The 52,900-nt window shown below is 44.2% G+C and overlaps 1 protein-coding gene across 1 annotated transcript; it reads right to left on the bottom strand.

Moving 5' to 3' along the window:
- Positions 1 to 13,831: 13,831 nt before the first annotated feature.
- LOC119939566 (placenta-specific gene 8 protein-like) lies at positions 13,832 to 52,458 on the bottom strand. The gene is made up of 5 exons (XM_038759665.1): positions 52,374 to 52,458; positions 33,134 to 33,272; positions 22,102 to 22,226; positions 19,728 to 19,842; positions 13,832 to 14,081 (listed from the first exon to the last, which is right to left on the bottom strand). Exons 2-4 carry the CDS (start codon positions 33,240 to 33,242, stop codon positions 19,738 to 19,740), a joined length of 339 nt encoding a protein of 112 aa, XP_038615593.1. The 5' UTR covers positions 33,243 to 33,272; positions 52,374 to 52,458; the 3' UTR covers positions 13,832 to 14,081; positions 19,728 to 19,737.
- Between the last annotated feature and the right edge of the window lie 442 nt (positions 52,459 to 52,900).

The following is a 52,900-nucleotide window of genomic DNA, read 5'->3' as shown; positions in this document are numbered from 1 at the left end:
TCATTTATTTGCCAAGAACTGCGCATAATACAGAGTATTTTTGTGGTTTTACCCCGTTTCTATTCTGATGGTTCAAAAAACTCAGATGGATTTGCCGACTTTGGGGAGGCCAAGCCGGGTTACTCGTGCTTTCCACTGACATCAAGATTTTAGTCTTATTCCATTTGAACTCACTTCTGAAAGAAATAGTCCACCCTGTGTTCCCGGAACGTTGTTGCTGTTTCAGACCAAAATGAAGTAGAGCAGATTGCTTCACAGCATGACAGGTAGTTTAATAATAATAATAATAATGGCATTAAGCGCTTACTATGTGCGAAGCACTGTTCTAAGCCCTGAATAGTGGTAGAAGTAATAGTAGTAGTATTTAATGGAGAGTCTAAGGGGTGCAATGCGATGCACTGAGCACTTGGGAAGACAGAACGGAAGCATCGGCGCTTAGAACAGTGCTTGGCACATAGTAAGCGCTCAGCAGCTACCGTCATTATTATTAGACATATTCACCGGGAGCATGCATCCCGTTGAGGGAGATGATCTGTGCAACAGCGTTATTGTAACTGTATTATAATAATAATAATAATAATGATGGCATTTGTTAAGCGCTTACTATGTGCAAAGCACTGTTCTAAGCGCTGGGGAGGGGAAACAAGGTAACGAGGTTGTCCCATGTGGGGCTCACAGTCAATCCCCATTTTACAGATGAGGTAACTGAGGCTCAGAGAAGTTAAGTGACTTACCCAAGGTCACACAGCAGACATGTGGCGGAGCCGGGATTCGAACCTATGATCTCTGACTCCAAAGCCCATGCTCTTTCCACTGAGCCATGCTGTATTAGTACTTGAGGTCAAGTGGTCTAGTGGAAAGAGACGGCCCTGGGAGTCCGAGGTCTTGGGTTCTAATCCCGGCTCCGCCACGTGTCAGCTGTGTGACCTTGGGCCAGTCACTTCACTTCTCTGCGCCTCAGTTCCCTCATCTCTAAAATGGGGCTTAAGACTGTGAGCCACCCGTGGGACAGCCTGCTCACCTTGTATCCCCCCCCAGCGCTTAAAACAGTGCTTTGCACATTGTAAGCGCTTAACAAATACCATCATCATTATTATTATTATAGTGTAAAGAGTGACAGAATGGAGTCAGAAGCCTTGGGTTCAAATTCCGACTCCGCTACTTGCCTGCTGTATGAAGGGCGAGACTCTTCACTTTTTTTTTTCAAGATGGTATTTGTTAAGTGCTTACTATGTGCCAGGCACTCAGACACTGTACTAAGCACTGGGATACGTACAAGCTAATCAGGGTGGACCCAGTCTCTGTCCCCAGTGCTTTGCACATAGTAAGCGCTTAATAAATGCAATCATTATTATTATTATATGAGGCTCACAGTGTTAATCCCTAGTTTACAGATGAGACGACTGAGGCATAGAGAATTTAAGAGACCTGCCCAAGTCCACTCAGGAAACACCTAGCTGAGCCAGCATTAGAACTCGGGGCCTCCGGCTCCCAGGCCTGTGCTCTTTCCACTAGATTACACTGCTTCTTGCTTCTCTGTGCCTCAGTTTCCTAGCCTGTAAAAAGGAAAAATAGCCTGTTTTCCCTCCACAGGCTGTGAGTCCTCCCTGTGGGACAGGGCCCGTGTCTGATCTGTATTTTATCTACCTCAGTGCTTTGCATAGTGCTTGGCACGTTATAAGCTCTTAATATCGCCATTATTATTATCATCATCATTATTATTATTGTAAGAGCATTTATTGAAAACCCACTGAATGCACTGCATTGTGCTAGGCGTTTGGGAAGTACAAAATAATGTATTTAGCGTATTTATCGAGCTGTCACTGAGTGCAGAGCACTGTACTAAGCACTTGGGACCGTAGAATATAATAATTTAATAATAATAATGATGGCATTTATTCAGCACTTACTATGTGCAAATCAATCAATCAATCGTATTTATTGAGCGCTTACTGTGTGCAGAGCACTGTACTAAGCGCTTGGGAAAGCACTGTTCTAAGCATTGGGGAGGTTACAAGGTGATCAGGTGGTCCCACGGGGGGCTCACAGTCTTAATCCCCATTTTACAGATGAGGGAACTGAGGCCCAGAGAAGTGAAGTGATTCGCCCAAAGTCACACAGCGGACAATTGGCGGTGCTGTGATTTGAACCCATGACCTCTGACTTCACAGCCCGGGCTCTTTCCACTGAGCCATGCTGCTTCTCTATTATTATTATTATTATTATTATTATTATTATTATTATTATTATTATTATTATTATTATTATTATTATTGTAAGAGCATTTATTGAAAACTCACTGAATGCACTGCATTGTGCTAGGCGTTTGGGAAGTACAAAATAATGTATTTAGCGTATTTATCGAGCCGTCACTGTGTGCAGAGCACTATACTAAGCACTTAGAGTAGAATATAATAATTTAATAATAATAATGATGGCGTTTATTAAGCGCTTACTATGTGCAAAGCACTGTTCTAAGCACTGGGGAGGTTACAGAGTGATCAGGTTGTCCCACAGTCTTAATCCCCATTTGACAGATGAGGTAACTGAGGCCCAGAGAAGTGAAGTGACTCGCCCAAAGTCACACAGCTGACAATTGGCGGAGCTGGGATTTGAACCCATGACCTCTGACTTCACAGCCCGGGCTCTTTCCACTGAGCCATGCTGCTTCTCTATTATTATTATCATTATTATTATTATTATTATTATTATTATTATTATTGTAAGAGCATTTATTGAAAACTCACTGAATGCACTGCATTGTGCTAGGTGTTTGGGAAGTACAAAATAATGTATTTAGCGTATTTATCGAGCCGTCACTGTGTGCAGAGCACTATACTAAGCACTTAGAGTAGAATATAATAATTTAATAATAATAATGATGGCGTTTATTAAGCGCTTACTATGTGCAAAGCACTGTTCTAAGCGCTGGGGAGGTTACAGAGCAATCAGGTTGTCCCACAGTCTTAATCCCCATTTGACAGATGAGGTAACTGAGGCCCAGAGAAGTGAAGTGACTCGCCCAAAGTCATACAGCTGACAATTGGCGGAGCTGGGATTTGAACCCATGACCTCTGACTTCACAGCCCGGGCTCTTTCCACTGAGCCATGCTGCTTCTCTATTATTATTATCATTATTATTATTATTATTATTATTATTATTATTATTATTATTATTATTGTAAGAGCATTTATTGAAAACTCACTGAATGCACTGCATTGTGCTAGGTGTTTGGGAAGTACAAAATAATGTATTTAGCGTATTTATCGAGCCGTCACTGTGTGCAGAGCACTATACTAAGCACTTAGAGTAGAATATAATAATTTAATAATAATAATGATGGCGTTTATTAAGCGCTTACTATGTGCAAAGCACTGTTCTAAGCACTGGGGAGGTTACAGAGTGATCAGGTTGTCCCACAGTCTTAATCCCCATTTGACAGATGAGGTAACTGAGGCCCAGAGAAGTGAAGTGACTCGCCCAAAGTCACACAGCTGACAATTGGCGGAGCTGGGATTTGAACCCATGACCTCTGACTTCACAGCCCGGGCTCTTTCCACTGAGCCATGCTGCTTCTCTATTATTATTATTATTATTATTATTATTATTATTATTGTAAGAGCATTTATTGAAAACTCACTGAATGCACTGCATTGTGCTAGGCGTTTGGGAAGTACAAAATAATGTATTTAGCGTATTTATCGAGCCGTCACTGTGTGCAGAGCACTATACTAAGCACTTAGAGTAGAATATAATAATTTAATAATAATAATGATGGCGTTTATTAAGCGCTTACTATGTGCAAAGCACTGTTCTAAGCACTGGGGAGGTTACAGAGTGATCAGGTTGTCCCACAGTCTTAATCCCCATTTGACAGATGAGGTAACTGAGGCCCAGAGAAGTGAAGTGACTCGCCCAAAGTCACACAGCTGACAATTGGCGGAGCTGGGATTTGAACCCATGACCTCTGACTCCAAAGCCCGGGCTCTCTCCACTGAGCCACGCTGCTTCTGTAACAATATGATAGGCACATTCCCTGCCTACCACAAGCTTGCAGGCTAGAGGGGAAAACAGCCATTAATATAAATAAATTACGGATATGAACACAAGTGTTGTGGGGAAGTGACACCTTTTCTGCCCACAATAATAATAATAATGATGGTATTTGTTAATCAATCAATCGTATTTATTGAGTGCTTACTGTGTGCAGAGCACTATACTAAGCGCTTGGGAAGTACAAGTTGGCAACATATAGAGACAGTCCCTACCCAACAGTGGGCTCACAGTCTAGAAGGGGGAGACAGATGACAAAACCAAACATATTAATAAAATAAAATAAATAGAATAGATATGTACAAGTAAAATAAATAGAGTAATAAATATGTACAAACATATATACATATATATATACATATATACATATATACAGGTGCTGTGGGGACGGGAAGGAGGTAAGACGGGGGGATGGAGAGGGGGCGAGGGGGTGTTAAGCGCTTACTATGTGCCAAGCACTGTTCTAAGCACTGGGGGGGATACAAGGTGATCAGGTTGTCCCACGTGGGGCTCACAGTCTTCATCCCCATTTTACAGATGAGGAAACTGAGGCCCAGTGAAGTGACTTGCCCAAAGTCACACAGCTAAGTGGCGGAGCCGGGATATGAACCCATGACCTCTGACTCCAAAGCCCGGGCTCCTTTCCCCTGAGCCACGCTGACAATCAATCAATCAATCAATCAATCGTATTTACTGAGCGCTTACTGTGTGCAGAGCACTGTACTAAGCGCTTGGGAAGTACAAGCTGGCAACACATAGAGACGACAGTCCCTACCCAACAGTGGGCTCACAGGCTAGAAGTGGGCTCACAATCTAGAAGGAACTTATACTCCGAGGGGGAGATAAATATAAAAATACAACTAGAATGGACTAAATAAGTTGAGCAGCGATATATACTCCAGGGTGAAAATACGTCGGAAGGGCTACACTCCAACCCGCAACCCGGCCCGCACATTAACTCGTTTAATGCTGACCTTCCCCCGTATTTCAGTCGCGTCTATCTCGCCGTCGACCCCTGGCCCGCGTCCTGCCTTTGGCCTGGACTGCCCTCCCTCCTCAAATCCGACAGACGATTACTCTCCCCCCATTAATCCCTCCTTTCTTCTCCCGCTCCCTTCTGCGTCGCCCTGACTTGCTCCCTTTATTCATTCCCCCTTCCCGGTCCCACGGCACTTACGTCCGTCTAGGTTATTTATTTATATTAATGTGTCTCTCCCCCTGTAGACTGTAAGCTCCTTTTGGGCAGCGAATCATCATCAATCGTATTTATTGAGCGCTTGCTATCATCATCGTCCTCAGTCGTATTTATTGAGCGCTTACTACGTGCAGAGCACTGTACTAAGCGCTTGGGAAGTCCAAATCGGCAACATATAGAGACAGTCAATCAATCAATCAATCGTATTTATTGAGCGCATACTATGTGCAGAGCACTGTACTAAGCGCTTGGGAAGTCCAAATTGGCAACACATAGAGACAGTCCCTACCCAACAGTGGGCTCACAGTCTAAAAGGGGGAGACAGAGAACAGAACCAAACTTACTAACAAAATAAAATAAATAGAATAGATATGTGCAAGTAAAATAAATAAATAAATAAATAGAGTAATAAATATGTACAACCAAAATAAATAGAGTAATAAATATGTACAACCATATATACATATATACAGGTGCTGTGGGGAAGGGAAGGAGGTAAGATGGGGGGGATGGAGAGGGGGACGAGGGGGAGAGGAAGGAAGGGGCTCAGTCTGGGAAGGCCTCCCCATCTGGGATTGAATGAATGAATGAATGCTTAACAAATACCAAAATTATTATTACTATTCATTCATTCATTCAATCGTATTTATTGAGCGCTTACTGTGTGCAGAGCCCTGTACTAAGCGCTCGGTCCTTTTGGGCAGCGAATGTAAGTTTATCATTACGGTGAACTCTCTCAAGTGCTTAATACAGTGCTCCGCACACGGCGCTTGATAAGAATCAGTGAATTAATTAAAGGATACGATGGCCCGGATTGGTGGGTAATTAATTGGGGAAGGCTAGTTGGAGACGATGGGATTTTGGGGGGGACTAGGGAAGCGGCGTGGCCTAGGGGACAGAGCCTGGGCTTTGGAGTCAGAGGACCTGGGATCTCATCCCGGCTCCGCCGCTTGCTTTCCGTGTGACCTTGGAGCGGATCCCTTAACTCTTCTGCGCCTTGATTCCCGCTTTCTGTGTGTGAGGGAGATGGGAGAAAAGTGTCAGCAAATTCCAGGGATCCGCAATGAGTCCTCTGGAATGAGTTGCTGCCGGAAACTTGTCCACATCCTAACAGACTGAATATTAGGTTTGAAAGAGAAGCAGCGCGGCTCAGTGGAAAGAGCCCGGGCTTTGGAGTTAGAGGTCGGGTTCGAATCCCCGCCCCGTCACATGTCTGCTGTGTGACCGTGGGCAAGTCACTTAACTTCTCGGAGCCTCAGTTACCTCATCTGTAAAATGGGGATGAAGAGTGTTGAGCCCCACCGTGGGACAACCTGATCACCCCAGTGCTTAGAACTGTGCTTTGCACATAGTAAGCACTTAACAAATGCCATCATTATTATTATTATTATTATTATTAAAGAGAGGTGTCCAGGATAATGCCAAGATGAAGGACAGAGACCGTGACTAATTCTCACCTGTGTATTCTCTCCCTGTTCTTAGTTCAGTGCTTTGCTTGCAAAAAGGGCTTAATAAAAACAATTACTTATTATTAGCTTGAGAGTCAGGGAGCACGGTAGCATTGTCGACTGTGATGGGGAAGTTGAGGGGAGGCGTTCAGTTTGGGATATAATAATAGTGATTGCGATATTTAAATGCTTACTGTGTGTCAAGCTCCGTTCATTCATTCATTCGCTCAATTTATTGAGCGCTTGCTGTGTGCAGAGCACTGTACTAAGCGCTTGGGAAGTCCAAGTCGGCAACATCTAGAGACGGTCCCCACCCAACAGCGGGCTCCCAGTCAAGAAGGGAGAGACATTCATTCATTCATTCATTCCTTCAATCGTATTTCTTGAGCGCTCACTGTGTGCAGAGCACTGTACTAAGCGCTTGGGAAGTCCAAGTTGGCAACATCTAGAGACGATCCGCACCCAACAGTGGGCTCCCAGTCTAGAAGGGGGAGACATTCATTCATTCATTCCTTCAATCGTATTTCTTGAGCGCTCACTGTGTGCAGAGCACTGTACTAAGCGCTTGGGAAGTCCAAGTTGGCAACATCTAGAGACGATCCGCACCCAACAGCGGGCTCACAGTCTAGAAGGGGGAGACATTCATTCATTCATTCCTTCAATCGTATTTCTTGAGCGCTCACTGTGTGCAGAGCACTGTACTAAGCGCTTGGGAAGTCCAAGTTGGCAACATCTAGAGACGGTCCCCACCCAACAGCGGGCTCCCAGTCTAGAAGGGGGAGACATTCATTCATTCATTCCTTCAATCGTATTTCTTGAGCGCTCACTGTGTGCAGAGCACTGTACTGAGCGCTTGGGAAGTCCAAGTTGGCAACATCTAGAGACGGTCCCTACCCCACAGCGGGCTTCCAGTCTAGGAGAGGGAGACGGACAACAAAACAAAACACGTGGAAAGGTGTCAAAACCATCAGAACAAATCGAATTAAAGCTAGATGCACATCGTTAACAAAATAAATAGAATAGTAATTATGTACAAGGGCTGGGGTAGATAGAAGGTAATCAGGTTGGCTGTAGTCCCCGTTCCACATGGGGTTCAAATTTTGAGTAGGAGGGAGTTGATCCTGAGATGCTGGCAGAATGAGACGCATGATTTCAGGGAAGAGGAGAGATGGGGGCTAGTGAGATGGATTTGGGAGGCGGTAGAAATGGTAGGGAAGCGGCATGCCCCAATGGATAGAGCACGGGCCCGGGAATCAGAAGAACCGGGGTTCTGATACATGCTCCCCCATTCATTCATTCATTCATTCATTCATTCATTCATTCATTCAATCGTATTTATTGAGTGCTTCCTGTGTGCAGAGCACTGGACTAAGCGCTTGGGAAGTACAAGTTGGCAACATAGAGAGACAGTCAATCAATCAATCGTATTTCTTGAGCGCTTCCAGTGTGCGGAGCACTGGACTAAGCGCTTGGGAAGTACAAGTTGGCAACATATAGAGACGGTCAATCAATCAATCAATTGTATTTATTGAGCACTTACTGTATGCAGAGCACTGGACTAAGCGCTTGGGAAGTACAAGTTGGCAACATAGAGAGACAGTCAATCAATCAATCGTATTTCTTGAGCGCTTCCAGTGTGCGGAGCACTGGACTAAGCGCTTGGGAAGTACAAGTTGGCAACATATAGAGACGGTCAATCAATCAATCAATTGTATTTATTGAGCGCTTACTGTGTGCAGAGCACTGTACTAAGCGCTTGGGAAGTACAAGTTGGCAACATAGAGAGATGGTCAATCAATCAATCGTATTTCTTGAGCAACTCTTGTGTGCAGAGCACTGTACTAAGCGCTTGGGAAGTACAAGTTGGCAACATATAGAGACGGTCAATCAATCAATCAATTGTATTTATTGAGCGCTTACTGTGTGCAGAGCACTGTACTAAGCGCTTGGGAAGTACAAGTCGGCAACATAGATGGTCAATCAATCAATCAATCGTATTGAGCGCTTCCTGTGTGCAGAGCACTCTACTAAGCGCTTGGGAAGTACAAGTTGGCAACATACAGAGATGGTCAATCAATCAATAATAATAATGATGATGGCATTTATTAAGCACTTACTATGTGCAAAGCACTGTTCTAAGTGCTGGGGAGATTACAAGGAGATCAGGTTGTCCCACGGGGGGCTCACAGTCTTAATCCCCATTTTACAGATGAGGGAACTGAGGCCCAGAGAAGTTAAGTGACCTGCCCAAAGTCACACAGCTGACAATTGGCAGAGCCGGGATTCGAACCCATGACCCCTGACTCCAAAGCCCAGGCTCTTTCCACTGAGCCACGCTGCTTCTCTATCAATCAATCACATTTATTGAGCCCTTCCTGTGTGCAGAGCACTGGACTAAGCGCTTGGGAAGTACAAGTTGGCAACATAGAGAGATGGTCAATCAATCGTATTTATTGAGCACTTACTGTATGCAGAGCACTGTACTAAGCGCTTGGGAAGTACAAGTTGGCAACATTTAGAGATGGTCCCTACCCAACAGTGGGCTCACAGTCCAGAAGGGGGAGACAGAGAACAAAACAAAACATATTAATAAAATAAAATAAATAGAATAGATATGTACAAGTAAAATAAATAAATAAATAGAGTAATAAATACGCACAAACATATATATATATATATATATATATATATATATATATATATATATATACAGGTGCTGTGGGGAAGGGAAGGAGGTCCCTACCCAACAACGGGCTCCGCCACTTCTGTGGAAAGGTCCCCGGCTTGGGAGCCGGAGGTCACGGGTTCAAATCCTGGCTCCGCCAATTGTCAGCTGGGTGACAAGTCACTTCACTTCTCTGGGCCTCAGTGACCTCATCTGTAAAATGGGGATGAAGACTGGGAGCCCCACGTGGGACAACCTGATCACCTGGTTTCCTCCCCAGCGGTTAGAACAGTGCTTGGCACGTAGTAAGCGCTTAACAAATACCATCCTTATTATCATTATTATAGAGAAGCAGCGTGGCTCAGTGGAAAAAGTGTGGGCTTGGGAGTCAGAGGTCACGGGTTCTAATCCCACCTCTGCCACTGATCAGCTGTGTGACTTTGGGCAAATCACTTCACTTCTCTGTGCCTCAGTTACTTCATCTGGAAAATGGGGATGACGACTGTGAGCCCCATGTGGGACAATCTGATTACCTTATATCTCCCCCCAGTGCTTAGAACAGTGCTTGGCACATAGTAAGCGCTTAAATACCAAAATTATTATTATTATCTGCTGTGTGGCCTTGGGCAAGTCACTTCCCTCTGCATCAGTTACCTCATCTGCCAAATGGGGATTAAGACTGAGCCCCACATAGGAGATGGACTATGTCCGACCTGTATAGCTTGTCTCTGCCTCAGTTCTTCGTACAGTGCCCAGCCCTTAACAAGCACCATAAAAAAAAAGACAGCGGTTGGCCTCGCCTCAGGATTTGAGTCTAGGCTGAGACTAGAAAGGGTCGCAGAACTGAACCGTGAAAGGCCCGTAACTGAGACATAACTCCTCATTCATTCATTCAATCGTATTTATTGAGCGCTTACTGTGTGCAGAGCACTGTACTAAGCGCTTGGGAAGTAAAGTACAAGTTGGCAAAATATAGAGATGGTCCCTACCCAACAACCCCACCCTACCTCCTTCCTCTCCCCAAATCACCTGTATAAATGTTTGTACAGATTTATTACTCTATTTATTTTATTTGTACATATTTACTATTCTATTTATTTTGTACATGATGTGCATTTAGCTTTAATTCTATTTGTTCTGACGACTTGACACCCGTCCCCATGTTTTGTTTAGTCGTCTGCCTCCCCCTTCTAGACTGTGAGCCCATTGTTGGGTAGGGACCGTCTCTATATGTTGCCGACTTGTACTTCCCAAGCGCTTAGTACAGTGCCCTGCACACAGTAAGTGCTCAATAAATACGATTGAATGAATGAATGAGACCACAGTGAGAGACAAAGGAAGAGTCAACAATAGAAACTGAAAAGGAGCAGGACTTCTTTCCCTCCTACCTGGAATTCCCTTCCCTGTCACATCCGATAGAGCAGCCTATTATCAGTCCTGATTGAGTAACAAAACTGTTCATCCCAACTGCTACTTCTCTGACTTAATAATAGTAATAATAATGATGGCATTTATTAAGCACTTACTATGTGCAAAGCACTGTTCTAAGCGCTGGGGAGGTTACAAGGTGATCTGGTTGTCCCACGGGGGGCTCACAGTCTTAATCCCCATTTGACAGATGAGGGAACTGAGGCCCAGGGAAGTGACGTGACGCCTAAAGTCACACAGCTGACAAGTGGCGGAGCCGGGATTTGAACCCATGAACTCTGACTCCAAAGCCCGGGCTCTTTCCACTGACCCATGCTGCTTCTCTATATGTTTGTGCAGATTTATTACTCTATTTTACTTGTACATATTTACTATTCTATTTATTTTGTACATGATGTGCATTCAGCTTTAATTCTATTTGTTCTGACGACTTGACACCTGTCCACGTGTTTTGTTTTGTTCCCTGTCTCCCCCTTCTAGACTGTGAGCCCGTTGTTGGGTAGGGACCATCACTATATGTTGCCGACTTGTACTTCCCAAGCGCTTAGTACAGTGCGCTGCACACAGTAAGTGCTCAATAAATACGGTTGAATGAATGAATGAATGAGACCACAGTGAGAGACAAAGGAAGAGTCAACAATAGAAACTGAAAAAGAGCAGGACTTCTTTCCCTCCTACCTGGAATTCCCTTCCCTGTCACATCCGATAGAGCAGCCTATTATCAGTCCTGATTGAGTAACGAAACTGTTCATCCCAACTGCTACTTCTCTGACTCAATAATAATAATAGCATTTATTAAGCACTTACTATTTGCAAAGCACTGTTCTAAGCGCTGGGAAGGTTACAAGGTGATCAGGTTGTCCCACGGGGGGCTCACAGTCTTAATCCCCATTTTCCAGCTGAGGGAACTGAGGTCTAGAGAAGTGAAGTGACTTACTCAAAGTCACACAGCTGACAAGTGGCGGAGCAGGGATTTGAACCCATGACCTCTGACTCCAAAGCCCGGGCTCTTTCCATTGAGCCACGCTGCTTCTCTAGGACTCTAGTTCTACTCAAGTACTTACCACATCCCCCCCTTGACTACCGTCTCAGCCTCCTCACTGATCTCCCTGCCTTCTATTTCCGCCCACTCCGGTCCATATTTCTCTCTGCTGCCCAGCTAATTTTTCTTAAAAAAATGCGGTCCACATCTCCCCGCTCCTCAAACACTTCCAGTGGTTGTCCATGCCCTCCACATCAAACTACTTACCGTTGGCTTCAAGGGGCTCAATCAGCTGTCCCCCCTCATACCTATTCTGATTAATCTACTACAACCCAGCTGGCATACTTCACTCCTCTGATGCCCACCTCCGCACTGTACCTCGATCCCATCTATTTCAATCAGTTGTACTTATTGAGCACTTACTGTGGGCAGAGCACTGTACCAAGCACCTGGGGGATTACATATAGAGTTGGTAGACTTATTCCCATCCCAAAGTGATTTCGCTGCCCACGTCCTTTCTCTGGCCAACTTTATGTTGGCCAACTTATGTTGGCAACTTTATGTTGCCAACTTGTACTTCCCAAGCGCTTAGTACAGTGCTCCGCACACAGTAAGCACTCAATAAATACGTTTGAATGAATGAATGAATGGCCAGGAATTCCCTCCCCTTTCATATTTGACTGACCATCACTCTCCCCTACTTTGTTGTGGGCAGAGAACGTGTCCGTTAGATTGTACTCTCCCAAGCACTTAATATGGTGCTTTGCACACAGTGAGGGCTCAATAAATACAATTGATTGATTGATTGATTAAAAAACCTCCTACAATCACATCTTCTCTGTATTATTACCCTCCCAAGTGCTTACTAATCTGCACAGTAAGCTCTCAGTAAATACCATTGATTAATTAAGGGTGCAGTAGAGTCAATAGACAAGCCCTCAAGGAGTTTACAGGATAATGAGCGAATCTGAAACTAATCTAAACTTCAGGTGGAGAGAAACAACAGAATTTGAAGATGTGAAAGGTTCACAAGTTCCTCAGGGCCTCAACCTATTAATGGAATTTATTGAGTGCTTTGTGCAGACACTGAGGCAGGGTAAAATGAATGGTGGCCTTCTACTCAGACACTGCAAGGGCGCAAGGAGATTCCTGGATATTCTTTCAGACCCACAGAGCGCCCGTCTCCCTTTCCTCTAAAGTTGAAAACTGGAACGAGGAAGCATAAATCCTATTTCAGACCTTGGGAGGTTGGAAGAGAAGGGCTCCAGGCATCCTCCAGTCCGCCTCAGTTAAAAATAGGACCGTGGCACCCATTTGTTCCTTGGAAGAAGCAGACTAAAGATATCCTCCCAACCTTGGATGGAATGGAGATGGGAACTTAGAGAAAAGGGATTGGGGCTGGGAGAGGAGAGTCCTGAAAAAGGATGAGAAGGACAGTCAGAAGGGAGATGGTTGGAAGAGATGGACAAACAGGAGAAGACAAGAAGGTGAATAAAGAGTGAGAAATATGGTGATGGAGAGGAGAAAAGATTGGGGAAAGTCGGAAGAGGACGGTCAAGCAGGGACGAGATGAGGCTGGAAGGAGGAGGCAGAAGTTGTGGAAGGGAGACCACGGATTGTACAAGAAGAAAAATGGAGGTGGGTAAGATGGAGAAATGCTAAAGTCCTCTGACTATTTCTGTAAGAGGTAGCTTACATTTGACTAGAGGTAAAAACGTCCTTTCTCCAGAACTAGCTCTGGGTAGAGATAAAGAATACAAGAATGAACCAGACAGATGTACGGATCTTAGTGATTACATTTCTCCGGGGTTATTTTCCATGCAAAACTGAGCTGTGAATCAATCAATGGTATTTATTATTTACCACGTGTAGAGCACTGTACTAAGTGCTTGGGTGAGTATAGTACAACTGAATTAGCAGATATGTTCCCTGTCCATAGTTAGATTACATTCTAGATGTGATTGTATCAGGAACTACTGCAGATATATCAGTGATTTTGAAACAATCGGATTGAAACAGTCTAAAAGAAAATTGCTGACATCAAGCATTCTGAGAGTACTTTTCAACTGACAGTGTTTTATTTTAACATCTTTGAAGTCCAGAGGTTTTTTGAGGTTAAGTTTATAAAATTGGCATAAAATGAATATTTGGGAAAATTGCCATTTAGGAATTGAAAGCGTGCTTTCTTCGTAGGCCCGTAGCTTTGGCGATACATTCTGAAGCAAGAATAGGAAAATATATAGTGAATGCAGTAATATTTCATGAGATGTCCTGGATGGCAATCTCTTCATCAAGAAACCAACCTCCATCTGCAAAAAAAACCCAAATTTGCATCTCTGAGATCCACATCTTCCTCTTCTCAGTGCCTTGTTTTAATTCTTCTGAACTCTCTCTGGCTCTTTTCAGGCATTTGCCCATTTGAGGCCCAGAGAACTCTGCATAGGCGCAGGATTCTTATGAAATCAGGAGCCCATGACCTCAACTGCTTATTAAAGGAGTCGACAGGGCAAAGGTTCCCTCTTCCTCACTCAGCAGTTAAGGGCTTATGGTTTTTGTTAAGCTCTTACTATGTGCCAAGCACTGTACTAGGTTGGATACGAGCAAATCAGTCTGTTCCACATGGGGCTCACACTCTCAATCCCCATTTTACAGTTGAGGTAACTGAGGCACAGAGAAGTAAAGTGATTCACCCAAATCACACAGCAGACAAGCAGCAGAGTCGGGATTAGAACCGTGACCTTCTGATTCTCGGGCCCGGGCTCTATCCACTATACCATGCTGCTTCCTTATGTAGGTGGAGGCTTGAAGGAAGAAAATAGGGATTCCTTGAAGGAAATGGAAATATCTCGAAGGGATAAGCTGGGGAGTTCTCCACATCTAAGATATTTTTTTTAAGGTACACTGATTCACTTAAACTTTCACTTGGGCAACAAGAGAACTAAAGTTAATACATCTGGAACCTTCTATAACGTATCACTGGCGGTTCGGAGTTTAGAATGACAAGACCTCAAATCTGACAGAATTCAGAATCAGTCATTTCAGGATTTAAACTATGCAGAAAAAAAACTGGAAATATAAAAAAAAAAAACCAAAGTCTTTACTTATTAATGATGTGCATATAGCTATAGTTCTATTTATTCTGGTGGTTTTGACACCTGTCTATGTGTTTTGTTTTGTTGTCTGTCTCCCGCCTCTAGACTGTGAGCCCATTGTTGGGTAGGGACCGTCTCTTATATGTTGCCAACTTGTACTTCCCAAGCGCTTAGTACAGTGCTCTGCACACAGTAAACGCTTAATAAATACGATTGAATGAATGAATGAATACTCCAGAGTTCAACTTGCCCAGACCCATCTTAATAGTCTTGTTTTTGGATGATTTGATGCTCCGAGGTGGGCAGCTCACTTTAGAGGCAAGGGAAGCCCAAGGGAAAAAAAAAAAAGAGTTGCTCTTTTGAATTTTTTTTGCAAGTTGAATCCTTAAGTTTTTATACATTGTAGGAACTCTTGACTTCCAATTCATTATTTTGCCTCTCTCTGAAAAAAGACCTGAAGAACTAGCTCAGCTTGTTGCAAAATAGCCTTTGCATTTTCTAATATTTAATAAGCCCCAACAGCTTTTTAAAGAATAAGATTAGTTCCGTAAAATCTCAAGATGGAACAAAGTGCAGGTATAATTCCACCTTGAGGCGTCCTAAATGTTCCAAGCTTTGGTAGGCCGGGATGGGGGGATGGAGGGAGGGAGGGACGTGTGCCTTGGGGGTCAAGCTAATTGGCAAGGCTGAGCTAATGAGAGATAAAATTCCAAATTAGCAATTCCTTTTAATGCCAGTCTTCCACAGGCCCCCGATGTATAGGACCATAGACTGGATTTCAGAACGATAATTCTGGGCATCAGATAAATCCGCTGGGTAAAGGGGATGGCTTACATTCCTACTGTGTGAAGTAGAGAAGCAGCGTGGCTCAGTGGAAAGAGCCCGGGCTTGGGAGTCAGAGGTCATGGGTTCAAATCCTGCCTCCGCCACTTGTCAGCTGGGTGACTTTGGGCAAATCACTTCACTTCTTGGTGCCCATCTGTAAAATGGGGGTTAAGACTGTGAGCCCCACGGGGGACAACCTGATCACCTTGTGTCCTCCCCAGCGCTTAGAACAGTGCTTGGCACATAGTAAGTGCTTAACAAATGATATCGTTATTATTATTATTATGGTCTGGAGGAAAGAATGCGAGAGTCAGAGGACCTGGATTTTAATCCTAGCTCCATCATCTGACTTCTGTGTGACCTTGGGCACCTCACTTAACATCTCTGTGCCTCAGTTTCTTCAGCTGTAAAACGGGGCTTAAATATCTGGTCTCCTCCTACTTAGACTGGGAGCCCCAATGGGAAAGCGACAATGTCCAACCTGATTACCCCAGTGCTTTGGCACATAGTGAGCACTTAACAATAATAACAGTAGTAATTTTTTAATGGCATTTATTAAGCTCTTACTATGTGCAAAGCACTGTTCTAAGCGCTGGGGAGGTTACAAGGCGATCAGCTTGTCCCACAGGGGGCTCACAGTCTTCATCCCCATTGTACAGATGAGGGAACTGAGGCCCAGAGTAGCGAAGTGACTTGCCCAAAGTCACACAGCTGACAATTGACAGAGCCGGGATTCGAACCCATGACCTCTGACTCCAAAGCCCGGGCTCTTTCCACTACACCACGCTGATTAATTTAGTAGTAGTAACAACAATAAAAATATTAATCAACTAATAGGGTTTTTTAGTATTTACTAAGGACTTGGGAAAGTACAACAGAAGCCCAAGGAGATTCCTATGGCACCAGGGGAAATTCAGGGAAGCAATTTGGGTTGTCATCAAGTCCTAAACGGGAGCTCTCTTCTGAATAAGACGTGGCTGTAAACCCATATCTCCAACAGTGAAAATGTAGTGATGTGGATATTTCTAACCTAGTGGGGTATCTCCTTTACTTTTCCTCTGGGCAGTTCCACTTTCCTAAAAACTTTGTTACAGCGAAAACATCCTTTTAAGTGAAGCAGTCTGCTTAGTTATGGTATTTGTTAAACACTTCACTGCGTGTTTCGCTCCTTCCTTTTCTTTTCTTTTCTTTTAGACTGTGAGCCCACTGTTGGGTAGGGACTGTCTCTATATGTTGCCAACTTGTACTTCCCAAGCGCTTAGTACAGTGCTCTGCACACAGTAAGCGCTCAATAAATACGATGGATTGACTGATTGATTCCTCTCCCCCTCCTTCCTCTCCCCATCCCCCCACCTTACCTTCTTCCCCTCCCCACAGCACCTGTATATATGGATATATGTTTGTACGTATTTATTACTCTATTTTACTTGTACATATTTATTCTATTTATTTTATTTTGTTAATATGTCTTGTTTTGTTGTCCGTCTCCCCCTTCTAGATTGTGAGCCCGCTGTTGGGTAGGGACCGTCTCTATATGTTGCCAACTTGTACTTCCCAAGCGCTTAGTACAGTGCTCTGCACACAGTAAGCGCTCAATAAATACGATTGAATGAAGCATCACACGTGGAGTAGACAGGAAAAGACAAGGGTAACAGTGGATTGTACACAGTAAGTGCTCAATAAATATGATTGATTAATTGATTGAAACCACAAGCCACAGAATCAACAGCCTGATCTTGGAGGCTGGAGTTAACAGTCTCTAGTTACAAATCATCACCACCTCCCCAGGGTGCTAAAGGTTGTAAATCTAGTCTCCCATCCCAGCTCTAAGCTGGGAAATACTGGTTGTTCTGGACTCTGGTGGCAGACTTCAGAGCCCTGACTTTAAGGGGGCTCCAAGCCACATAGTAATAATAATAATAATAATAATAATAATAATAATAATAATAATAATAATGGCATTTGTTAAGCGCTTACTATGTGCAAAGTACTGTTCTAAGCGCTGGGGAAGATACAAGGTTGTCCCACTTGGGACTCACAGTCTTCATCCCCATTTTCCCGATGAGGTAAATGAGGCCCAGAGAAGTGGACTTGCCCAAAGTGACCCAGCTGGCAATTGGTGGAGCCGGGATTTGAACCCATGACCTCTGATTCCCAAGCCCGGGCTCATTAACCATGCGGGGCACAGGAGGAGGCTAGTCTGAGAAAATGAGGCAGGAGAACTTGGAACCCCAGATTTAGGGTGGGGGGGCACCCCACCATATGACTTATATTGAGTGAGTGGGAGTTTAGAAATGTTTGGTAAAATACGGGGACAAATGATCAGTGATATTTATTGAGCCCTTAATGTGTACAGAAACTCTTCTTGGAAGAATACAATTGGAGTTCGTTGTCACGATTCAATCAATTAATCGTATTTACTGAGCACCTACTGTGTGCAGGCCACACTGTACACACATTGGAAAAGTACAATATAACAGAGTTGGTAGATGCATTCCCTGCCCACAGTGAGCTTACAATCTAGAGGGGGAGACAGACATTAATATAAATAAAGAATGGATATGTACATAAATGCTGTGGGGCTGAGGGAGGGGTGAATAAAGGGTGCAACTCCAAGTGCAAGGGTGATGCAGAAGAGAGAGGGAGATTCCTGCCCATAAGGTGCTTATAATCTAGAGGGGGAGACAGGCATAAAAATAAATAATGGATAGGGGAAATGGGAGAGTACAGGATATGTATATAAGTACTGGGAACGGGGTTGTATCAAGTGCTAAACTGTTCAGTCCACATCTCCCCGTGCCTCGAGAACCTCAGTGGTTGCCCATCCTCTTCTGCATCCAACATAAATTCCTCACCATTGGCTTTAAAGCACTTAATTAGTTCTCCCGCTCCTCCCTTACCTCCCTGATTTCCCATCATAGTCCAGCCTGCACGCCTAGCTTCCCAATTCCAGCTTGCTCACTGTTACCTCAGTCTCTCCGCCGACTCCCTGCCCACATCCTCCCTTTGACCCATAACACCCTCCTTATTCAAAAGACCACCACTCTCTCCACCTTCAAAGCCTTATTAAAATCACATCTTCTCCAAAAGGCCTTCCCTGAATAAGCCCTCTTTTCCCCTGCTCCCTCTCCCTCCTGTGTCACCTCTGCACTTTTTAGGCACTTGATATTCACTCACCCTCAGCCCCACAGTGTGTGTTTGTGTGTGCATACATATGTTGCTAATTTTTTTATATTAACGTCTGTCCCCCTCTAGACTGTAAGCTCCTTGTGGGCAGAGAATGGGTCTACCAACTCTGTTGTAAGTTAGCTCTCTTCCTCCCTTCAAGGCCCTGCTGAGAGCTCACCTCCTCCAGGAGGCCTTCCCAGATTGAGCCCCTTCTTTCCTCTCCCCCTCGCCCCCCTCTCCATCCCCCCGTCTTACCTCCTTCCCTTCCCCACAGCACCTGTATATATGTATATATCGTTGTACATATTTATTACTCTATTTATTTATTTATTTATTTATTTTACTTGTACATTTCTATCCTACTTATTTTATTTTGTTGGTATGTTTGGTTCTGTTATCTGTCTCCCCCTTTTAGACTGTGAGCCCACTGTTGGGTAGGGACTGTCCCTATGTGATGCCAATTTGTACTTCCCAAGCGCTTAGTACAGTGCTCTGCACATAGTAAGCGCTCAATAAATACGATTGATTGATGATTGATTGTAAGTCTCCCAAGCTCTGCACACAATAAGTGCTCAGTAAATATCACTGACTGATTAATTGATTAAGGGACACAGATCAAGTGAGGAGGTGACACAGAAGGGAGGGCAGATAGGGGAGACACAGTAAGTGCTCAATAAATATCATTGATTGATGAATTGATTGAGGGACACAGATCAAGTGAGTATGTGACGCAGAAGGGAGGGCAGATAGGGGAAATGAGGGCTTAAAGAACGATAACACTGAGATCCAAATAATTTTCTTTATCTAAAATAGACTTGAAGAAATGTAAGACAGCAGTGACCTCTTTAAAGCAATACCCTGTTGACTTACCTTGCTAATTCTAGAAAGCATTCATTGCTCTTCGCCGGTTAATGTCTCTCTTTATTTGGCACAGAGAGCAGTAAGTGCAAAACATGGTAATCATATAGTCATCGCAGATGGATCCCTGGGTTTGAAATGAAATGAAAATGTCATACGAATACTAGAAGTTAATGTACTATCGGTGGATTTTAAGTGGCGTCCCAGTGTCCCAGCGCTTAGTACAGTGCTCTGCACACAGTAAGCGCTCAATAAATACGATTGATTGATTGATATTTATGGGGTCGATATGCCGCCTGACCCGATCAATCCCAAATGACTACTGTCCAGTCACTGGGACAGTCCGTCCATTAACACTGCCAAATCAATACCAACCCATTGACGACTTCAGCAATTGGAAAACCTCACTCAGGTCAGGGTGAGAATTAGGGCGAAGGCCCTTCAAGAATAGTTTTGATGATGTGGTCAAGAACTGAATATTGGACGTTTGATTGGGGTGCCTGATTTTCAATCGTTCCGTTCTTGACCAAAACTATAAAAAACAACTAAACGCGCACCAGGTAAAAGAAAAATTCTTATCCATTTCCTTTACAGTATAAACTGAGTGGGGAAAATGTCCAATGTTAAGCACATGAAGCGAAAGAGCAGGGACTCCAACGAAGAGCTGGTAGTGAAGTCCAGGATCTCAAACTTCCCCATCTCTTCTCCCTCTCCCCTGAATCCAAAATGAGAAGCTCCTCTGCAGCTTCGGGGGTAAAAAAGAGGGGGCTGAGCAGCCTTCATCGCTACATGCCACCTGTGTGCCACCAACCCTTCCCCTGGTACAGCAACAGAAGAAGTGAAATTCCTCAGAACTTGGGGGAGGACTTGGATGAAGCAGCGTGGCTCAGTGGAAAGAGCCCGGGCTTTGGAGTCAGAGGTCATGGGTTCAAATCCCGGCTCTGCCAGTTGTCAGCTGTGTGACTTTGGGCAAGTCACTCAACTTCTCTGGGCCTCAGTGACCTCATCTGTAAAATGGGGATTAAGACTGCGAGCCCCCCGTGGGACAACCTGATGGCTTGTAACCTCCCCAGTGCGTAGAACAGTGCTTTGCACATAGTAAGCGCTTAATAAATGCCGTTATTATCCCTTTTAGACTGTGAGCCCGTTGTTGGGTAGGGACCGACTCTATATGTTGCCAGCGTGTACTTCCCAAGCGCTTAGTCCAGTGCTTTGCACACAGTAAGCGCTCAATAAATACGATTGAATGAATGATGAAATTTGATTGCGTGGCGTCTGTTAGTGGTTGGGGTTTATGTTAATAGCAGGGGAGTCTTCACTACATTACGCCGTGAAGGAAGGTGAATTTTGGCAGGTGAACGTTAGTGAGATGATTCATTCAAAAAATGAGACCTGTATACTGGGGTCCCTGTAGGTGGTCCCTTCTACAACGTACTCAGGGAGGAAAGTCCCCACTTTTAGATTATGAACTCCCTGGAGGGCAGGAACCAAGCCAGTAATTATATTTTCTGCCATGCCCAGGGCGGAGCACAGAACCACTGTCAGGGGTTTAAAAGTCAACAGGCTGGTGGGGGTGACGGGGCCAGTTCTCCGGGTTCTAGTAAAGGAGGAATGGACCCTTCTACTTAATTAATTAATTAACTGATAATGACATTTATTATTATTTATTTATCCCACTAGCCGCCACTTAAAATGGACCAGTGAATAATAATAATAATAATAATGGCATTTATTAAGCACTTACTATGTGCAAAGTACATAAGTGTGACTTTGGGCAAGTCACTTCACTTCTCTGGGCCTCAGTTACCTCATCTGTAAAATGGGGATTAAGACTGTAAGTGTGACTTTGGGCAAGTCACTTCACTTCTCTGGGCCCCAGTTCCCTCATCTGTAAAATGGGGATTAAGCCTGTGAGTCCCCTTGGGACAACCTGATCACCTTGTAACCTCCCAGCACTTAGAACAGTGCCTTGCACATAGTAAGCACTTAATAAATGCCATTTTTATTATTATTATTATAAGCGCTGGGGAGGTTACAAGGCGATCAGGTTGTCCCACGTGGGGCTCCCAGTCTTAATCCCCAATTTGCAGATGAGGTCACTGAGGCCCAGAGAAGTGAAGTGACTTGCCCAAAGTCACCCAGCTGACAAGTGGCGGAGCTGGGATTCGAACCCATGACGTCTGACTCCAAAACCCGGGCTCTTTCCACTGAGCCACGCTGCTTCTCTTCATCGTCCATTTCAGCTCTTTAGTCATGTGGAGCCATGGACCTGGGGACCGCGTAGCTCCATTATGGCTGGAACCAACCAACCCCGATGCCGTCAAAACAGGTAAACTGAGTTAGGGCCGACTCTGGCCCCTGAACGGGCAGGCGGATTGTGACTCACAGGAATGCCGTATTTGGTGCGATACATAGTCCTCATGGCCACGCTCGACCCACACAGGCAGCATTCGCCCATATCACTGGCCACCTGGCTCGAGAGGCACGAGAAGCAGAACATCCCGCAGAGGCCTGGAACCAGACGGAAACAGACTTAGCGGAAATTCTTCCTCCATCATTTCGAACTCACAGAATTTCTGCGCTTCCAAAGCAGCATGGCCTAATGTATACAGGGCGGGGACCGGGAGTCCCGGGTTCTAATCCTGGCTCCACCACTTAATAGGACAGTGCTTTGCACATAGTAAGCGCTTAATAAATGCCATTAAAGAAAATAATAAAGATGGTATTTGTTAAGCGCTTACTATGTGCAAAGCACTGTTCTAAGCGCTGAGGGAATACAAGGTGATCATGGCCTAATGTATGGAGCAGGGACCGGGAGGCAGAAAAACCTGGGTTCTAATCCCAGCTCCACCACTTAGTAATCATAGAACAGTGCTTTACACATAGTAAGTGCTTAATAAATGCCATTAAAAAAAATAATGATGGTATTTGTTAAGCGCTTACTATGTGCAAAGCACTGTCCTAAGCGCTGGGGGAATACAAGGTGATCAGGTTGTCCCACGGGGGGCTCACAGTCTTAATCCCCATTTTACAGATGAGGGAACTGAGGCACAGAGAAGTTAAGTGACTTGCCCAAGGTCACACAGCTGACAATTGGCAGAGCCGGGATTTGAACCCATGACTTCTGACTCCAAAGCCCGGGCTCTTTCCACTGAGCCACGCTGCTTCTCTGTGTGCTGTGTGACCTTGGGCAAGTCACTTCACTTCTCTGGGCCTCGGTTACCTCATCTGTAAAATGGAGATTAACAGTGTGAGCCCCATGCTAGACTGTGAGCCCACTGTTGGGTAGGGACTGTCTCTGTATGTTGCCAACTTGTACTTCCCAAGCGCTTAGTACAGTGCTCTGCACACAGTAAGCGCTCAATAAATACGATTGATTGATTGATTGATGCGGGATAGGGACTTTGTCCAATCTGATTAAGCTTGTATCTACCCCAGCATTTAGAACAGCGCTTGACGCATTGTAAGCGCTTAACAAATATCATCATTATCATTATTATTATCCGGTAAGAGGATTACATAAAGGAAAGGAAGCTTTAGTTTAAAATGGCAATAACTGCCTTTTAGGTCTAAGGTTGATACATTTCGCATCTCCCTCTCTTTCCAACCCTCTTAAGTTTTTCAAATAACCGCAAATCTAATTGCACTTCACGATTTTTATTCCTTCGAACTCAGATGTGCCCTGGCTAGTCCGTGTTCTGCAGGAGATCCAAACAAATCCCATCTCTGGTAGATGGACAACAATTTTCCCCACTTTAAAGTTTGGGACACTTACAGTCTCTAGACCGTAAGCTCACTGTGGGCAAGGAATGCGTTTGTTGATTGTTGTAATTGTACTCTCCCAAGGGCTTAGTACAGTGCTCTGCACACAGTAAGCACTCAATAAATATGGTTGAATGAATAAAAAAGCCGGGCCTGCATTGAAAAAATACAAGCAAGGTAGTAGTGAGGCAGAAGTCAAATACAGATCTCTTGATTCCTAGGCATGAATTGGTGTCACTAATCCAAAATCTCCAATGAAAAAATACAAGCAAGGTAGTAGTGAGGCGGAAGTCAAATACAGATCTCTTGATTCCTAGGCATGAATTGGCGTCACTAATCCAAAATCTCCAATAAAAAAATACAAGCAAGGCAGTAGTGGGGCAAAAGTCAAATACAGATCTCTTGATTCCTAAGCATGAACTGGTGTCACTAATCCAAAATCTCCAGTGGTTGCCCACTCCTTTCCATATCAAACGGCAACTTCTATTTATCCTCTCTCTGCTTTACTCTTCTCAAGCCAACCTATTCACCGTGTCTCACTCTCATCCCTCTTGCTGCAGACATCTTGCTCACAACTTCCCTCCTGCCTGGAATTCTCTCTCCTTCACATCCGGCAGACCAATCAATCCATTATCCCCCTTCTAGACTGTGAGCCCACCACTGGGTAGGGAACGTCTCTATATGTTGCCAACTTGGACTTCCCAGGCGCTTAGTACAGTGCTCTGCACACAGTAAGCGCTCAATAAATACGATTGAATGAATGAATGAATGAATGAATTTATTGAACTCTTACTGCGTGAAGAGCACTGCGCTGAGTGTCAGCGAGAGTGCAATACAACAGAGTTGGTAGACATGTTTCCTGCCCACAAGCAGCAGCTCCCTTGAGAAGCGGCGTGGCTCAGTGGAAAGAGCACGGGCTTGGGAGTCCGAGGTCATGGGTTCGAATTCCGGCTCAGCCACTTGTCAGCTGTGTGACCTTGGGCAAGCCACTCAACTTCTCTAGGCCTCAGTGACCTCATCTGTAAAATGGGGATTCAGACTGTGAGCCCCACGTGGGTCAACCTGATCACCATGTATCTCCCCCAGCTCTTAGAACAGTGCTTTGCACATAGTAAGTGCTTAACAAATACCATCTTTATTATTATTATTATTATGAAAAAGCCTTTTTGAAATCACATCTCCAGGAGGCCGTCCCTGATTAATTTCTTATCTGCCCAATCTCTTCAACTTCCTCTTCAGCACTCCCAAGCCACTTAAGTACTTGTATAATAATGATAATAATAATAATGGTATTTGTTAAGCACTTGCTATATGCAAATGATAATAATGATGGTATTTGTTAAGCACTTACTATGTGCAAAGCACTGTTCCAAGCGCTGGGGAGGTTACAAGGTGATCAGGTTGTCCCACGGGGGGCTCACAGTTTTAATCCCCATTTTTACGGGTGAGGTAACTGAGGCCCAGAGAAGTGAAGTGACTTGCCCAAAGTCACACAGCTGACAAGTGGCAGAGCCGGGATTTGAACCCACGCCCTCTGACTCCGAAGCCCGGGCTCTTTCCACTGAGCCACGCTGCTTCTCTGAAAGCACTGTTCTAAGCGCTGGGGGGATACAAAGTGAACAGGTTGTCCCACGTGGGGCTCACAATCTCAATCCCCATTTGACAGATGAGGTCACTGAGGCCCAGAGAAGTGAAGTGACTTGCCCAAAGTCACACAACCGATAAGTGGCAGAGCTGGGAGTCGAACCCATGACCTCTGACCCCCAAGCCCGGGCTCTTTCCACTGAGTCACGCCACTTCTCTGTATAATCATCAATCGTATTTATTGAGCGCTTACTATGTGCAGAGCACTGTACTAAGCGCTTGGGAAGTACAAATTGGCAACATATAGAGACAGTCCCTACCCAACAGTGGGCTCACAGTCTAAAAGACTAAGACTTTTATAAGACTATGTAAAATCCCATACCCCATAGAATTTACATACATATCTTCCCCCGGGCCGTGATTTATTTTAGTATCTGTCTTCCCCTTTAGATTGTAAGCTCTGTAGACAGGGCTCCTGACTGCTAACTCTATTACATTGGCCCAGGCTCTTAGTTCTGCGGTCTGCACGCAGTCGGCGTTCACTAGATAGTACTGATTTGAAGCTTTCTCTGGCTCCAAATGTGCCCCCACAGCTATCGCCCCCATCTCCCTGCTCCTATTCTTGCCCACACTCCTCAAATAGGTTTCTTCACTTGCTCTTCACTGTTTTCTTGATCCACTGTTATCCGGTTTTCATCCCATTCATTCCACTGAAACCTCCCTCTCCAAGGTCAGCAGTGATCTTTCCTAGCCAAGTCAAAGAGATTCTAATCTTCTTTGACCTTTCCGTTGCCTCTTCCACTTGACCACACCTTCCTCTTAGACCCTCTCTCCAGCCTTAGTTTTACCAACGTGGTTCCCTCCTGTTCCCCCGATTCCCCGGCCACGCTTTCTCAGTCTCCTTCACTGGCTCTCTTTTCCTATTTAACCCTTGAAATGTGGGTGTTCCTTTAGTGCTCTGTCCTGGGTCCCCTCCTCTTTTTGGTCTATATCCATTTCCTCTAAGAGCTCCACCTCTCCACCTCTAGGCAGATGTCTCCTAAATTTATCTCACTGGCCTTGATCCCTTATTTAACCGTGTAGCATTTCCCCTTTTCTGGGACATCTCCACCTGACTGTTCCATTGGCACCTTAAAATAGGGGAAAAACTGAACCTATCTTCCTTACCGTACTTCTTCCTGACTTTCCTATCACCCTCAGTAAAACCATCATCCTCCCCATCCTAAGGGTCACAACCTTGATGTCATCTATGATTTTCTTTCTCATTTAACACCCACATTCAACCCTTGAAAATCGTGCTGGTTTTCCCCAACACTATTTCCAAGATCCACCATTTCCTTCTCCACCGCGTCCCACATAGCCATCACCCTGGTTGAGGCTCTTTCATCTCCCGACTGAACTATTGCCTAGTAAATCTCCCTGTCTTGGTGATGGATTGGATCTGTGGAGTGAATGAGAGAGCGGAGTCAAGGATGAACCCAAGACTGTGGGCTTGGGAGCCGGGAAGGATGGTTGTGTCGTCCACAGTGACGGGAAAGTCAGGGAGAGGACAGGGTTTGGGAGGGAAGATAAGGAGCTCAGTCTTGGACGTATTGAGTTTTAGACGGCGGGCAGACATCCAGATGGAGATGTCCTGAAGGCAGGAGGAGATGCGAGCCTGGAGGGAGGGGGAGAGAGCAGGGGAGGAGATAGAGATTTGGGTGTCATCCGTATAGAAACGATAGTTGAAGCAGTGGGAGTAAATGAGGGAGGATGGAGAATAGAAGGGGACCAAGAACTGACCCTTGAGGACTCCCTACAGTTAGGGGACGGGACGGGGAGGAGCAGCCCACGAAAGAGACTGAGAGTGAACAGCTAGAGAGATGAGGAGAACCAGGAGAGGGATGGAGTCAGTGAAGCCAAGGTTGGATAATGTATTGAGGAGAAGGGGATGGTTCACGGTGTCAGAGGCAGCTGAGAGGCCGAGGAGGATTAAGATGGAGTAGAAGCCATTGGATTTGGCAAGAAGGAGGTCAGTGGTGACCTTCGAGAGGGGTGGTTTCGGTGGAGGGGGCGGAAGCCAGATTGGAGGCGGTCCAGGAGAGAGTTGGTATATGTCCGCTTCCTTTCACCATTAGATTATAAATTCTTCGAGGGCAGAGACTGTGACTTTAATTTTAGCTGTGTGATTTTCAACCAGCACTCTGTGGGTCTAGTAAGATTCTCTCCTATAAAAATGAGAAGATTCCATCTTAAATCTCTTCCTGAGGATGAGGGTAATTAGTCTGTAGCAGGAATACAGAACTAAGGGTTTATTGACTCTAATGATTCTAGAGAATCATTAATGACTCTAATGACTCTAAAGAAGCAGCATGGCTCCGTGGAAAGAGCACGGGCTTTGGTTTCTAGACTGTGAGCCCACTGTTGGGTTGGGACCGTCTCTATATGTTGCCAACTTGGACTTCCCAAGCGCTTAGTACAGTGCTCTGCACACAGTAAGTGCTCAATAAATACTATTGAATGAATGAATGAATGAGTCAGAGGTCATGGGTTCAAATCCAGCCTCCATCAATTGTCAGCTGTGTGACTTTGGACAAGTCACTTCACTTCTCTGGGCCTCTGTGACCTCATCTGTAAAATGGGGATTAAGACTGTGAGCCCCACCTGGGACAACCTGATCACCTTGTAACCTCCCCAGCGCTTAGAACAGTGCTTTGCACATAGTAAGCGCTTAATAAATGCCATTATTATTATTCACTGGTCCATTTTAAGTGGTAGCTAGTGCAAATAGCTACTGTCTGCACAGGTTAGGTAGACAGTGTTTTTCTCTTCCATCTTGTTCCTTTTGCTTTCTTCTCTTTCTGCTTTTTTTTTTTGCCTCCTCTCTAATTTTTGCCTCTTTCCATTTTTCTGTCTAGGTTAGGGTCCATTTCTCTTCTCTGACTTTTGTGACTTTTCTTTGGCCAGAATTGAGCCCAACCCTTTACTGAGCACCTACTTTGTGCAAAGCACATTGTGCTGAGCACTTGTTCTATGTGAAACACTATACTGGTCACCTGTGCTGTGCAGAACATCATATTGAGGGCTTGGAAATAATAATAATAATGATGATGGCACTTATTAAGTGGAAACATACAACATATGTGAAAGATCAAATCCCAGGCTTCAGGGATCTGACAGTCTAATGGAGGAGGCATTTGCCAAGTAACTGACATTTGATATTCACCCCCAACCCCACAGCACTTATGTACATATCTTTAACTCATATACTATAAATTATTTATAGTACTATTAATGTCTGTCTCCCCTTCTAGACCATAAGCTCGTTATGGGCGGGGACTGTGTCAGCTAATTCTGTTGTATTTAACTCTCCCAAGCACTTAGTACAGCGCTCTACACACAGTAAGTGCTCAATAAATAACATCAATTTATAAATTAGGTAAAAAGTAGAGGTTTTGAGTCTACCAATTGTTGTATTGGACTCTCCCAAGCACTTAGTACAGCACTCTACACACAGTAAGTGCTCAATAAATAACATCAATTTATAAATTAGGTAACAAATAGAAGTATTGAGTCTACCAATTGTTGTATTGGACTCTCCCAAGCACTTAGTACAGCACTCTACACACAGTAAGTGCTCAATAAATAACATTGATTTATAAATTAGGTAAAAAGTAGAGGTATTGAGTCTACCAATTGTTGTATTGGACTCTCCCAAGCACTTAGTACAGTGCTCTGCACACAGTAAGTGCTCAAAAAATAACATCGATTTATAAATTAGGTAAAAAGTAGAAGTATTGAGTCTACCAATTGTATTGGACTTTCCCAAGCACTTAGTACAGCACTCTACACACAGTAAGTGCTCAATAAATAACATCGATTTATAAATTAGGTAAAAAGTAGAGGTATTGAGTCTACCAATTGTTACATTGGACTCTCCCAAGCACTTAGTACAGCGCTCTGCACATAGTAAGTGCTCAAAAAATAACATCGATTTATAAATTAGGTAAAAAGTAGAAGTACTGAGTCTACCAATTGTTGTATTGGACTTTCCCAAGCACTTAGTACAGTGCTCTACACACAGTAAGTGCTCAATAAATAACATCGATTTATAAATTAGGTGAAAAGTAGAAGTATTGAGTCTACTAATTGTTGTATTGGACTCTCCCAAGCACTTAGTACAGCACTGTACACACAGTAAGTACTCAATAAATAACATCAATTTATAAATTAGGTAAAAAGTAGAAGTATTGAGTCTACCAATTGTTGTATTGGACTCTCCCAAGCACTTAGCACAGCACTCTACACACAGTAAGTGCTCAATAAATAACATCGATTTATAAATTAGGTGAAAAGTAGAAGTATTGAGTCTACCAATTGTTGTATTGGACTCTCCCAAGCATTTAGTACAGCACTCTACACACAGTAAGTGCTCAATAAATAACATCGATTTATAAATTAGGTAAAAAGTAGAAGTATTGAGTCTACCAACTGTTGTATTGGACTCTCCCAAGCACTTAGTACAGCACTCTACACACAGCAAGTGCTCAATAAATAACATCAATTTATAAATTAGGTAAAAGTAGAAGTATTGAGTCTACCAATTGTTGTATTGGACCCTCCCAAGCACTTAGTACAGCGCCCTACACACAATAAGTGCTCAAAAAATGCTGTTGATTGATGAATTGATGGAAGTATAGACTTAAATAATAAATACGGCCTCATATTTTCCTCAGAACCAAGAAAAAACTAGGTACAGTTGGCTTCAATTTCCCCTGCCCTGCTTCGCCCTAGTTCCCTCTCTCTTCAATCCCCACAACTAACCCTCTAACCGCACCCCATTCTCTACTTTCCCGCCTCCATCCCCTTGTTCCCACTGTTCCCCCAACTTGGAACTCGCTCCCCAACCTAATCTGACAGACTGTAGTGCTCCCTAAGTTCAGTTCCCTCCCATAATTTATTTATTTTAGTGTCTGTCTCCCCTACTAGATTATGAGCTCCTGGAAGGCAGGGATCTTGCCTACTGCTTATTGTACTCTCCCAAGTGCTCACCACAGTGCTCTGCACAGAGTAAGCACTCAATGAATACCATTAATTGGCTGAAAGCCCTTCTAAAATCCCTCGTCCTCCAACAGGTTTCCCTGATTTATTCCCAACACACCTAATCACGGCAACTCAACAGCCATCTCTAAGCATTCCCGTATATATCCATACCATATTTATCCAAGCACTTGAGGAGGAGCACGGCATAGTGGATAGAGCATGGATCTTGGAGTTGGAAGGTTGTGGGTTCTAAACCCGCCTCTCCCACTTGTCTGCTGTGTGAACTTGGGCAAGCCACTTTGCTTTTCTGTGCCTCAGTGACCTCATCTGTAAAATTCACTCATTCAATCGTATTTATTGAGCGCTTACTGTGTGCAGAGCATTCATTCATTCAACTGTATTTATTGAGCGCTTACTGTGTGCAGAGCACTGTACTAAGCGCTTGGGAAGTACAAGTCGGCAACATATAGAGACGGTCCCTACCCAATAACGGGCTCACAGTCTAAAAGACCGTAAAATGAGGATTGAGACTGTGAGCCCCACATAGGACAGGGACTGAGCCCAATCCAATTTGCTTGTGTCCACCCCGGCGCTTAGTACAATGCCTGGCACATAGTAGGTGCTCAACAAGTACCAAAATTATTATTATCATTACAGTCTCCTTTTTATTCTTAGTGATTGATTTGTAAAATCTCTATGTCTGTCTTCCTCATTAATAATAATAATAATAATGGCATTTAATAAGCGCTTACTAGGTGCAAAGCACTGTTCTAAGCGCTGGTGAGGTTACAAGGTGATCAGGTTGTCCCACAGGAGGCTCACAGTCTTAATCCCCATTTTACAGATGAGGTAACCGAGGCACAGAGAAGTGAAGTGACTTGCCCAAAGTCACACAGCTGACTGTTGGCACAGCCGGGATTTGAACCCCTGACCTCTGACTCCAAAGCCCGGGCTCTTTCCACTGAGCCACACTGCTTCCCCACCACATGGGCAAGGAACCTGTCTCTTGTGTATCTCTTGTACTTTCCCAAAGACAGGGCATTGCAATAACTACCGTTACTTTTATATTTAGATAAATGAAATAAGCAGAAATCAACCAAAGCGCTAATGGTGGTTTTGGGTTGACAGGACCTGGGGCTTAATTGGGGCGTGCTTCCAAGCCAGGATGGGTTTCCGGGAGGACTGAGTTCTGGCAGATTTGAAAACAGAGGGAATTTTGTACAGGAGGAAGGCAGGAGTCAGAAGTTGGGGAGTCAACAAGACCCAGAGAGAAGATGAGTTTGGGAGGAAGGAGCAGTGCAAACTGGAGAGTGGCTGGTGAATTGAGCAGATATGGAAGAGGGAGAGCCTGGAGGCCAATTATCAGCTTCTTTGTCTGTGCTGTTTGCTCTCTTTTTTCTCTCCACAATTCAATCCTCTCCTGCTAATCTTCCTAACCTCCTCTGCAATCTGGTAGAACACGTAGTAGGCACTTAATAAATGCCATAATTATTATTATTATTACTACCTGCTTTGTCACTCCTCAAAACTTATTTTCCAAGGTAAGGCTGTTCTCAGATGGGCCGAAGGGGAAGTTTTGGGCATTAGGTGTATTCCTCTACTCTACTCTTTCCCCTTTCCCTAATATATTTTCCGATCTGTCTCCCTGTGAAGACTGTAAACTCCTTGTGTCTACCAACTCTGTTATATTGTACTCTCCCAAGAGCTTAGTATAGTGCTCTGCCTACAGTAATCACTCGAGAAATACCACCGCTTGCTTGCCTTATTGATTGATTGATTGATTCATTCAATCATATTTATTGAGCGCTTACTGTGTGCAGAGCACTGTACTAAGCGCTTGGGAAGTCCAAGTTGGCAACATATAGAGACGGTCCCTACCTGACAGCGGGCTCACCGTCTAGAAGATCCCACGTCTTCCAGGAGGCCTTCTCCAATTAATTCCCACAACTCTTGCCATGTCAACGCAACAACCTCCCTTAGCTCTTAGGGTTAATTTTATATTACATATGTATATATTATTATATTATATATAAAAATATATATATTATAATAATGGCATTTATTAAGCACTTACTATGTGATTGATTCCCTCCTCCTCTGACCAGGATTCAAGAACACTGGAGTGGGGAAGGAAGACTGGGGATTGAGCCCAAACTGGCCAAGGATCCCAGGCCCTCCTAGAGGAAGGAAGTCGTGTCATGTCCCATTCCCCAGCCTCAGTCTACACGAGGTGCTGCTTAGCACTCAGCTAGGGTCTTGGCTGCTGGGAGGACTGTCCCGGGGGGCGACAGGAATCAGAACGAGCCTGTAGTTAGTGTTGGTAGCCACCACGGCCACCCTCACCACCTCTGCTGTAAGATGGTGGCACGGCTCGTCGGAGTTATGGAGGGAATCAGGGTCTGCCGTTGATGGCCCTGACTGAGCCCCCTTTTTCCTCTCCTCCTCCCCATCCTACCTCCTTCCCCTCCCCACAGCACCTGTATGTTTGTACAGATTGATTACTCTATTTGTACATATTCACTCTATTTATTTTGTTAATGATGTGCATTTAGCTTGAATTCTGTTTGTTCTGACGGCTTGACACCCGTCCACATGTTTTGTTTTGTTGTCCGTCTCCCCCTTCTAGACTGTGAGCCCGTTGGTGGGTAGGGACCGTCTCTATATGTTGCCAACTTGTAATAATAATAATAATAATGGTGTTTGTTGAGTGCTTACTACGTGCAAAGCACTGTTTTAAGCACTGGGGGATACAAGGTGATCAGGTTGTCCCACGTGGGGCTCGCAGTCTTCATCATCATTTTACAGTTGAGGTCACTGAGGCCCAGAGAAGTTAAGTGACTTGCCCAAAGTCACACAGCTGACAATTGGTGGAGCCTGGACTTGAACCCATGACCCTTCCCAAGCGCTTAGTCCAGTGCTCTGCACACAATAAACGCTCAATAAATACGATTGAATGAATGAATGAATGGCTCTATAATAGCATCCAGCCCCACTGATCCTCCCATCAAGCTACGTCTGATTCGACACTACGTGGTTCCCTGGTTACGTACAGACACTACAGTCACTGCAGCAATCAAAAAGGTCCGTTTGCCAGCCCATCCTGGGACCTCCAGCAGCCCCGAACTGCGGCTGAGTCACAATCACCACCGGCTGTTGCATTTTCAGGAATGAGGGTTAGAAGCTGGCCAGCTGAAGAAAAAAAAAACAAACAAAAAACTCAAACCGAGATTAAACATGCAGGATTGTCTTCTGAAATAATAATAATGATGATGGTATTTGTTAAGCGCTTACTATGTGCAAAGCACTGTTCTAAGTAACGGGGGATACAAGGTGATCAGGTTGACCCACGTGGGGCTCACAGTCTTAATCCCCATTTTACAGATGAGGTAACTGAGGCCCAGAGAAGTTGTGGCTTGCCCAAAGTCACGCAGCTGACAATCGGCAGAGCCGGAATTTGAACCCATGACCTCTGACTCCAAAGCCCAGGCTCTTTCCATTGAGCCACGCTGCTTCTCTGAAATGGTGCTTTGTTCCCGCCAGTGGCATTCAGGAAAGTTTGCTGCAGGCTGGGAGATTTCAGGGGGCAGAGCTGAGGCATGAAGGTCTAACATTATCTCCATAAAATTAGACTGTCATTCCTTCCTTCATTCATTCATTCAATCGTATTAATTGAGCGCTTACTGTGTGCAGAGCATTTTACTAAGCGCTTGGAAAGTACAATTTGGCAACAAATAGAGACAATCCCTACCCAACAACGGGCTCACAGTCCAGAAGCGGGGAGACAGACAACAAACCAAAATAAGTAGACAGGCATCAATAGCGTCAATGTAAATAGAATTATAGATGTATGCACATCATTAATAAAATAAATGGAATAATAAAATAATAAATATGTACCTGTATACACAAATGCTGTGGGGTGGGGAGAGGGGGAGAGCAGAGGGAGGGAGAAGGCCCAAGGGGGTGAGGGAAGGAGGAGCAGAGGAAAAGGGGGGCTCAGTCTGGGAAGGTCTACTGGAGGAGGTGAATTTTCAGTAGGGCTTTGAAAGGGGGAAGTGTGGTAATTTGGAAGATGTGCGGAGGGAGGGCATTCCAGGCCAGAGGTAGGACATGGGCCGGAGGTCGACGGTGGGACGGGCGAGAACGAGGTACAGTGAGGAGGATAGCGGCAGAGGAGCGGAGGGTGTGGGCTGGGCTGGAGAAGGAGAGAAGGGAGGTGAGGTAGGAGGGGGCGAGGGGATGGAGAGCTTTGAAGCCATTGGTAAGGAGTTTCTGCTTGATTCGATGGTTGATAGGCGACATCTGGAGATTTTTGAGGAGAGGAGTGGCAGGCCCTGAGTGTTTCTGTAGAAAAAATAATCCGGGCAGCAGAGTGAAGCATAGACTGAAGTGGGGAGAGACAGGAGGTTGGGAGATCGGAAAGGAGGCTGATGCAGTAATCCGGTCGGGATAGGATGAGAGATTGTACTAACGAGGTAGCGGTTTTGGATGGCATTCTTGGCTGCACGGGGGGCTGTGACTGCAATGACGCTGAGTAGGGTAATGGTGGTCATAATCAGGTCTCCCATCACCTCCACCTTTATTCCTACCACCATGGGAATGGACACATAACCAACGTCGGTGACTCCCAAAAGCCTCGCCTTCAGCTGTGACGCTCCAGGAGCCTGACAAGGAGCTAAACGACCTCAGCGGGAGAAGCTGTGAGAAGTTGCAGTTTCTGCCGCAGCCGAAGCCACGGCTGCCGGCCTGGTATTCCCACCCCCGTGGCTCATTCGTTCAGTCAGTCGTATTTATTGAGTGCTTTCTGTGTGTGGAGCATTCATTCAGTGCTTTATGTGCAGAGCACTGTACTAAGAGCTTGAATAATGACATTTATTAAGCGCTTACTGTGTGTAAAGCCCTGTTCTAAGCGCTGAGGAGGTTACAAGGTGATCAGGTTGTCCCACGTGGGGCTCAGAGTCTGAACAGTGCTTTGCACATAGTAAGCTCTTAATAAATGCCATTATTATTATTATTATTATTAATCCCCATTTTATTCATTCATTCATTCAATAGTATTTATTGAGTGCCTACTGTGTGCAGAGCACTGTACTAAGCGCTTGGGAAGTACAAGTTGGCAACATACAAAGATGGTTCCTACCCAAGAACGGGCTCAGTCTAGAAGGGGGAGACAGACAACAAAACAAAACATGCAGACAGGTATCAAAGTCGTCAGAACAAATAGAATTAAAGCTATATGCACAGATATTTTACAGATGAGGGAACTGAGGCCCAGAGAAGTGAAGCGGAGCCGGAATTTGAACCCATGACCTCTGACTCCAAATAATAATCATAATGATGGCATTTATTAAGCGCTTACTACGTGCAAAGCACTGTTTTAAGCGCTGAGCACTGTTCTAAGCACTGAGCACTGTTCTGAGCGCTGTTCTAGGCACTGTTCTAAGCCCAGGCTCTTTCCACTGAGCCACGCTGCTTCTCTACTGAGCCCCGCTGCACTGTACTAAGCGCTTGGGAGAGTACAATACAACAACAGACACATTCCCTGCCCACAGCGAGTCTAGTGAGAGGGAGACAAACGCGATCGCAGATAAATAAAATTACAGATCTGTCCGAAAGTGCTGCGGGGCCGGGAGATGGGAAGAGCTAAGGGAGCGAGTCAGGGCGACGCAGAAGGGAGTGGGAGATGAGGAAAGGTGGGGCTTAGCTTGGGAAGGCTCCTCGGAAGAGACGGGCCTTCAGGAAGGCCTTGAACCTGGGGGGGGGTAATTGTGTGTCGGATTTGAGGAGGCAGGATGCGGATTGGGAGGATGGAGCAGAAACTCCGGCCAACGACAGCAGCCACTGGATTCTTCTTGGCTTCCCCAGATCCTGATTTTCTACTTCGACAAGGACCTTGGCTTCGGAAAGTAGAGAAGCAGCGTGGCTCAGTGGAAAGAGCTCGGGCTTTGGGGTCAGAGGTCATGGTTTCAAATCCCAGCTCCACCAATTATCAGCTGGGTGACTTTGGGCAAGTCACATTCATTCATTCATTCAATTGTATTTATTGAGCGCTTGTTGTGCGCAGAGCACTGGACTAATCGCTGGGGAAGGACAAGTGGGCAACATCTAGAGACGGTCCCTACCCAACAGCGGGCTCACAGTCTAGAAGGGGGAGACAGACAACAAAGTACATTAACAAAATAAAATAGAATAAATATGTACATGTAAATAATAATAATAATAACGGCATTTATTAAGTGCTTACTATGTGCAAAGCACTGGGGAGTTTACAAAGTGATCAGGTTTTCCCACGTGGGGCTCACAGTCTTCATCCCCATTTTACAGATGAGGGAACTGAGGCCCAGAGAAGTGAAGTGACTCGCCCAAAGTCACCCAGCTGACAAGTGGAGGAGCCGGGATTTGAACCCATGACCTCTGACTCCAAAGCCCGGGCTCTTTCCACTGAGCCACGCTGCTTCCCTCTAAAATAAATAGAGTAATAAATATGTACAAACATATATGCATATATACAGACAACACAGAGACCCCGAATCCATTCAGTTCCCTCAGCTGCAAAATGGGGATTAAGACTGCGAGCCCCCCATGGGACAACCTGATTACCTTGTAACCTCCCCAGCGCTTAGAACAGTGCTTTGCACACAGTAAGAGCTTGATAAATGCCATCATCATTATTATTATACCTTGAGACGCAGCCGTGGCCTAGTGGAAAGAGAACAAGACTGGAAGTTGGAGACTATAGCCAGGTCTGCCACTTGTCTACTGCCTGGATTTAGGAAAATCACTTTAGCTTCTCTGTGCCTCAGTTTCCTTATCTGAAAGATGGGGAAGAAGTGTGGAAGAAGGGTCCCAGTTTCTAATCCTGACTCTGCCACTTGATGATGATGATGATGGCATTTATTAAGCGCTTACTATGTGCAAAGCACTGTTCTAAGTGCTGGGGGGTAATACAAGGTGATCAGTTTGTCCCACGGGGGGGCTCACGGTCTTCATCCCCATTTTTCAGATGAGGGAACTGAGGCCCAGAGAAGTGAAGTGACTTGCCCCACTGTTGGGTAGGGACTGTCTCTATATGTTGCCAACTTGTACTTCCCAAGCGCTTAGTACAGTGCTCCGTACACAGTAAGCACTCAATAAATACGACTGATTGATTGATTGATTGATAATTGGCTTGCCTTCTGTATGTCCTTAGGGCTCACAGTCTTCATCCCCATTTTCCAGATGAGGGAACTGAGGCCCAGAGAAGTGAAGTGGCTTGCCCCAAAGTCACACAGCTGACAATTGGCTTGCCTTCTTTATGTCCTTAGGCAAGGCACTTAGCTTCTCAATGCCTCGGTTTCTTCACCTGTGAAATGGGGATTCAATCCATCCATCCATCAATCAATCAATTGCATTTATTGAGTGCTTACTGCGTGCAGAGCACTGTACTAAGCACTGGGAAGAGTATGCTATAACAGATCTGCCCACGACACGCTTACAGTTTAGAGGGAGAGACAGACATTGGTATAAATAAATAAATAAGTGCTGTGGGACGGATGGAGAGGTGAAGGAAGGTGAATGGAGGTGAATGACTTGACACCTGTTCACGTGTTTTGTTTTGTTGTCCGTCTCCCCCTTCTAGACTGGGAGCCCGTCGTTGGGTAGGGACCGTCTCTAGATGTTGCCAACTTGGACTTCCCAAGCGCTTAGTACAGTGCTCTGCACACAGTAAGCACCCAATAAATACGATTGAATGAATAAAGGGTGCAAACCCAAGTCCCAAGGCAGCACAGAAGGAAGAGGAAAGGGAAAATCCATTCATTCATTCATTCAATTGTATTTATTAAGCGCTTACTGTGTGCAGAGCACTGTACTGAGCGCTTGGGAAGTACAAGTCGGCAACATGCAGAGATGGTCCCTACCAGGTCGCAGGCTTGGCCGCAGAGTCGGGAAAGGCTCCTTGGGGGAGCAGCGTGGCTCAGTGGAAAGAGCCCGGGCTTTGGAGTCAGAGGTTGTGGGTTCAAATCCTGACGCTGCCACTTGTCAGCTGGGTGACTTTGGGCAAGTCACTTCACTTCTCTGGGCATCAGTGACCTCCTCTGGAAAATGGGGATGAAGACTGGGAGCCCCCCGTGGGACCACCTGATCACCTTGTAACCTCCCCAGCGCTTAGAACGGTGCTTTGCACATAGTAAGTGCTTAATAAATGCTATTATTATTATTATTGTTATTATTATTATTATTACTAAGGCTTTTAAGTTGGGGAGAGTGATGGTCTGTCGGATATGAAGAGGGAGGGCGTTCCAGACCAGGGGAAGAACATAGCTGAGGGGTCAAATAGACGAGAAGGAAGTGGAGTGACTAGGTTGGCGTTGGAGGAGAAAAGTGTGTGAAATTAAGAAGTATCTTGTATAATAATGATATTTGTTAAGCGCTTACTATGTGCAAAGCACTGTTCTAAGCACTGGGTAATAATAATAATAATGACGGTGGCATTTATTAAGCGCTTACTATGTGCAAAGCACTGTTCTAAGCGCTGGTAATAATAATAATGATGATGATGGCATTTATTAAGCGCTTGCTATGTGCAAAGCACTGTTCTAAGCCCTGGGTAATAATAATAATGATGATGGCATTTATTAAGTGCTTACTATGTGTAAAGCACTGTTCCAAGTGCTGGTAATAATAATAATGATGATGATGGCATTTATTAAGCGCTTACTATGTGCAAAGCACTGTTCTAAGCGCTGGGTAATAATAATAATGATGATGGCATTTATTAAGCGCTTACTATGTGTAAAGCACTGTTCTAAGCGCTGGTAATAATAATAATGATGATGATGGCATTTATTAAGCACTTATTATGTGCAAAGCGCTGTTCTAAGTGCTGGGTAATAATAATGATGATGATGATGGCATTTATTAAGCGCTTATTATGTGTAAAGCACTGTTCTAAGCACTGGTAATAATAATAATAATAATGATGACAATGGCATTTATTAAGCACTTACTATGTGCAAAACACTGTTCTAAGCACTCGTACTAATAATAATAATGATGACTGCATTTATTAAGTGCTTACCATGTGCAAAGCACTGTTCTAAGCACTGGGTAATAATAATAATAATGACGATGGCATTTATTAAGCACTTACTATGTGCAAAGCACTGTTCTAAGCACTGGTAATAATAATAATAATGATGATGATGGCATTTATTAAGCACTTATGTGCAAAGCACTGTTCTAAGCACTGGTAATAATAATAATAATGATGATGGCATTTATTAAGCGCTTACTATGTGCAAAGCACTGTTCTAAGTGCTGGTAATAATGATAATGATGATGATGGCATTTATTAAGCGCTTATTATGTGCAAAGCACTGTTCTAAGCGCTGGGTAACAATAATAATAATAATGATGATGGCATTTATTAAGCGCTTACTATGTGCAAAGCACTGTTCTAAGTGCTGGCAATAATAATAATAATGATGATGGCATTTACTAAGCACTTACTATGTGCGAAGCACTGTTTTAAGCGCTGGGTAATAATAATAATAATGATGATGGCATTTATTAAGCGCTTACTATGTACAAAGCACTGTTCTAAGTGCTGGTAATAGTAATAATAATGATGATGGCATTTATTAAGTGCTTACTATGTGCAAAGCACTGTTCTAAGCGCTGGTAATAATAATAATAATGATGGTATTTATTAAGCGCTTATTATGTGCAAAGCACTGTTCTAAGCGCTGGTAATAATAATAATAATGACGATGGCATTTATTAAGCGCTTACTATGTGCAAAGCACTGTTCTAAGCGCTGGTAATAATAATAATAATAATAATAATAATGGCATTTATTAAACGCTTACTATGGGCAAAGCACTGTTCTAAGTGCTGGGTAATAATAATAATAATGATGATGGCATTTATTAAGCACTTACAATGTGCAAAACACTGTTCTAAGCACTGGTAATAATAATAATAATGATGATGGCATTTATTCAGTGCTTACTATGTGCAAAGCACCGTTCTAAGCGCTGGGGAGGTTACAAGGTGATCAGGTTGTCCCACGGGGGGCTCACAGTCTTCATCCCCATTTTCCAGATGAGGTCACCGAGGCCCAGAGAAGTTAAGCGGCTTGCCCGAAGTCACACAGCCAAGTGGCGGAGGCAGGATTTGAACCCATGACCTCTGACTCCAAAGCCTGGGCCCTTTCCACTGAGCCACGCTGCTTCTCTATCTACCTTAGCACTTGGCACGTAGACAGTGCTCAACCCATCCCATTTTTATCATTGTAGACATTATTATCATTATATAGATAAATAATATATTTGCTGAGTGTGTGGGAGAGTGATTATGTCTGTGAATTTCAGTCTTTCAGACTGTGAGCCCAATGTTGGGTAGGGACTGTCTCTATATGTTGCCAAGTTGTACTTCCCAAGCGCTTAGTACAGTGCTCTGCGCATAGTAAGCGCTCAATAAATACGATTGATGATGATGATGATGAATCACCCTTGCCTATGCCTTGGGCGCTCAATATGCCTCTGTATCACCTGGTGTCGCTTCCTGAGCATCTCTTTCATCTAAATACGGTTGATTGATTGATTGATCTCTTTCAGATGATCTAGCTGGACACCAGTCGAAGTACCTTCAGGGATATATGTTGCCAATTTGTACTTCCCAAGCGCTTAGTACAGAGCTCTGCACATAGTAAGCGCTCAATAAATACGATTGATCATGATGATCCCGCCATCGAGGCAGGCGACACAGTTGCTCCGACTGCTTGCTGATACACTCCTCCCTGCCGGGAAGAATCTCCAGAGAGCCCAGAAAAAAATCAGAGAAGCAGCCTGTGTTGGGTAGGCGCTTACTATGTGCGAAGCACTGTTCTAAGCGCCGGGGAAAAGACAAGGGGATGATGAGGAGGCCTTCCCAGACTGAGGAGGCCTTCCCAGATTGAGCCCCCCTCCTCCGTCTCCCCCTCCTCCCCCTCCCCACAGCACCTGTATATATGTTTGTACTGATTTATTACTCTATTTTAGTACATATTTATTCTATTTATTTTATTTTGCTAATAGGTTTCGTTTTTTTCTCTGTCTCCCCCTTCTAGACTGTGAGCCCGCTGTTGGGTTGGGACCTTCCCAGATTGAGCCAGCACCTGTATATATGTATATATGTAGGTATTTATTACTCTATTTATTTATTTTATTCGTACATATTTATTCTATTTATTTTATTTTGTTAATATGTTTGGTTTTGTTCTCTGTCTCCCCCCTTCTAGACTGTGAGCCCACTGTTGGGTTGGGACCTTCTCAGACTGAGCCCCCTCCTCCCTCTCCCCCCTCCCTCCCCCTCGCCTTACCTCCTTCCCCTCCCCACAACACCTGTATATATGTTTGTACAGATTTATTACTCTATTTTATTTGTGCATATTTATTATATTTATTTTATTTTATTAATATGGTTTGTTCTGTGGTCTTTCTCCCCCTTCTAGACTGTGAGCCCACTGTTGGGTTGGGACCGTCTCTATATGTTGCCAACTTGTCCTTCCCAAGCGCTTAGTACAGTGCTCTGCACACAGTAAGCGCTCAGTAAATACGATTGAATGAATGAATGAACCCATTCTATTTATTTTATTTTGTTAACATGTTCTGTTTTGTTGTCCGTCTCCCCCTTCTAGACTGGGAGCCCGCTGTTGGATAGGGACCGTCTCGATATGTGGCCGACTTGGACTTCCCAAGCGCTTAGTCCAGTGCTCTGCACACAGTAAGCGCTCAATAAATACGACTGAATGAATGAATGAACTGGGTTCTCATCCCAGCTCTGCCACTTGTCTGCTGTATGACTCCCAGTGCTTAGAACAGTGCTTTGCACATAGTAAGCGCTTAATAAATGCCATCATTATTATTATTTAACTTCTCTGTGACTGTTACCTCATCTGTAAAATGGGGATTCATTCATTCGTTCATTGAGTCAATCGTATTTATTGAGCGCTTACTGCGTGCAGAGCACTGTACTAAGCGTTTTGGAAGTCCAAGTTGGCAACATATAGAGACTGTCCCTACCCAACAGCGGGCTCACAGTCTAGAAGGGGGAGACAGAGAACAAAACAAACCTGATGGCCTTGTATCTACCCCAGCGCTTAGACCAGTGCATGGCACATAGTAAGCGCTTAACAAATATTATTATTATTATTAAAATGGGGGGGATTCGTAGAGGTGGATCTGGGCTTTGTTAGAGGAGACTCCCAGGGCTTAGAACGGTGCTTTACACATAGTAAGCACTTAATAAATGCCATCATTATTATTAGTAGTAGTATTTAACTTCTCTGTGCCTCAGTTACCTCATCTGTAAAGTGAAGATTAGAGAAGCAGTGTGGCTCAGTGGAATGAGCACGGGCTGTGGAGTTAGAGGTCATGGGTTCGAATCCTGGCTCCGCCACTTAGCTGGGTGACTTTGGGCAGGTCACTTCACTTCTCACCTCCTCCAAGAGGCCTTCCCAGACTGAGCCCCCTTTTTCCTCTCCTCCTCCCCATCCCCCTGCCCTACCTCCTTCCCCTCCCCACAGCACCTGTATATATGTTTGTACAGATTTATTACTCTATTTATTTTACTTGTACACATTTACTGTCCTATTTATTTTGCTAATGATGTGCATTTAGCTTTAATTCTATTTGTTCTCACGTCTTGACACCTGTCCACTTGTTTTGTTTTGTTTTGCTTTGTCTGTCTCCCCCTTCTAGACTGTGAGTCCATTGTTGGGTAGGGACCATCTCTATAGGTTGCCAACTTGTACTTCCCAAGCGCTTAGTACAGTGCTCTGCACACAGTAAGCGCTCAATAAATACGATTGAATGAATGAATGAATTATCTGGGCCTCAGTTACCTCATCTATAAAATGGGGGTGAAGACCGTGAGCCCCCCGGGGGACAACCTGATCACCTTGTAACCTCCCCAGTGCTTAGAACAGTGCTTTGCACATCGTACGTGCTTAATAAATGCCATTATTATTATTATTAAGATTGTGAGCCCTATGTGGGACGGGGACTCTGTTCAACCAGATTATCTTGTATCTACTGCAGCCCTTAGTACAGTGCCTGTCACATAGTAAGCCTTTAACAAATCCATTAAAAAAATCAGACGAGTGCCTGTCACATAGTAAGCATTTAACAAATCCATTAAAAAAATCAAAAGAGTGGCCTGTCACATAGTAAGTGTTTAACAAATCCATTTAAAAAATCAGATGAGTGCCTGTCACATAGTAAGCGTTTAACAAATCCATTAAAAAAATCAGACGAGTGCCTGTCGCATAGTAAGCATTTAACAAATCCATTAAAAAAAAACAGACGAGGACCTGTCACATAGGAAGCGTTTAACAAATCCATTATAAAAATCAGACGAGTGCCTGTCACATAGTAAGCATTTAACAAATCCATTAATAAAATTAGTCGAGTGCCTGTCACATAGCAAGCATTTAACAAATCCATTAAAAAAATCAGATGAGTGCCTGTCACATAGTAAGCGTTTAACAGATCCATTAAAAAAATCAGACGAGGGCCTGTCGCATAGTAAGCATTTAACAAATCCATTTAAAAAATCAGACGAGTGCCTGTCACATAGGAAGCGTTTAACAAATCCATTAAAAAAATCAGACGAGTGCCTGTCACATAGGAAGCATATAACAAATCTATTAAAAAAATCAGACGAGTGCCTGTCACATAGGAAGCATTTTAAAAATCCATTAAAAAATCAGACGAGTGCCTGTCACATAGCAAGCATTTAACAAATCCATTAAAAAATCAGACGAGTGCCTGTCACATAGTAAGCGTTTAACAAATCCATTAAAAAAATCAAAAGAGTGGCCTGTCACATAGTAAGCGTTTAACAGATCCATTAAAAAAATCAGACGAGGGCCTGTCGCATAGTAAGCATTTAACAAATCCATTAAAAAAATCAGACGAGTGCCTGACACGTAGAAAGCATTTAACAAATCCATTAAAAAAATCAGACGAGTGCCTGTCACATAGTAAGCGTTTAACAAATCCATTAAAAAAATCAGACGAGTGCCTGTCACATAGCAAGCGTTTAACAAATCCATTAAAAAAATCAGACGAGTGCCTGTCACATAGGAAGCGTATAACAAATCTATTAAAAAAATCAGACGAGTGCCTGTCACATAGGAAGCGTATAACAAATCTATTTAAAAAATCAGACGAGTGCCTATCACATAGGAAGCATTTTAAAAATCCATTAAAAAATCAGACGAGTGCCTGTCACATAGCAAGCGTTTAACAAATCCATTAAAAAAATCAGATGAGGGCCTGTCACATAGGCAGCGTTTAACAAATCCATTATAAAAATCAGACGAATGCCTGTCACATAGTAAGCGTTTAACAAATCCATTAAAAAAAATCAGATGACTGCTTGTCATGTAGGAAGCGTTTAAAAAATCCATTAAAAAAATCAGACGAGTGCGTCACATAGCAAGCATTTAACAAATCCATTTAAAAAATCAGACGAGTGCCTGTCACACAGTAAGCGTTTAACAAATCCATTAAAAAAATCAAAAGAGTGGCCTGTCACATAGTAAGCATTTAACAAATCCATTTAAAAAATCAGACGAGGCCCTGTCACATAGGAAGTGTTTAACAAATCCATTATAAAAATCAGACGAGTGCCTGTCGCATAGTAAGCGTTTAACAAATCCATTAAAAAAATCAGACGAGTGCAAGGGCCTCCTTGGCTCCATTTTTGGCTCCCACCTGGATCTGGGATAGGGTGGCCTAGCTCTCACTGCTGATCCAGTCGAAAAACTAGAGTCATTCATTAGCCTTACACCCATGGGGACAATGACTGCTCTGGCTCTTAGGCGGTAGGCATGCATTCATTCATTGAATCATTTATTGAGCACTTACTGTGTGCAGAGCACTGTACTAAGTGCTTGGGAAGGACAAGTTGGCAACATCTAGGGCCGGTCCCTACCCAACAACGGGCTCACAGTCTAGAAGGGGGAGACAGACAACAAAACAAAACATGGGGACAGGTGTCAAGTCGTCAGAATAAATAGAAATAAACAATCCCCCCTCCAGGCCGGAGTTTCAATCTACTCAACCTGTGTGTTGCCTACAAACTTAAGCACTTTGATAATAATAATAGCATTTATTAAGCGCTTACTATGTGCAAAGCACTGTTCTAAACGCTGGGGAGGTTACAAGGTGATCAGGTTGTCCCCCGGGGGGCTCACAGTCTTAATCCCCATTTTCCAGATGAGGGAACTGAGGACCAGAGAAGTGAAGTGACTTGCCCAGAGTCACACAGCTGACAATTGGCAGAGCTGAGATTTGAACCCATGGCCTCTGGCTCCACAGCCCGTGCTCTTTCCACTGAGCCACGCCTCTTCTCTATCTACTCTGGGCCTGTGATAGTCATCACAGCCCCTCAGCACTTATGCACATAGCATTACATCCCACTTCTTCAAGCGAAGCAGCGTGGCTCAGTGGAAAGTGCACAGGCTTTGGAGTCAGGGATCAGGGGTTCAAATCCCGCCTCTGCCAAAGTGACTTTGGGCAAGTCACTTCACTTCTCTGGGCCTCAGTTCCCTCATCTGGAAAATGGGGATGAAGACTGTGAGCCCCCCGTGGGACAACCTGATCTCCTTGTAACCTCCCCAGCACTTAGAACAGTGCTTTACACATAGTAAGCGCTTAATAAATGCCATCATCATTCTTATTATTACTTCCCCTTTCTGTAATTTCTTTTAATGTCTGTCTTCTCCTGTAGACCATAAAATCCTTATGGGCAGAGAACACGTCTACCAAATCTATGGTATTGTACTTTCCCAAGCGCTTAAAATGGTGTTCTGCACCCAGGAAGCACTCGATAAATACCACTGATTGATTGATAACGTGATTTGGGGCTTATCCTGCGCTGAAGGCTGGGAGGATGAATGGGGACACCAATTCGTACAGTGCCCTGCACGCAGTAAGCGCTCAATAAATACGACTGAAGGAATGAAATTCAGGAACAGTCCCTGGCCTGCAGATGACTCACAGAACACAACGGGTGGGACAGACGTGGAGAGAAACCTGGTGAATATAATGAACTGTGCAACAGCCTCAGTCGATTGGACTTTATTCCGTGGTGTCCAGAAAGAGCATGGGATGGCCACGGTTCGCAAACTCCCCGCAGGGACCCGGGAATTCCGTGGGAATTCTGGGCTTCCACCCTCCCCCGCCTGTAGTCCCCAACTCAGGCAATAATTCCTTTTGCATTTGGGCCCTGGGAAGGGAATGGTAGGGAGTTGGGAAAACTTCCTCTGGTCCTTCTATACGGGCCTGACTTCTGTATGTGAAGGCCACCTTTGATTGATGTAGACACATTCATTCATTCAATCATATTTATTGAGCGCTTACTGTGTGCACAGCACTGTACTAAGCACTTGGGAAGTACAAGTCGGCAACATATAGAGACGGTCCCTACCCAACAACGGGCTCTAGAAGGGGGAATAATGACGACATTTGTTAAGCGCTTACTATGTGCACTAAGCGCTAAGTGTGTAACAAATACCCTAATTAGTTATTATTATTAAAAGAGAAATTCAGGGGGACCAAGGGCTGCTCACAGTGATAATTATGGTAATAATAATTAGGGCACGTTTTAAGCACTTACTCTGCGCCAAATACTGTTCTAAGAGCTGGAGTAGATAAAAAGCTGTCAGATTGGACACAGTCCCTGTCCCCCACGGGGCTCATACTCTTAATCCCCATTTTACAGATGAGGGAACTGAAGCCCAGAGAAGTGAAGCGACTTGCCCAGGGTCACACAGCAGACAGTAATAATAACAATTGTGGCATTTGTTAATAATAACAATAATAATAATAATGGTATTTATTAAGTGCTTATTATGGGCCAGAATACAAGCAAATCAAGTTGGACACAGTCCCTGTGATAATAATAATATTAATTTTGGTATTTGTTAAGCGCTTACTAAGCGCAGAGAAAGGAAGAGAAAAGGAAGGGGAAGGGAAGAAGAGAAAGGTAGAAGCCAAGGGGAAAGGAAGAGATGGAAGGACCCTGTCCTCCCTCTGACTTTCCCATCACTGTAGACAGCCCTACTATCCTCCCTGTCTCGCAAATCTCACCCTCGCTCACGTCCTGCTTCTGGCCTAGAATTCCCTCCCACTTCATATCCAACAGATGATCACTCTCCCCGACCTTAAGAGCTTTATTAAAAGCAAATCTCCTCTATGAAGCCTTTCCCAACCAGCGCTCATTTCCCCTACTCCCTCTTCCTTCCACATCACCCTTGCACTGGCAGCATGGCTTAGCAGAAAGAGTGCGGGCTTTAGAGTCAGAGGTCATGGGTTCGAATCCCGACTCCACCACTTGTCAGCTGGGTGACTTTGGGCAAATCGCTTCACTTCTCTGGGCCTCAGTTACCTCATCTGTAAAATGGGGACTAAGACTGTGAGCCCCACATGGGACAACCGGATCACCTTGTATCTATCCCGGCGCTTAGAACAGTGCTTTGTACATAGTAAGCACTTAACAAATACCATTATTATCATTTTCACACCATTTATCCACCCCGCCTTCCGGCTCACAGTGCTTATGTACATAATTTATTTCAGTGTCTTGATAGGGATTGTATTTAATATGTATCTATGCCAACCTAATGGATAGTACCTGTATATATGCATATATGTTTATACGTATTTATTACTTTATTTATTTTACTTGTACATATTTATTCTATTTATTTTATTTTGTTAATATGTTTTATTTTGTTGTCCGTCTCCCCGTTCTAGTAAATAAAATAAATCATATTTATTGAGCACTTACTGTGTGCAAATCACTGTACTAAGTGCTTAGAAGAGTACAATAAAGCAACAGACACTCCCTGCCCACAACGAGAACAGTGCTGCAGCGCTTTGCACATAGTAAGTGCTTAATAAATGCCCTCAAAAAAAAAATGAGCTCACAGTCTAGAGGAGGTGACATGCATTAATATACATAAATTCCCAGGCCTCTTTGCCACAGCAGGAAATGACTGGCATCAGGACCGCAGGGAATGAAGGGAACAAGGGCAAGAAACTGGCAGCCTTCTTTTCGAGCCTGGGCAGGTTCCAACCGAGAGACGCGGGATCTGGGGCCTCATCTGAGACCTCCGAGTGGACCGTGTCGGGCCCAGGCCTGAGGAGCAGAGTCCAAACGCTTGGGCTGGGAAGGGAAGGGAAACTAGTTGGGTGGACTCCCTTCCCCTCAAACTATAGGAAAGGCAATCATTTAGTTTTGTATTGGCCAGTCTGGTATTCATCTGCCTTGCCTCCTATTTTATAGTCTATATTCTTTCCCTCCCTCTGCCTCGTTTTCTGCCACTGCGCTCTGTGACCACGTTCCCGTGGATTGGGCTGGGAACACAACTGCTGTGAGGCTACGGGGCCTCCCGGAAAACTTCGACTTCCTCTGCAAAATGGCACATTTCTCTACAGCTTAGGCAGGGAGCCCCGTGTGGTACAGGGACTGTGTCTGACTTGATTATCTGGTATTTACCCCAACATTTAGCACGTTTCTGGCACAAAGTAACTGCTTAATATCATTACTATCATTCATTCAGTCAGTCGTATTTATTGAGCGATTACTGTGTGCAGAGCACTGTACTAAGCGCTTGGGAAGTACAAGTTGGCAACATATTTTTAGACTGTGAGCCCACTGTTGGCTAGGGACCGTCTCTATATGTTGCCAATTTGTACTTCCCAAGCGCTTAGTACAGTGCTCCGCACACAGTAAGCGCTCAATAAATATGATTGATGATGATATAGAGACGGTCCCTACCCAACAGTGGGCTCACAGTCTAGAAGATCCCACGTCTTCCAGGAGGCCTTCTCCAGTTAATTCCCACAAATCTTGCCATATCAACGCAACAACCACCCTTAGCTCTTAGGGTTAGTTTTATATTATATATAAAATATTATTATTATTATTATATTATATGTATAATAATGACATCATTATTAGTGTTATTAAACAGTATAATAATGATAATATCTGATTTTGCTGTCAATAGCTGTCCTTTCAAGCTCGCAAGGAGACCCAATCAATCAATCAATCAATCGTATTTATTGAGCACTTACTGTGTGCAGAGCACCGTACTAAGTGCTTGGGAAGTACAAGCTGGCAAATCATCATCATCAATCGTATTTATTGAGCACTTACTGTGTGCAGAGCACTGTACTAAGCGCTTGGGAAGTACAAATTGGCAACATATAGAGACAGTCCCTACCCAACAGTGGGCTCACAGTCTAAAAACATATGACCCAGCCAGGGTTTAAACCAGAATGAAAAAATCTGGTAATTTCAGGTTGGACTGAGTGTACAGCTTGGAGTTGAAGCCCTGTAATAAATCAGCTGTGCTGCAGGGAATTTTTAAAAAAATTTTTTTGGAGAATTGATTTAAATTCTCCAATTTAATTTAAATGGGGAAGCAGCATGGCTCAGTGGAAAGAGCACGGGCTTTGGAGTCAGAGGTCATGGGCTCAAATCCTAGCTTCGCCAACTGTCAGCCGTGTGACTTTGGCCCAGTCGCTTCACTTCTCTGTGCCTCTGTTACCTCATCTGTAAAATGGGGATTAAAACTGTGAGCCTCTCCGTGGGGCAACCTGATCACCTTGTAACTTCTCCAGCACTTAGAACAGTGCTTTGCACATAGTAAGCGCTTAACAAATACCATCGTTATTATTATTGTGTATTTTTGTAAATACTCATTACTCTATTTTATTAATGATGTGTATATAGCTATTTATTCTGATGGTAATGACGCATGTCTACTTGTGTTGGGTTTTTTTTTTGTCTGTCTCCCCCCTGCCAGACTGTGAGCCCATTGTTGGGGAGGGAACGTCTCTATATGTTGCCGATTTGTACTTCCCAAACGTTTCGTTCAGTGCTCTGCACACAGTAGGCATTCAATAAATATGATTGATTGAATGAATGAATGAGTGAATGAATAATTTGGGAGGACAACTGGACCCCAATGTCAATCCTCCCTGGGACTGGGCCAGCCTAAAACAAGCTCAGAGTTAATCGGACTGGGTCCTGAAAGCTTGACTTATCCTGATTTGTACCCCACCACTCTTACTCTCTGCCTGTTCCCCTCCCAACATCCCCCTCATTTGGCCTCGGGATGAGGAAGTCAGGCTGTTTCGGGAAGAGGGCAGGAGCTGGGAAATTTGCAATAAAGAAAGGTGGGAGAGTTTAGTGGTACATGGGTCTCCTCAGCGGATGAAGTGGCCGAAAGGTTCAGGAAACTAAATTCGTGTCTCATCCTCCCCGCAGGCTTCAAAGAAGCCAGCTTTAAAGAAGCAGCATGGCTCAGTGGAAAGAGCCCGGGCTTTGGAGTCAGAGGTCTGGGGTTCAAATCCCGGCTCTGCCAATTGTCAGCTGTGTGACTTTAGGCAAGTCACTTCACTTCTCTGGGCCTCAGTTCCCTCATCTGTAAAATGGGGATGAAGATTGTGAGCCTCCCCCGGGACAACCTGATTACCTTGTATCCTCCCCAGCGCTTAGAACAGCGCTTTGCACATAGTGAGCGCTTAATAAATGCCATTATTATTATTATTTTGGCTCCTTCAGGGTGGCTTGGAGGAAGGCGATGAAATGGTGGGGAGGTAGTGGGAATTTTTCTAAGGTTTGATCCTCCCAATTCCTTAGTGGAGTGCTCCTCATTCAGTAAATGTTAGTGAAATGTTAAAGATGTAGGCCCACACACACACATGCACACAACTCCCCAGCAGAGAAGACTTCAACAGAAGAGGTTGGAATCCCACATTTGTAAAACCACTCTTATTTAGACTGTGAGCCCCATATGGGATAGGGATTGTATTTAATATGTATATATTCCAACCTAATGGATAGTACCTGTATATATGCATATATTTTATTTTGTTGATATGTTTTGTTTTGTTGTCCGTCTCCCCGTTCTAGACCGTGAGCCCGCTGTTGGGTAGGGACCAACTCTATATGTTGCCAACTTGGACTTCCCAAGTGCTTAGTACAGTGCTCTGCACACAGTAAGCGCTCAATAAATATGATTGAATGAATGAATAGCACAATGCTTGGAAGTTAGTAAGTACTTAACAATTATTATTATCATTACTCTCCTACAATTCATTCTTTAAGCTAATTCAGACTAGTCCCTCATGCAGTTCTGCTAATGCTCCCTGATGCCATTTCCTCCACTCTGTTGGTCTTTGCTGGGGAACTCACCTAACTTGAGGATTGCGATCGCTCTCCCACCAGGTGGAAGGAATTTTTGGAAATATTGAACGACACAGCAAATGAAACTTGGCAGCAAAATATCTCTATCTGCTAACTATAAATCCTAGGAGCCAGTTATACCCCCTCCCTCACACCGTCTTCATTTTAAAAAATTAAGTAATAATAATAATAATGGCATTTGTTCAGGGCTTACTATGTGCAAAGCACTGTTCTAAGCATTGGGGGGGATCCAAGGTGATCAGGTTGTCCCACATGGGGCTCACAGTCTTAATCCCCATTTTACAGATGAGGTAACTGAGGCTCAGAGAAGTTAAGTAGAAGCAGCGTGGCTCAGTGGAAAAAGCACAGGCTTGGGAGCCAGGGGTTATGGGTTCAAATCCCGGCTCCGCCACTTGTCAGCTGTGTGACTTTGGGCAAGTCACTTAACTTCTCTGTGCCTCAGTGACCTCATCTGTAAAATGGGGATTAAGATTGTAAACCCCACATGGGACAACCTGATCACCTTGTATCCTCCCCAGCGCTTAGAACAGTGCTTTGCACATAGTAAGCGCTTAACAAATACCAAAATTATTATTATTATTACGTGACTTGCCTGAAGTCACACAGCAGACATGTGGTGGAGCCGGGATTAGAACCCATGACCTCTGAGTCCCAAGCCTGTGCTCTTTCCGCTGAGCCACGCTGCTTCTCTAATGAAATTAAACCAATTAAAGAAAAATGTAGTATGATAAACAGATTTAAAGTGGAGTGAGAATTATGATCAACTAGCAAATTAGCAAAACTAAGTTAAAACTTAACCAACAACCGTCCTTCTGAAGCAAAAAATACTTAATTGGTGCCAGTTTAATTTATTTTCAGAAGTACATACTGGGTTCCTTAAGCACACACTTTCAGATTGCTGATTTTTACATTGCTACTGAAGAATATGACCCGTTTGTAACCAAAGACAAAATTTCTTCAGAAATAACTACGGACTTGACAATTAATCATGCTTCTTAGCAAGGCCCTCAGTAGTAAAGATGCATGTAAAATACTTACAAACAGGAGATCCAGGAGTGACTTGTTCTTGTCCAGAAGGCAAATTAAAAGTGAAAGCTCTGTGTTGTGAGCTTGAATATATCCCTAGCAATATGTAAATGGTGCAGGGGGCATTGTGGTAATGTAGGAAAAACACAGACCTAGAATCAGAGGAACTAGATTCATTTATTCACTCATTCAATTGTATTTATTGAGCATTTACTGTGTGCTGAGCACTGTACTAAGCGGTTGGAAAGTAAAATTTGGCAACAGATAGAGAGAGTCCCTACCCAACAGCCGGCTCACGGTCTAGAAGGGGGAGACAGACAACAAGACAAAACAAGTAGACAGGTGTCAATACCATCAAAATAGATAAATAGAATTATAGATATATACTCATTAAGAAAATAGAGTCAAAAATATGTACGAACATACACAAGTGCTTTGGGGAGGGAAAAGGCGTAGGGCAGAGGGAGGGAGTGGGAGCTATTGGGAGGGGAGGAGGAGCAGAGGAAAAGGGGGGAAATCTGGGAAGGCCTCCTGGAGGA

Source organism: Tachyglossus aculeatus, chromosome 17, assembly GCF_015852505.1.
Source record: "Tachyglossus aculeatus isolate mTacAcu1 chromosome 17, mTacAcu1.pri, whole genome shotgun sequence".
Classification (NCBI taxonomy): Eukaryota; Metazoa; Chordata; class Mammalia; order Monotremata; family Tachyglossidae; genus Tachyglossus; species Tachyglossus aculeatus.
Note: the sequence above shows the minus strand (reverse complement) of the source record. Positions and strands in the feature narration are given on the sequence as shown.

Excerpts from the sequence above, each read along its gene's own strand:
- LOC119939566 (XM_038759665.1), bottom strand. The coding sequence starts at position 33,242 with ATGCAACAGCCGGTGGTGATTGTGACTCAGCCGCAGTTCGGGGCTGCT. Across the intron at positions 22,227-33,133 it reads CTGCAGTGACTGTAGTGTCT|GCCTCTGCGGGATGTTCTGC; the intron begins GTACGTAACCAG and ends GTCTGGTTCCAG. Across the intron at positions 19,843-22,101 it reads GCACCAAATACGGCATTCCT|GGATCCATCTGCGATGACTA; the intron begins GTGAGTCACAAT and ends TTTCAAACCCAG.